Genomic DNA, 69,887 nt, shown 5'->3' with positions numbered 1-69,887 from the left:
CATTTCCACTTTTGGTGCATTTCCACTTTAGTGCTTTTTCTTAGTGCTCTTTTTCTCCTTCATTTTTTTTCCTTCATGTCTCTTGTTAGTGCTCTTCCGTGCTGCTCTTCCGTGCTGTTCTTCATTAGTAGTTTTCTTTAGTGGTTTTTTACCTATATTCTTTCCTCTGGTGGCTGGCTAGGTCTGTGCATGGTCGCTACCCTTACCTCTTTCTTGGCATGACTGCAGATACAGTCTTTTCCTTTGCTTTTTTACGCTGTTGTTTCTGCTGTATGGCTTGATGATTGATTTCTTTGTTGCTTTTCCTTACTATTAATTCTAATTGTGACAAAACCAGGCAAAGTCTAGTGCGATACATAAAGGGATAGCTTTATTCAATTAAGCTAGGTGGTCAAGTGAGCAAAACAGAGCTGGGCGCCAGGGGGAGTCTACACTCCGCCAAGGTCACAGTTTGAGCAAAGGATCAGTTCTGCATTTATACAACTCTTATCTCCTGAATGAATTCCAGTCATTCTAGCGGATGTGCAGGTTGTTGCGGGAGATGTGCTTTCTTTTCTCATGATGGTTGTGAGGGTGAAAGTCAGCAGTCTTTTCCATTATTCTTTGGTTATTTTCTAGCAGCTTAAGTATCCTGGCAATGTGTAGTTTGCAATGCCTGCAGCTACTTAGTTTCCATCGTTTGCAACACAATTTACATTTTACAACACTGTTTCCATTCCAGGACATCTGAGAAAGCAACATTGAGTTTCGAATTGACTAACAAACTAAACCCTTACCTACCACAGCTTGTTCTGTGTTACGATGAATTGTTGCATTTTCTTTCAGATTTGTTAATGTTGTTCTTCTTTGTTTGAAACCGAGTGCGTCCTTAGCCTGTGTGTTTTTACTTTCTGTCATTTGCTTCATTATTATTTCCTCTAATGGCTGCTGAAATCCAGCAGACCCATTCTTGGCTATTGACCCTGATGTAGCATCTGTGGTGGAGGTAGCAGCATGCCCTGTAGCTACACTTTCCTCCTCCCAGGCATTTTCCATAGTGTTTTTGCTTAGTGTTTTTGCTTAGGGTTTTTGCTCAATGTTTTTGCTTAGGGTTTTTGCTTAGGGTTTTTGCTTAGGGTTTTTTATAATGGTTTTCTTTGATTCCATGCGTGTGTCTGCTGCCATTCTGTGTCTGCTGCCAGTGTGTGCCTCCTGCCAGCGTGTTGTTTCATTCTGTGTTTTAATAGTAATCCATTTACTCTCATGGCTACTGAAATCCATGCCTGGTAGCTACCCTTTCCTCCTCCTTGGCATTACTGCAGATGCTTTGCATTCCTCCCAAGAGATGTTTGGTTGTAATTGTCATCCACAGACCCAATCTGGGTTGGTCTCCCTGATGTTGCATTTCTGTTTGAGTTAGCAGCATGCCCTGTAGCTACCCATTCCTCCTCCCAGGCATGGATGCTGTGCTTTTGGGGTCCTAGAGACTCTGTTGTCATCGCTGATTTCTTTTCCTATATCGTTTTTGATATTAAATTTCCCTAGTGCTTTTCCTTCGTACTATTCCTTATGGAATTTGCTTATGGTTTTGCTTATGGTTTTTGCTTATGGTTTTTTGCTTAGGGTTTTTGCTTAGGGTTTTTGCTTAGGGTTTTTGCATATGGTTTCTGCTTAGGGTTTTTGCTTAGGGTTTTTGCTTAGCGTTTGTATTTTGGTTTTCTATTTAGGGGTTTTATTTTGGGTTTTTATTTAGAGTTTTTTCTTAGGGATTTTGCTTAGGGTTTTTGCTTATGGTTTTAGCTTATTGTTTTTGCTTAGTGATTTTTCCTTAGTCATTTTTATGTCGTCTTTCTTTGATTCCATGCATGTGTGCCTTGCCAGTGCGTGTCTCCTGCCAGTGCGTGTCTCCTGCCAGTGCGTGTCTCCTGCCAGTGTGTGTCTCCTGCCAGTGAGTGTCTCCTGCCAGTGTGTGTCTCCTGCCAGTGTGTGTCTCCTGCCAGTGCGTGTCTCCTGCCAGTGCGTGTCTCCTGCCAGTCTGTGTCTGCTGCCATTGTGACTGTGTGTGTTGCCAGTGTGTTATTTCATTCTGTGTTTTAATAGTAATCCATTTACTCTCATGGCTACTGAAATCCATGCCTGGTAGCTACCCTTTCCTCCTCCTTGGCATTACTGCAGAGGCTTTGCATTCCTCCCAAGAGATGTTTTGTTGTAATTGTCATCCACAGACCCAATCTGGGCTGGTCAACATGATGTTGCATTTCTGTTTGAGTTAGCAGCATGCCCTGTAGCTACCCATTCCTCCTCCCAGGCATGGATGCTGTGCTTTTGGGGTCATAGAGACTCTGTTGTCATCGCTGAATTCTTTTCCTATATCATTTCTGATACTACACTTCGCTAGTGCTTTTCCTTCCTACTTTTCCTTCTTGTCTTTAATTAGTGTCTCTGCTTAGTGTCTCTGCTTAGTGTCTCTGCTTAGTGTCTCTGCTTAGTGTCTCTGCTTAGTGTCTCTGCTTAGTGTCTCTGCTTAGTGTCTCTGCTTAGTGTCTCTGCTTAGTGTCTCTGCTTAGTGTCTCTGCTTAGTGTCTCTGCTTAGTGTCTCTGCTTAGTGTGTCTGCTTAGTGTCTCTGCTTAGTCTTTTTTCAACTCTTTTTGCTTAGGGATTTTCATTAGGGTTTTTTTTTTTTTTCATTAGAATTTTTCATTAGGGTTTTCATTAGGGTTTTCATTAGGGTTTTCATTAGGGTTTTCATTAGGGTTTTCATTAGGGTTTTTCTTTAGGGTTTTCATTAGGGTTTTTCTTTAGGGTTTTCATTAGGGTTTTTCTTTAGGGTTTTCATTAGGGTTTTTCTTTAGGGTTTTTAATGAGGGTTTTTCTTTAGGGTTTTTAATGAGGGTTTATCATGAGGGTTTTTCTTTAGGGTTTTTCATGAGGGTTTATCATGAGGGTTTTTCTTTAGGGTTTTTAATGAGGGTTTATCATGAGGGTTTTTCTTTAGGGTTTTTCTTTAGAGTTTTTAATGAGGGTTTATCATGAGGGTTTTTCTTTAGGGTTTTCATGAGGGTTTATCATGAGGGTTTTTCTTTAGGGTTTTCATGAGGGTTTTCATGAGGGTTTTCATGAGGGTTTTTCTTTAGGGTTTTCATGAGGGTTTTCATGATGGTTTTTCTTTAGGGTTTTTTTTAGGGTTTTCATGAAGGTTTTTCTTTAGGGTTTTTAATGAGGGTTTTTCTTTAGGGTTTTCATGAGGGTTTATCATGAGGGTTTTTCTTTAGGGTTTTTAATGAGGGTTTATCATGAGGGTTTTTGATATTGATTCACTGCGTGTGTCCTATGCCTGTGTGTGTGTCCTATGCCTGTGTGTGTGTCCTATGCCTGTGTGTGTGTCCTATGCCTGTGTGTGTGTCCTATGCCTGTGTGTGTGTCCTATGCCTGTGTGTGTGTCCTATGCCTGTGTGTGTGTCCTATGCCTGTGTGTGTGTCCTATGCCTGTGTGTGTGTCCTATGCCTGTGTGTGTGTCCTATGCCTGTGTGTGTGTCCTATGCCTGTGTGTGTGTCCTATGCCTGTGTGTGTGTCCTATGCCTGTGTGTGTGTCCTATGCCTGTGTGTGTGTCCTATGCCTGTGTGTGTGTCCTATGCCTGTGTGTGTGTCCTATGCCTGTGTGTGTGTCCTATGCCTGTGTGTGTGTCCTATGCCTGTGTGTGTGTCCTATGCCTGTGTGTGTGTCCTATGCCTGTGTGTGTGTCCTATGCCTGTGTGTGTGTCCTATGCCTGTGTGTGTGTCCTATGCCTGTGTGTGTGTCCTATGCCTGTGTGTGTGTCCTATGCCTGTGTGTGTGTCCTATGCCTGTGTGTGTGTCCTATGCCTGTGTGTGTGTCCTATGCCTGTGTGTGTGTCTCCTGCCTGTGTGTGTGTCTCCTGCCTGTGTGTGTGTCTCCTGCCTGTGTGTGTGTCTCCTGCCTGTGTGTGTGTCTCCTGCCTGTGTGTGTGTCTCCTGCCTGTGTGTGTGTCTCCTGCCTGTGTGTGTGTCTCCTGCCTGTGTGTGTGTCTCCTGCCTGTGTGTGTGTCTCCTGCCTGTGTGTGTGTCTCCTGCCTGTGTGTGTGTCTCCTGCCTGTCTGTTTTTTTCTTTCTGTCTTTTAATAAATCTTTTAATAAATAATGGTTTTGCTAGTGGTTTTTCCTTAGTGGTTTTGCTTAGTGGTTTTGCTTAGTGGATTTCCTTAGTGGTTTTCCTCCTGTGTGTCTCCTGCCCGTGTGCCTCTAGTGCCAGTTTGTGGTTTTTTTCTTTCTTTTTTTCATTTCTCTTAATCTCTGAATTTTATCTCGTAACGCTTAGCCTAATTTATAGCCTGCTGTTCTTTTCCCTGAGTCAAAGGGTTAACCCTTGTCCCTAAAAATGTATAGCCATTAGGCCTTTGAGCGCAGCAGAGATAGCCTTATCCCTAATCAAAAATGGGCCGCCCTTAGTCCTATATACTAAGCTTTGCCCTCAACCATTGCCCCGAATATGAATTCTGAACTCTACTTCGATATGCTAACCGTTAGTTTAGATCAAAAGAGAAGCCCTACATCCTAACCTAATTTGTTAACTCTTTACCCTAAACACTCGCCTCTAACAGTAACCTTTAACCTCATCCTAAAGCATTTACCTTATCCCTTAACACTCATGGGTCATGACAACTTTAACACTGGTAAATCAAATCTGTCACGTTACCACTTTAAACCTTCTCTAAAACAGTAATCTTAAACCCTAATGGAAAAGGGCAACCCTCGACTATGAACAGTAACACTAAATAGTAGCACTTAACCATAATCCAGATGGCTTGAAGCCAAGCTGCTCTGCTGCCAGGCCTGCTCTCAGACACACAGATGAGGTGCCTGTAAGCAGGTGCCAGCTGTCCTTGTGGGTGGCCCGTCATCGTCATGGCAACTGAATGTGACAGCACAGAGGTTCCAGGAGCGCAGGTGATGGCACCTGTGACATCACAGAGGATGCTCTGGTGGGCCTGGAGCCACAGCCTGCTGCCTTGTTTGGCCTTGCCCCCCGTCAAGCAAAATCCTGCTGTCCTGCACTTGGTCCCACTGGGCAGAAGCTCTTGGGACGTAGGAAGTTTCAGGGGAGGGGATAGAAGCCCGCAGGCATTATTTTCTTCCTTCCAAAGAGTTTTCTTTCTTCTTTCCAGTTGGTTTTTCTTTCTTTTCCTGTTGCTATTTCATATTGGTTCTTTCTTTTATGCTTACTTCTCCGTTGCTTTGCACTGCTTTGTGGTTTTTTCACTTCTTTTCAGACAAAGCTCCGGGGGCTGCGAGGGCAATGTCATCACTTGGGGGGGGGTGCTGTATCCCTTACATATACCATTCTTACAGTCAAGACAAACTGTTTTTTCAATGGCAGTGCACTTACAGAACGTATTTCTAATCTTGTTCCTGCTGAGATGGTGGTAAATGAACCCAAGCCTGCCTGACAGCTCTGCGTTGCTCAGAGTAAAGCTGCCCGAGCAAACAAAATGCTGTCAGGTGTACAAGCTGAGAAACACACTTCATTCCTGCACTGCACAGCTGTGAGAAGAAGAGCCTCCACACTGTTTGGCCTCTCCAAGGAATTCACACAGCTCCAAGTACCACCTCTTATACACAGAGTGGTATCGCTTAGTGCTCTTGCTTAGTGCTCTTGCTTAGTGTTTTTCCCCGGTGTAAAGAAGCACTCACAGTCAGACATTTCAGGTCAGGCAAGGATCTTAGTGCTAGCAGCAAAGTTTATTGGTTATTGCAATAATGGAGCACACCCCCTGTTGGCAAGGGAGAAATTGCTCTCCGCTCAGCACAGTCCCTTCCCGTTCTGTACCTTAAACCCGACGCAGGTAATGCTCTCCTGGCGCTCGCTCATTGCTTGAGCGTCTCAGGCTCACAGTCTCCCTGACGCTGCTGCCGTGATACATTCCATATAAGGCAGTTACCATCCTGTTGTTTTCTTTGTCGGGACCCTCTCATGGAGATGGGGAGCAGTATTTCCACCATTGAGCACGTTTGCTCTGTCCTGTCCTAGGCTCTCCCTCCTCCCTGCATACTTGTCTTATCTCGGTAACGCAACTCTACCTATGTCAGAACTCCCCAAACTAGTGGAAGAAAAACGACTCCCATAACTTACCCAACACCTCACTTACACAATGTGTGGAGGATGCTGCCTTCAACAAGGAGGGTTAGAAGTTCAGTCAAGGCCAAAACTACGTACAGAAAATGCTGGCAGCACTACCTACAGAAAGTGTTGTTTTCACTACATACAGAAAACGTTGCCTACGCTGCAAAACCACAGTCTGCCTCCCACACTGTCCTGCTATTGAATACATTTTCAGCGCAAGCAGTCTGTGTCTTGACTTACTGTAATTGCTTACAGGTTTCTTGTACGCCTGGTTGCATTTAGAGGTCTGCTGGTGCCCAGGCATTGCCTTGATGTGTGGGTTCCCCAGAACAGCAATGTGCAGGAATGCAATAACATACAGAAGCATTTACAATAAAATCGTCTGGTAAGAAGTGGTGTGGTCTTTCTAAGAGTGAGAGATTCTCAGAGTGCTGCTGAGTGGCAGGCAGAGCTGGACTGGAGCAGCACAGACATAGCTATGCCTCATCTTTCCCTCACTAACATTAGGACCGTGCTGCTGAACGTCATCCTTGTGTTCCCGTGCACCCTGCTGCATGTAGTGCCGGTTCCTGGGAGGAGCAGACCTGGCAAGTGGTGTTCTGGCACATCTTGGGCTTCAGACACCACGTACTAAGCAAACTCTCCAAAATGGGATGTGCTTGCCACAGCAGTATGCAAGCTGGTAAGTTACAGTGGTTGCGCACGGAGCTCTGGTCATCTTTCAGATGCCTTCTGAATGGCCATACGTAGCCTCATCTGCACGGGCCGGCCCTACCATGTAGTTGCAGAATGGGCATTCTTTACAGTTAAAACAAGCCATCAGCTTGATGTGGCCACGTTCAGGTTTGGAACCAATCAGCCTGGGGTTACACCTCCCCATGGTGCGTCTTTGTTGTTGCTGGGGAAAAGGAGTGGCTCTGGTTGTCTCTGCCTTGCTAGGACATTTCCCTGCAATGTGTTGTGACGGGATGAGGGAGGAGGTCTCCTTTTGTGTGGTCGTTTCACTACCCGCAGCGTTTTACTGCTTGCCTTCCTCTCTGCTTATTGCTCCTTTTCTACAAGATACTCTGAAAACATTGGTACTAAATGCACGGGATTTGATTTTGGTTGGGGAAAACAAACTGCTTCCCATCTTACACCCCCGTCAGTTTCCTGGAGCCTTTCTTTCTGCTCGCGTTTGCAGTTCCTGTTGTAGACATGTAGTTAGATAAGAGCATCTCTGCTTTCCTCGTCCCTTTCCAGCTTGCTCTGATTCTTTGGCTGCTGTCCTGCCTCCTCTGTTTCTTTCTCTGATTCTCCTCGTTAAATAAATTGCAGCCCAACCTTCAAAAAGGAAAAAAGAATTTAACTGCAGTGACCCAGTTCCTTATCCCATTGTGGTCAGTGCTGAAATGGCTATTGACTGAACTGGGAACCACTGCCATCCCTAGAACTGATCCCTAGCTTGATGCCTTGTTCCTCGTGTCCCATCCTCCTTCTGGTGACTTTATAGGACTTTTAGGACTTTTAGACACTGGTGTCTCCCCGCCTTGTAGGCCCGGGGATTGTCCCAAGTACCCAGCATCACTCTGCCTATGGGAATCACCTTTTAGGGTCTGCCCTCTGTCCACAGCTTGGCTGGAGATGTTCAGTCTGGAGGAGCTGCAGCTCTTGGCTCACTGCAACCACTCCAGCATCCCCACAGGTGGGCATGGGGGTCTGGGTGGTCTTGGTGCTGCAGGAATGACTGCAGGCAGAGATGTATCCCAGTGAGCACCACACATTTAACAAATTAACATACTAAACAGTAAATAATGACAATATTCCCAACCATTTCCTACCTCAACAATTGTCTCTGATCCCACCCCCTAAAATTTCCCCCCAGTCAATCACTCACTGCCCTGCTCCCCCCTCCCACCCTCCCTCAAACAGCTTTCGTTTCATTTCCCACCCCAAGAATTCCCACCCCCCCAAACATTTCCCATCCCAAAGCTTTGATAGTCCAACACTTTTGCGGTCCGTCAGGTTCAGAGGAGTCCCACATTGCCCCAGCTCTGTACCACTGCAGCACAGAATTTTGGCAGTGGTCTGGGTTGGTTTGTGTTTGAAGAGTGGCTTAGGGGGCAGATCAGGAATTGGTTGGACAGTGGCAGCCAGAGGGGCTGTGCTCAGTGGACCTGTGTCTGGCTGGAGGTGGTCACGTGTGGTGTCCTAATGAGGTTCAACAAAGCCAAGGGCAACATCTATGAGGGGGCAGAGAGACTCTGGAAAATGTCATGGGATTGCTTCTGAGTAGCAGTTGGGGGTTTTGGTTAGTGGGGGGGTTGTGTTGGTTTGTAGGAGTCTGTAAGGGGGCCTGTGGGGCTGGTTCTGTGGTGGAAGTGAGGGGCTTTGCATGCTAAGGGACTGTAGGGGTCTGTGAGGGGGGTCTGGGGTGGTTTCTGAGGAGAAAATTTGGGACCTGGGACACCGAGGGGTCCGATTTGATCCCAGGGGCATAAGGAGTTTGATTTCCCGTGTTGTTTTTTTTTTCCTCAATCCCTTCTGTTCAACCAATGAACATCTAAATATACCAGATGTTTCTGAACCTGGCAAAGCGTCCTTCACAGCAGTGATGTGTTGGACTGTTGGGATGCCGACTCTTGCTTCTTTTTAGCCAGGTTTCAGTGATGGAGAATGTCACTGCAGCTGCTTGCCTGAGCAACTGATTCCCTCTTCTAACAGCTGGTTGCCTGAGAGGGGTAGGGACTGAAAGGGCTGGGGGCGATTTAAATAGTTGCATTTCATTTTTTCTCTCTTGCAGCTGCTTCATAGAATCTGGAGGTAACTGGAAGATTTTCGAGGCGCATCTGGGATGTTTTTATTTGGAGGAGGTGTGTCCATCAGGCTGAGGTGTTGCATCTGTCACGGGTTTTCTGGTGTGACAGGGTTTTGCAGCTCCTCCCAGAGGTCTCACGTAGATGTTGCTTGTGCTCGTGTGTTTGACTCCAGAGAACATCCCAGCACAACTGAATCACGGCTTCCCGTTCTCTTGCAGGATGCTGAGGACCCCCTCCTGGAGATGAAGACCCCTGTCTTCTTTGTGATGGGCCAGAACCCCGTGTAGTGCAGCATGGAAGTAAGTGATGGGAGATTTCTGTGAGGAGACTGGAGCTGAGAACAGCACAGTGGTGGTGGGAGGAGCAGATGACAATCTCAGGTGCTGTGCTCGGAGATGGAGGCTTTCTTCCCAGAAGCACTGCTGGGCAGGATCTGGGTGTGCCGTGTACCAGCATCAATATGTGTAGAAAATGTCCTGGATCAGAACGCAGAAGGTCTGATCCAGAACATTGTGGATGGGCGCATCCATGTGAAGGCAGTAATCTTCAAAAAAAAACAAACTGTCAGCAGTCCTGCTCTGCTGGACTCAGAACTCTGCGGGGCACTGTGGGAGAAGATGTGACTGTGAGAGAGTCACCAAAGAGCTTAACAGGCTCCCCGATAGACCTTCCCACTGTGAGGCCTTGGGAGACTGCAATGTCAGACAAAGAGCACAGGGAGCCTAAGAAGAAACAGGAGCTGCTTCTGTACTGCTGTTCAATCTTGTCACCACTGAGAAACCTTTCGTCCTTTATCACTGTTGTTTGGGAAAACTGAGGGCCAATTAACAGTTAGAGGAACTCGCTGATTGTAGGCGGATGGAATATCAGATGTATGTTGAACACAAGGAGATACATTCTTAAGCAACAAGAAACTGAGAGCTCTCTGACTGGACTGAGTGCCAACAGGCAACGAAGTGACTTGTATCACAGGTTTCACTCCTGTCTGTGCTGGGCTCAGGGGACCGAGAGCCGCACGTTGGTGGAGCGTCTTCACTGCTTGGTGCAGCAAAGTGGCTGCAGGTGAATGTGGAAATGAGGAACTGCCACGTGGCTCAGAAGGGGCAGCCGTGGACTCGCAGAACAGAATTAGTTAGCCAGAAAAGTAGTGAAGAGCAAAGAGGGAAAGGAGAGGGACAGCCTTGGGATGAGTGGTGGCTGTAGGATGTGCAGAGGCTCAAGTGAATTGAAAAGCTGGCTCGATGGGCTTGTCCTAACCTGCAGACATGCAAAGGCGAGCAGTGCTTAATCCTGAAGTCTCTTCTGTTGGGTGCTAGGGCACGCAGAGGTGGAGGTCAGCATGCAAGCCATTCTGAGAGCTAGAGACTGAGGAACAAGATCCACAGTGCGCCTGAAGATGCATTTTGGTATCACAAACGGCAGTGACTGTGCAGCTCTGGGGTTTGGGGATGAAGGGAGGTTGAAATGCAGGGTTTGGGGAGGCTGCGCTGTCAGGTGAGTTGTCAGTTCTCAGCTCAGGTGACCCCAGGAAGCTGAGAGCACTGATGCAGGCTACAAGGGTTGAGCTGCAGGCTGAGGTCACTCTGTGAGCTCTGCACTTAGCCAGCAGCTGTTGGGAAGGGAAACTGATGAGCGGTGCATGTGCCCCTTCACTGTCCTGCTTGGCTGGTGGCACTCGGGGGGCTTTTGTGCACAGCCGGTGAGGTCTCTGCTGGGCGATTCAAGCCAAACACGTTTTCAGTTGAGTGACAGACAGTATGGATTTTGATTTCCAGACTTGTGACTTGGTCACAGGGACTGGCAAGCGGGGAGTTGACTGGCTCGCAGCTCTCCGGATGGAGAGGGCTCTCTGGAGATTTTGCCCTGTTGCTGCACATTGCTGCCAGCACCACGGCAGGAGGCAGATGGCCGTACATCAGTGGTGGGATGCACAGAGAATGAACACCTGCCTGCCCATCAGTAACACCCCAGAGACCACAGTCTGCAACTAAGGAGACAGGGTGACAGAAAGCATGCTGTAGGTTTGCAGTCCACTTTCTGTCTAGCACTTAGAGGTATGTTTTGTCTGAACTCTCTGATACTTTGGTCAATTAGTGCTACAGAACAGAAGCAGACAGTGACTGTGGGAATACAAGAAAAGCTGTTCAGAGCAGCAGCTGTGGAGCAAGATAAGCAGCATGAGAACCAAGGACACCTCTGGAAGGAGAAGAAGGCTCTCACAGCTCTGATTGCATATGTGCCTGCATGGACAGTTGAAAAGTGTTTTGTAGAATGCTTTGTTGACATGTAAAGGTGGTTGGGAAAGTCATAAGGGCAGATGGGAAAGTTATAAGGGCAGATGGGAAAGTGAGAAAACAACAACTTGTGGAGGTATATAAGGGATGTGAGAACTTGTAATAAACGATTTGGATCGTTCACATCTGAGTCCGTGCCTCAAACACTGCAAGTGACTTCTGTGACTATGGGCAATTTATTCCAACAGAGAGAAAAGCACTGCAGGAAGCCTTACCTCCACCTGCTGAGAAATCAGTTCCCAGCCCTACGTCGGTTCAGTTAAGCATTACTGCTCCTTCCCCAAGGAGGATCCTCTATGAGATGCAACGGGGCAAAATGTGAACCTTTCACAATGTGCCAATCCTTTCTGTCCAAGGCATCTAGCATCTCAGAATGACTCCCGCTTGACTACTGGGTCATTTCAGATCACGTAGGCTTCAACATCTGGGAAGCCTCTGTTATTAAAGGAGAAAAGGGCTCATGCACCTGAATAAGAGCCATGACTTTGGGGACAGCAGCTACTCCCATTCTTTTCCATCCAAAGCTGTCATTTAGCTTTCACTGCATCTATTTCGTGCAGCCATTCATTAGTTCTGCAGTGCACTGAATGGTGCAAAGAGTGTGGATCACGGGAACCAATCTGACGTCCTTAGTTTCCTGATGAGCAATCTCTCTCAGTCTCCTGGAATAGCACTGATCACCTGGAGCACAGAAAATTAAAGCACGCAGGAAAAAGTTCCTCCGGTGGCAAAAGTTGGATCACAGCGCCACCACTGGGGACCGACGTCTCGAGGGAAGCAGGATGGATGTTGCAGCCAAACGTGCTCCTCCACCGCTGGTTTTCTGAGACGTACCCATGAGCACCACACATCTGTACGGTCTGTCTGTCCTTAGAGCTATAAAGGCAGAAGCAGAACATCCGTATGGTTTGTTGTGGTTGTGACTGATGTCTGTCCTTGGATCTGTTGGACTTCACAACTGCGTTCAGAGTTTTTTCAGGTCGTCCCGGCTTTCTGGTGCTCCCTGCACAGTGACACCATCCCTTCTGACCCCTTCTGTCACCCCTTTTAGTCAAACTGACTGTGATTTGCATGTAACTCCTCCACGGTGCTTCCAAATTCCTAACAAAGTGGGAAATGAGCCAAGGGACTCATCTAATATCTGCTAGATGTGGACACAAAAGCAATCTATCCTAAAGCCCTTTGCACTGATGCTTTTCAGCGTAATACCTAGCTTGGGTTTGTTTACCTTTCCTTGGGACTGCAGGTCATTTCTAGCGGTAACAGTGCTTACTGCAGGTCACTCAACCCCACGTTATGACTGTGGGTCTTACTTGAAATCCATTCCTGACCAGTATGCGGCCACAGAAGAGCTGAAATTTGCTCCTTCTTTCACTTGACACCAGAGGGAGTGCTGTATCATTACATGCAGCAAAGACCTTGGCTACTGCTGTAGCAATGGCTGGAAAGATTACCGTCACCTCTGGTCTCCTTCATCACGCAGGCCATCTCCCTGATTAAAATACATTGTATTCAGATGGCCGCATAAATTACAACAGGAAATTAATAACAGCAAGGATCGTATTGGTTTCAGCTCACTTGGCTATACAGGAAGGTATAATTCCAGCAAAACTCCCTTCCCTAGGAAAGCATTACAGACAGCAGCATGGAACTGCTGGACTTTGTCCAGGTACTCACCAGGAAAAAAATAACAGTGAAAGAAAAGGGGAAAGATCAAAAAACAATGACAGGATCGCACTCAAAAGATTGACTAAGAACCAAAACTTACCTCGTGTCTCTGCTGTAAGCACAACCATATGTGACAGAAGCCTCATAGGCATCGAGGGACAGGCAAAGTAAAAAAGGGCTGACTTTGATTTGCTCTTTGCACAGCATCCAGAAGAACTGTGCACATCTCTCTCCCTTGCTTCTTATGCCTTCCAAAACACCTTCAGCAGGTCTCGTCATCGTCTCTGCCATTGTTGGGTCCTGTATCAAACGACGTGCACGTTGAGTGTCAACATGAAAACACGTGGAACTTTAGTCCACTCTGTTCCCCTAAGGATTAAATGTGAAGCAGCAAATGGTTCGACAGCAAGCCCAGGAGAGTCAGTTGGCAGCAGTAGGACGACGATGGAGAGATTCTGAGGCCAGATACCTAGAAGTTCTTCATGCAAGCATCTTCTCCAGCATGCAGGCATTCACGTAGTTTGGCACGTGATGTCAAAAAACCTCCTTGTTCATGAAGTGAGGCATCTGATGTCAGAAAACCTAAATTCGTGGTTTGTCCATGCTCTTTTTATCCTACTTCTTCCCAGCCTACGTGACATTCCTGGGAGCTTGGGTCAGAGTCATGCGAGTACCCGTGAGATGGCCATCTTCCTTGAGATAAGCACACACAAAAGACCACGGCCATTCATCTGCAGCTTCTCTCTCTCTCTTTGCCCCTGGACTTGTCCATCTGTTACCCTCAGACAAAGGATTTCTCATCCCCTGCCCAGGGCTTGCCTGGACTTGTCCATTTCAGCAAACTTTTGAGGCAATAATGTAAAAAGCATGGCCTCTTACAGATGTGCATGTTTCTGGGATTATCCCTCTTATGGTTTATACCGTGGGGTATCCTACACACACTGTCCTGTGAAAAGTTCTGTAGACTATAGCAGTTCTTGAACTTACCTAACTAGTATTTATATCTCTCAGCAACTGAATTTCTTGGGAAATGCTCAAGTGGAAAGATCTCAAGACACTAAATCATCTTTGAGAACATTTCATGGCAACTTCACATACTGTCAAATTGGACTAGATGTGCTTTTGGTGAATTAACTAAAGTGCAATATTGTATGGCTATTCATAAACACCACAGCCTCCACTGAAGAATTCCTGTCTGGATCTTGGCTTGCACTGGGACTTCCTGAGTGGAGAAAGCAGCTGACACTAATACCCCTATTGATATATTAATAAATACCGTAACTCTGAGCAGCAAGGAAATTAGGAGAACGGAATGCAGACACTGCCAACTTGTACCAGTTCAAAACTGCTTCAAGACTTATTGCAAAGTCTCAGCTGGAAAATGTATCACGTCAGCGTATCCAAGGAAAAGAACAGTGCTGGGATTTTTGTTTGTTTTATTGGTTTTTGATGGTTTGTTTGTTTTTAAGATACAATGAGACTACGCTGTTACACTGCCAGTCACCTCAGAGAGTTCCTAAAGGAGCCGATCCAAATCCTGCTCCCACTCCACTAGAACATCAATTGGAGCAGGGGGTGGTCTTGCAGATGAATAAATGCTGGCATTTTGACAGGATGTTTCTGATGGCAGAACAGAATGGTCTGGGACTGTTGTTGAGATTCTCGTTTGACTGGGCAAGATTCTCTCCTGTTGCCTCTCCCAGCTCCATTCTGCACTCATCTCCAGTTGGAACACCCTCACCGTCGGTCTCGGGATGAGCTTGCTCTGCTGTTCTCTCTTTCCTCATGCACGGCCTGTGAAAATGAGTTTCAGAAAGCACTGCTCACTGACAGGAAATAAGGGGAAACTAGAAAAGCTTTGCAACGTAAAGTTTGGCCGTCCAGGATCCCAGCACCACAAATGCTTCCTTGCCAAACGCAGCAATAAAGTGTTTTGGGGAAAAGCCAACTCACCAGTATTTTTTGCATATCCATAGCACAGTACCACAGGCCAGCACCAGCGCAGACAGCAGCAGAGCTTTGAGAATCACCATCATGTGGCGCTTTCGCACAGACCTGTCAACAGCAGCCTTTGTGCTTTTCTTGGCATTCATCCCTGGAAGAAGCAAGACAATGTCCCACGTTACCTTCACCTGCGCTACAGATGATCCCTCAGTGTGCTTCATAGGCCCCGGAAATTGTCCTTTTCTTCAGTGCGTGCCTCTGCCCCTGGTGCCTAAGCATCGGGGGACAAGAAAGATTGCTTCCACCTCTCGTTTGACAGAGAGAGGATGCACAGGAACTACCCGTGTCTTGCTCTTGGCCGAGGACTGGGGCTGTGCCCTGGGCTCTGGGCTTTGTCTGTGGGCAACACCGCAGAGCCGATTCCCTCACACTTTCCCCAGCTCACGTGTCCTGAGCTCTCCCGCAGGACATCCCCAGGATGAAGGTTGGGCTCCAGCCAGCACAGGGCACAGCCGGAGCCAGCCCTGGGGAGAAACACCCCTGCAGGCTCCTACCACACAGGATCCCTTTCATCCAAAAGGGCAAAGCTCACAAGTCTCTGGGAATTGGGAGCGGTGGGAGGTGAGCAGTGTCACAGAGCTCTGCACGCACTTTCTCTGGCATGCTGCTGAACAACTCTCCAGACCCAACTGAGGTCAGCCATTTTCAGAGAGCCTGGCTTCTTTTACATGTGCCCTGATTTGGCTGCTGACCTGGTATACAGGAGTAGGCAGGAAGAGCCTGCAGGCACACAGTGACTCTGGTTAGTGACACTGGATGGCCACGGGACAGAAATTACCTGGCATGCTAGTTGTTGGTGCTGCCTCTGTTACACTGTCCGAGCTGGGCAGAGTGGGATGGCTGCCTTCCTGCAGTGCATCCTGCTCGGTTGGCTGTTCCATTCCTTTAGAAAGAAAGCAGGACAGCAGGATTGGACGTGATGTGTTCTCATCAGGAACCAAGGTACACCAATCCTGAGCTCAGGCAAAGTCTGCTGGTCCCAGCCCCCCAAAGCCACTACACCCCCCTCTGTTGCCCAAGGGCATTTGGTCCCTCCCAGGAATTGGAGGGTGCCGACCCTCTCACACCTCCTGAGGAATCAGCTCCTACGCAAGGCCCTCACACACTGTGCTGTGGGCATCACCACCCATCACGTTCCACTCACTACAGACAGGCATCTGCAGGCTGAAATTCAAGCTCCAACAGAAGCGCCTTCTTCACCTTCTTTCCAGCAACAACAAAGGCAGCCACCCCTGCTCAGGATGCTCCTCCTGCCTTGAACTTGCTCAGCTGCACAGAGGGCTTTGTACAGACAGAAGCACAGCACTCGCCAGTTGCTGCCATCTGGGTGCCCATGTCTGCACAAAGCCGCTCTGACAAGTAACGGTCATGCTGGGGGGAGCACCTGTCTCTGGGTCTTGGTCGGATGCAGAAGTGGCAGCAGACCAGCTCTGGTGCTTGACAGCACCTGCAAGGCGTTACATGGAACACCACCGCAGCACGGCTCTGACCCTTTCCTGCTCTGTAGGCCAGAGCTTATCCACCCATGTACATCAGACCTCAGCTTCCCACGACTCATGGTAAGCAGACTGAAGTATACCCACCACGCTCTGCCTTCTTCATTTCCTTCAACAATTTTTGTATGAGACGGGACGAGCCCTGGGAGTATTTTCCTCATTCAGATTCGTCCTTTACTCTTTCCAGACCTAAACAGAATGCGTGAAGTTAAATATCATGTACATGAGCTTTTGAAGAGCAGTGGTGAGTCAGTGGAGGCAGTAAAGACAAAAGTACTCACAGCTGAGATTCCAGCTGGGCTCCAGTGCAGGAGGAAAGCGAGGATCGGGCAAGGCTTTCCCTGGGGGCACTTCTGCAACCAAAGACCCATGAAAAGATTCAGTCATACACTACAGCGTCACTGAATAGCGGAGCGTACAGGGGATCGTGCCATGAAATGGCATGGAAATGGGCAGTGAAAGCTCTCTAAGGAATTACAAAGCCATGACATACCCATGCGATCTGCCAGACTTTCGGTCCCAGAACCTAGAGGGGAACCTGGGTCACCTCCTCTAGTCACATCTGCAAGCAAACGCGGGACAGAGCAACTCCCATTAAACATCCTTCCAGTCAGAATGACACAGGATGCAATTAAAGCTGGGGATTCCTTCCCAACACTCTTCTCTCCCTTCCACACGGAAGCACCTTGGAAACAGTTCCTGGGCGCCTGCAGGGGCACCCCCATCATATTTAAGTAACCCCGTGTGGTGCTCATAGGAGTGCCCTCTTGGAGCTCACCCCCGGCTCTAAACTCAACTGCATGGCTTTGGTAAGTTACTGCCTGGTGTCAAAGCTGTAATCAAGGACAGAGGCGAAACACTCCCATTGCATGCACCCATCTCTTAATATTTCCAACTCCTTATCCTAACAGTCATGGCAGATCTCCACAACCCCAACAAAACAATTTCCCACCCCTGAAAAATGTCCTAGCTCCCTCCCATTCCTCCTCCCCTCACTATCCCACCCCTGAATTTCCTTCCCACAATTCCCACCCAGTAATTACCCACACTAATTACCAGCATGCAGGGCATGGGGAACAGCTGTTCCTCGTGTGCAGACACCTGAAGAAAAGAAGTGGCAGGGAACAGCCCCAGGCCACAACCCCATCAGCTGCTGGGGCAGCAGCATCCCTGTCAGTGGGGGATGTTGCTAGTGGTGGACAGGGACAGAGGGAGAAGGCACACGTTGGTGTAGCTTTGCATCTGCTCCTCTTCTGCTGATGTCCAGTCCTATCCTCTACAGCACTTTCCATTCTTGTGTCCTTCTTTCTTACCTGTATCCTTTCTTCAGTTCTGATTTCTTTCTCTCCTTTAGTTGTTTTACCTGTATCTGCTTCTCCCCTCTTCTGTTCATTTACTGCTCTGGTCAGCATCTAGTGTCTGCTCTGCAACTCTAGGTTGGACTTTGTTTTGGGATGGAGAAGGGTGTGCAGGGCATATATTTGTGCAAGAAAAGTCCTCTTGCTGTGTCCAACAGGTGATGAAAAGGAGCCCTTAGGAACCGGGACCAGAAAGGGAGCTTGTTTCTCCTAAGGCCACAGTGTAAGCTTGTGTAACTGGGAAGGATTCTGTTATGCATCTCCTGGAAGTGCCTTTGAATGAATAATTTTGTGGACTTGTTTCCAATTTTTGCTCAGAGGAACTGAGCCTTTTATCCTTGTGTCTTTGCAGGAAGACCGAAGGGAAGGAGCCTCTCTGGTGAAATGCTCAGGTGCCATTTCTTTTCAGGGAGGTGTGTTTTCCTTGTTGTTTTTTGTCATCTGTTCTTTGCTGTGCTGTGCTATTTTTTTTTTTTTTGTCTTTTTGTTTTTCTTTGTCTTTGCTTTTTTTTTTTTTTTAATTTTCATTTTTGTGTGTGGGTTTATTTATTTATTTACTTAATTCTGTGTTATTTTCTCGAATCCTTTGGGGTTCATTTGTTGTTGCTGTGTTTTCATCTATGCTTTGCTATTTTTCTTCTGATTTGCTGTATGAGAACTGTTGAGTTCTCAGCTGAGTGACTGGAAGGGGTGGAGGCTGGCTGCACCTCTCCTACAGAGCATTTCTGAGGGCTGACTGCCCCTGGGTGGGATTTTTTTCTGATGATTTCTCCTCTGTGCAGTTTTTTCTGTGCACTTCCAATCTCAGAGGTGGGTGAGCCATTATTTCCTTGCCTTTCTAATATATTCCCATTGTGCCAGTATTTTTGTTGTTACAGGTGCTATGCATTTTCTTTTTTTTTTTTTTCTTCTGTTTTGTGTGGGTTTGATTTTTGTTTTTTTTTTGTTTTCTTTGTTTGTTTGTTTTTTAATCTTTGATACCTTGGTCTTTGGCTTGCTTTTTTTCTTTATTGGTCCTTGTATTGCTTTTTTTTTTTTGTCTGGTTTTGTCTGGTTTTGTCTGGTTTTGTCTGGTTTTGTCTGGTTTTGTCTGGTTTTGTCTGGTTTTGTCTGGTTTTGTCTGGTTTTGTCTGGTTTTGTCTGGTTTTGTCTGGTTTTGTCTGGTTTTGTCTGGTTTTGTCTGGTTTTGTCTGGTTTTGTCTGGTTTTGTCTGGTTTTGTCTGGTTTTGTCTGGTTTTGTCTGGTTTTGTCTGGTTTTGTCTGGTTTTGTCTGGTTTTGTCTGGTTTTGTCTGGTTTTGTCTGGTTTTGTCTGGTTTTGTCTGGTTTTGTCTGGTTTTGTCTGGTTTTGTCTGGTTTTGTCTGGTTTTGTCTGGTTTTGTCTGGTTTTGTCTGGTTTTGTCTGGTTTTGTCTGGTTTTGTCTGGTTTTGTCTGGTTTTGTCTGGTTTTGTCTGGTTTTGTCTGGTTTTGTCTGGTTTTGTCTGGTTTTGTCTGGTTTTGTCTGGTTTTGTCTGGTTTTGTCTGGTTTTGTCTGGTTTTGTCTGGTTTTGTCTGGTTTTGTCTGGTTTTGTCTGGTTTTGTCTGGTTTTGTCTGGTTTTGTCTGGTTTTGTCTGGTTTTGTCTGGTTTTGTCTGGTTTTGTCTGGTTTTGTCTGGTTTTGTCTGGTTTTGTCTGGTTTTGTCTGGTTTTGTCTGGTTTTGTCTGGTTTTGTCTGGTTTTGTCTGGTTTTGTCTGGTTTTGTCTGGTTTTGTCTGGTTTTGTCTGGTTTTGTCTGGTTTTGTCTGGTTTTGTCTGGTTTTGTCTGGTTTTGTCTGGTTTTGGCTGGTTTTGGCTGGTTTTGGCTGGTTTGGGCTGGTTTGGGCTGGTTTGGGCTGGTTTGGGCTGGTTTGGGCTGGTTTGGGCTGGTTTGGGCTGGTTTGGGCTGGTTTTGTCTGGTTTTGGCTGGTTTTGTCTGGTTTGGGCTGGTTTGGGCTGGTTTTGTCTGGTTTGGGCTGGTTTTGTCTGGTTTTGTCTGGTTTGGGCTGGTTTTGTCTGGTTTGGGCTGGTTTTGTCTGGTTTGGGCTGGTTTGGGCTGGTTTGGGCTGGTTTGGGCTGGTTTGGGCTGGTTTGGGCTGGTTTTGTCTGGTTTTGTCTGGTTTTGTCTGGTTTGGGCTGGTTTGGGCTGGTTTGGGCTGGTTTGGGCTGGTTTGGGCTGGTTTGGGCTGGTTTGGGCTGGTTTGGGCTGTGTCATGTTAATTTGCAAGAGACTGTGAACACTCCTGGTTCAAAATGCAGTCTGCTTAATCAAATGGGTAAGAAATATATATGGGCTGCTGAGGCCAGGCTGCATTTGCATTTCTTTATCAACTGGGGTGTTGCTGCAGATGCCCTTATCTCTTGTTTTGTCTCTTTTGTGGTTGTTCAAGGATATTAGAACGTGCTGTGTCAGTGTTTGTGGCCATCCTCCTTTTACTTCACTGTCTTGCAGGTCAGCTCGTGCTACAAGTCGATGGTATCACTGTATGAATCGAGGTCAGTTTAGGAGCAGCTGCTGATGGAAGGAATCAAGTCCAGGCTAATAAATGGAAGCATCTCCTGGTAAGGTGTCAGAGGTGGCTGTAATGATGTCTGTCATTGTAGAAACCAGAGGGCAGGCTGATCCGAGTGCTTGCTGACTGATGTTTAGGAGTATCTTGTTTTCCAGCTGTAATGACAGGAAAGCTAAATATGCTGAGCCATTACAGCTTGTGCTGAAGTTGTGAATGTGCCCCCAGATGTTTCCTTTAGTGGTAAATTATGTTCTGGCACTCTGGTAGTCCTATCTGTGGCATGATCTGGAGAACCGTGTCTGGGTGCAAGCCTTGTGTGCCTGTTTCCATGAGCCTTGCTTTCCTTCTCTCTTCAGAGTAAGTGCAGGATGCTTCCTTGCTGTTGGTGGATTCATCCAGGAGGCTGTCAGAAGGCCAATTGCAGTATTCGTTACTCAGAGGGACAGGATGGGAATGGAATGTCGTTGCCACTAGTCAAAAGTAAGTTTCTTATGTCATGAATGATATAATTTTGATTATTCTGAGCAGTTGCAGTGTGGTAGATGATGTCATGATACCATTTAGTTGGGAGCGCAGGGAAGAGTTGTGAGAAGTGCAAAGGTAGTTTCTGTTTTGGCTGTGAAAATGGTGGAGTTTTTTTTGGGAGGGCAATGTCTAGGCATCCTGTAAGCAGGCCCCCTCTGAGAGATTGGGCTTGGCTTGCTGCTTTGCTGTGCCTTCCTGCCTGCTCCCTGTGCTTGCTACATCTGATACCAGTGGTCATGGAACAGGCTCCCCGGGGCTGTGGGCCTGGCCCTGAGCTGCTGCAGCGTAAAGGCTGTTTGTGTTTGGGTGGCCCTTCCTGGAGCATCGGGTTGGACTTGATGATCCTCGTGGTTCCCTTACAACTTGGGATATTCTGTGGTTCTATGATCATGGTGGTTTGCCTTGGAATTACCAGATGATTTTTTTCCCACAATTTTTTTTATGGCATTTGAACTCATAGTTTCAGTTCTAAATGTGGGAGAGGAGTTAAATAAGGGTAGGGTGAGGTGCTTCTTTTTTTTTTATATTCTCTTAGGTGACTGTGTTTTCTGCCAATGCTGTGGTAGTGCTGTAGCCGGGGATGTTCCTAGTGCTCATGAAAAGGCTCTGCTGGCAGCACAGAATTTGACTGTTTGACTGCCTGCTGGATTAATTTCTGTAGATTGAACAAACCATCTCATAAAGCATACAATCGGTTTATTTTTTGAAAGGCTGCCAGCTTTTGAGGTCGCTGAGAAGTCTTGGTTTATCAGTCACTAGCAGCTTGCTGAAGCTTGAAGTAGTTGAATCGTCCCGTACAGAGCTGTTAAGTAAAACCTTATAATTACTTTGGCGTTGGAGCTCTGAGCTAGGCTGTACCGCTGGTGTGTGTGCCTGTGCTGCAGATGGCATCCTTCCTCATCCTTCTCCTCCCAGCTGTGCTCCTCATTGGCAGAAGGTATCACCATCAGCTTTCTACCTCACACAGCAGTTGTTATCTGAGCAGAGCCTTGGTCGCTTCCCAGCTTCTCTGTGGCACCCCCCTAGGCTGTTAGTTCTCTCCTTTTCTGTTGGTGTTCTGTGCAGTCTTCAGTTTGCCCCTAGATGCCAGGCCACTTGAAAAGAGTTTTCAAATTATATCCATCCTGATTTCTTTGTGTTGTCTTTTTCTTTTTTTTTTTTTTAAACAAAAAAACAAACAAACGAAAAACAGAAAAAAATGAGGAACACTCTGGAATCTTCTGTATTAATCACCATTTCAGACTTGTCCAATATTGCTCTCCAGGCTGTTGTTCTCTAATGTGTTTAGTTCAAGATCAGTCCCTGTCCTTTGTCCTCCCGGCTTTTCTGTCCTGTATGGATTTAGCTGTGTTTCTCTTCAGCCTGCTTTCCTTCCAGTGCTGACAGTTGTGAGGAACTCGTAGTTGTGTCAAGGAGAATGAATGCCGCAGCACACATTCCTTCTTGATGTGTAGCAGGTGCTGGTGATAGCAGAGCCCCTGTTCTCTGTGAGCAACTTGTGCTTAGCCTGCATTCTCTGAGCTCTGATCTGCTAAGCTTGTGAGAAGATGAAACAGAGCTTCCAGCTACTTCTCTGGGATTGTGGTTTGCACTGCTTTGACTTTAGTCCTGCTGGCCAGTGATGGACAAGGCAGAGGTGTTGGGATACTGAGAAAAGTGTTTGTGTTTGGAACTGTGGATTTTACTTTATTTCTTAGCAATCACTGGGGACCGCTGAAGTTTAGCAAAGGAGCCTTAGTGGTGTGGTTGCCTCAGGTGTACCTGATCTCATGATGGTATGTGGCCTTTTAGCAGAGTTCAGGCTCTGACCCCTCAAAACAGTGACTAGAACGAGCTGCAGGTGATAGCAAGGCTAATCCAGTAAGGTTTGGATGAAGCTGTCACAGAAGAGTTACCTGTCCTTATGAGCATGGCTGGTGTGTGGTGTATATTACTGAGACCTTGTGTTTGATGAAGTAGATGCCGCTAGGTCGGGACATTAAGGCTTTGGATGTGACAAGTTGGAATCCTATTCTGAGCCCAAATTCAGCAAACAGTTACTGCTAAACAGGGGCCTCAGGCATATGTTTTAAGTTTCTCTGTTTCCTGTAGAACCTAAACACGTGTTTATAGCTTTGCAGAGTTTATATGGCCCACGAGCCATGTTTTGCATAGGGAGAAAGGTGTCCTTGAGTATCTTGTGTTCTCTTTGGCAGGGACGTGGTAAAAACCAGTCCTGGATGTTTGGTGAGGGAGCAGCGCTGAGAGAGGCGAGCCAAGTGGTGGTAGGAGTCCTGAGTCACTGGGTTTCTGTGCCTCTGTGTGGAGCTTTGTGCTTAAGAAAGATCCAGATTAGCTTTGGGTAAGCCTCTGAGCTTCTGGATGCTTCTCATAACCAGTTCAAACCTGTCAAAAGCTTGAGGATATTGTACTGCTGATACAATGAGTCTTTGCTATCGGCTGAAGAAGTAGGCATTGGAATGCAGAGCGTAAGTGCTAGCTGCAGTAGATGATAGTATAGCTTGAGAAAGGCTGCCCCTGGGAGCTCTGGTAGTTTAGATCTTAGTAGCATCTGGTATTCTAAAGCGTGACTACTTCACCTGATGTACTTCTCTTTGTATTGTTGGCTCTTCATAGTTGGTGGGTAATTTCAGCAACCAGCCCAGCAAAGACTACTGGTTGGTGGACAGGCTTCTGTACTTCTCCTTGGAAGGCAGGAGGATGCAGAGAGTAACATTTTGCTGAAGGCAGAGTGATTTTAGAAACCGCAGAAGGTCAACTTCAATAGGGATCATAGCGTCATAGAATTGCTCAGGTTGGATAAGACCACCTTTAGGTGGTCAAGTCCAACCGTAACCTAACCAAACTTACCCTAAACCCGGCAACCTGATGCCCAATCACGTCCCTGAGCACCACATTCAAATGGTTCTTAAACACATTCAGGGACGGTGACTCAACCACCTGCTTGGTTCTTCCTTAGAGGAGAAAGCTGTCAGAGATGTCACTGCAGGAGCTGGTACGGAAACTGGACAGAGGTGTGTCCTTGGCTTTCGAGAAGTTCCAGGACCTAAGAATCCTCCTGGAGAAAGTGATTGTGGGGAAGCCAGAGACACTGCAAGTTCCATCACAGCTCCCACAAGAACTGTGGTGTTAAATCTCATAGAATCATAGAATTGCTCAGCTTGGAGAAGGCATTAAGGATCATCAGGTCCAACCACAACCTAACCAGACTAGCCTAACTCTAACAGCCCTCCACTCAGTTTTGTCACTGAGCACCGCATCAGAATGATTTTTACACACATTCAGGGATGGTGACTCAACCACCTCCCTGGGGAGCCTATTCCAGTGCTTAGCAAGCCCTTCTGTCAAGAAGTTTTTTCATGATATCCAACCTAAACTTCCCCTGGCGCAGCTCAAAGCCATTACTCCTCATCCTGTCACCAGTGAGAAGAGACCAGTCCCGCTCTTGCTGTAAGCACCTTTCAGGTATCTGGAGAGAGCAATAAGGTCTCCCCTCAGCCTCCTTTTTCCCAAGCTGAACAGCCCCAGTTCCTTCAGTCGCTCCCTGCAGAACATATTCTCCAGTCCTTTCCCCAGCTTTGCTGCCCTTCTTTAAACCTGCTTCTGCACCTTGACGTCCTTTGTGAATTGGGGTGCCCAAAACTGAACACAGTACTTGAGGTGAGGCCTCGCCAGGGTCAAGTGCAGGGGCAGGATGACTTCCCTAGTCCTGCTCCCCACTCCATTCCTGACCCAAGCTACGGTGCCGTTGGCCTTCTTGGCCACCTGGATGTGCTGCTGGCTCATATCCAGCTGACTGTCCATCAGTACACCAAGGTCCCTTTCCATCAGGCAGCTTTCCAGCCTCTCCTCCCCAAGCCTGCAGGGTTGCTTGGGTTTGTTGTGACCAAAATGCAGGACCCAGCACTTGTCCCTATTGAAACTCATCCAGTTTGTCCTGGCCCATTGATCCAGTCTATCCGGGTCCCTGTGTAGCACCTCTCTCCCATCAGGCAGCTCGACCATCCTTCTGAACTTGGTGTTGTCTGCAAACTTACTGAGGGTGTGCTCCATCTCCTCGTCAAGATTGTTAATAAAGGTGTTGAATGGAAGCATCCCCAGTACTGAGCGCAGGGGGACATTGGAGTGACTGGCTGCCAACTGGATTTAACTCCATTGACTGCAACTCGTTGGCCCCGTTTTCCAGCCAGTGTTTCACCCAGTGCAGCATACGCCCATCTAAACTGTGGGCAGCCAGCTTCTCCATGAAGATGTTGTGGGGTACAGCGTCAGAGGCTTTACCACATTAACAGCCTTATCCTCATCTGCTAAGTGGGTCACCTTGTCATAGAATGGAATTACCATTCATAAACCCATGCTGACTGGACCTGATCCCCTGGTTGATCTTTAATTGGTCCACGATGGCTCCTGAGATGATCCATTCCATAACCTTTGCTGTCGCTGAGGTGAGACTGATAGGGCAGGGCCTGCTGGGTTCCTCGTCCCTACCTAGCAGCACAGGGGATTTTATTCCCAGGGAGTAACAAATCTTGCTATTAAAGACTGAGGCAAAGAAGGCATTAAGTAGCTCAGCCTTATCCTGATCCTTAGTCACCAAGTTGCTCTTGGTGTCCAATGAGGAATGGATTCTCCCTAGCCCTCCTCTTGCTGTTGTTGTATTAATAGAAATATCTATTGTTGTTTACCTTAGTGGCCAAGTTCGGTTCTAGCTGGGCTTTGGCTTTCCTAATGTTGTCCCTGCACAGCCTTGCTACATACCTGTTATCATCGTAAGTAGCTTGCCCACTCTTGCAGAGACCGTACATTTCCTTTTGCTCTTGAGTTCCAGTCAGAGGTTTCCGTTCAGCCAGTCCAGCCTCCTTGCTTGTTGTCTTCTATGTCTTGGGGATGGTCAGCTCCTGCTCCTTTTAAATTACTTGCTTAAAGTATTGCTAGCCTTCCTGGGTTCCCACGCCCTCCAAAGCTACCTCCCGAGGAACCCTATCAGCCATGGTACTAGAAAGGTTAAAGTTTGCCCTCTGGAAGTCCGAAGTAGCAGTTCTGCTGACTCCCCTCTGTGGTTTATCGAGGACTGAGAAATCTGGCATCTCACCATCACTATATGCCAGACGGCCTCCAACCTTTCCATCTCTTACAAGACCTTTTCTGTTAACAAACAGCAGGAGTTTGCTTCCCCTTGTTGGCTCCTTCACCATCTGTGTCAGGAAGTTCTCTCCCACACACTCTAGGGACCTCCGGGACTGTTCCCTATCTGCTGCATTAGGAATCCAGCAGATGTGTGGGACATGGAAATCCCCCACAAGAACAAGGGGGAGAGACCTTGAGACCTCATCCAACCACCTATAAAGTGTCTTGTCCGCATCTTCATGCGGTTGGGTGGCCTGTAGCACGCTCCTGTGGTAATGTCAGTTTTACTGGCCTTTGCTTTTATTTTGACCTGTAAGCTCTCACCCCTATCATTGCCATCACTGATTTCCATACATTCACATTCTTTCCTAACATAGAGGGCTACATCCCTGCCTTGCCTGCCTTGCTTGTCTCTTTTGAAAAGCTTTAGAAAAAGAAGTGGGAAGCTGAATTGATACTTGGGAAAATGAGAAATGTTTACAATAGTTTTTGCAGAAGAAGCCCTCAGTAGGCAGTCATTCTGTTCCACTTTTGGCTAGGCACCAGTTTCTTGTCTTCCAGAATGTCTGCATATGGATGAATCACAGCACGATCCTGGGAATTTTTAAGCAAGGTAGAAAGGAGGAGCCGGGCAACTTCAGGCTGGCGAGCCTCAGCTTTGTGCCTGGGAAAATCATGGAGCAGATCCTCCTAGAAGTGATGTTAAGGCACACACAAGACAGAGACCCAAGAGAGCCAGCATAGTTTGACCAAGGGCAGATCTTGCCTGATCAATTTGGTGGCCTTGTATGATGGAGTGATGGCTTGTGTCGTCGGGGGAAGGGCGATGGATGTCATCTACCTGGACTTCTGCAGAGCCTTTGACATGGTCCCTCACCACATCCTTCTCTCTAGACTGGGGAGGTGTGGATTTTGTGACTGTTCAGTGGATTAGGAATTGGCTGGCTGGACACAGCCAAAGGGTTGTGATCGATGGTTCTGTGTCAGGGTGGAGGCTGATCACAAGTGGTGTCCCTCAGAGTTTGGTCTTGGGACCGATGCTCTTCAACATCAGTGACACAGATGATGGCATCGAGTGCGCCCTCAGCAGGTTTGCAGACGATACAAACTGAGCAGCGCAGTTGATACATTGGAGGGAAGGGAAGCCATCCAGAGGGACATGGGCAGGCTGGAGAGGTTATGGGTGTCCCATCCCTGGAGGCATTCATGGCCAAGCTACCCATGTTTGACTTCTTTGTTTATCAGTGGGGCAAGAGGAAAATCCTCTTTCTTATTCTTTTTTCTTTTTTTTTTTTCTTTTCTGTAAAACTGCAAAAGCACTCGGGGGAAGTTGGATGGCATCAAGGGCACGTGTTTTGGATTCTGCTTAGGTGGAGATAACTGTAAGGAAGGGAAAGAACACTTGTGGGGCAGGGGGGGTTGCTTAACAACCTACAGTGAAGTACAGAGCACTTTTCATGTAGTGTTCAATCACTGTTTTCTGAAAGGCAGTACAGTTCTGAGCTAAGCAACAATTAAGCCAGTGATTTTCAACATCAGTTTCTGATGATAGTGGCTACCTGTGTTCAGAGGGCACACTTAATTCACTGTGCCTGTGGAAATTCTGATGAGCAATTAGCAAAAATACCCTTGTTGTTAGAGAGAAACAAGAACGCTGTCCTCCAAAAAGTAATCAGTGCCATTTCAGTAAGTGACACCTCTTCATTGTACAGGAGGAAAAAAAAAGCAACAAAACAAAGCCTACAGGTGAGCCTAGCATATTAGTAAAATCAGAACAAAATGTTAGGAAAGACAAGACTGTGCTTGAGTATTCCCAGTAATTAGCGCCTGAATTCCAGAATGGGTTTCTGAACCTTTCTTTCATCCTCCAGGTCCTATGAAGGACGGTGCCTTCATTGTAATCTCCATCAGAAATGCCTCCTTTCTCAGTGAAAATCCAGCCACTGGATTAAGGGCAAAAATGATGTGCGGAGTAGAAGTTGTTACTTTTTCTCTCTGAATACAGCCTGCTTCAACACACTTTAAATCAGAAAACCTTTAAAACCGATGCAAAGAGAAGCATGTTTGGTTGTTTTGTGTTGTTTTGTTTTAAATAGCTTTGAACAGCCAGATCAAGTAGCTAAGAAGCCTCGTTCCAGCTTTTCTGTACTAAAGGAGTCACGGTGAGTGTTTTCTCTAACAGTTGTAGCGTTGGGACACACGCTTCTCTTTTTGTCATCGACTGAGGATTGTTCTCTCTCCTTGTTAATATCTTGCAGTGTAGAAGGTTTCACGTGTAATGAAAAGCTGGTGTCCAGAAGATCACTGGGGCCAGATCCCAATGTTGCTGCACTCATCAGTAACACGTGTCCAAGCCCTGATGTATCTGAAGCTGATCCGGAGGGAATGCGAGCCAGAATCAGCTGACGCAGTGCCAGCAAGCTTTCAGTCAAGGCCTTAAGGAAGGATGAAGATGCAGGCTGGGAACATCACCCGATTTGACCACGTGTAACTTGATGCTAGAAATACACCAAGTCCTTGCTCCCTGCATAGCAAGAGATTCCTCCATTCTCCTCCCAAGGCTGCCAAAGTAACTTCTGTGTGATGAGTGCTGAGATCAAACTTTGTGTCGCTCCTTGCAAGTTCTGTGGTAGCGAGATACTGTGTTACCCACTCACAGGTATCGTGCCTTTGGTAACAGGGCGTAACACAATGAATCCTGTACCAGCGCCGCTGTGATAGGCCAACAAGGGACCCTGATGCCAGGGTGAAGGCTGATGTTGCAGATGCCTTCCTGTCACTGGAATACATGGAGTTTACAGAGCCTTGGACGTGGGGCTGTGCTGCTTTATTTATCTTTGTTGTTTCCTTCTGGTTACAGGGAAGCGTCTGTCCCTTCTGCCGCTGTGAAGTTGCTGCGGGGAATGAAACCATCTGCAGCTGTGGAAGGGCGGTCACTGCATGAGGAGGGGCTGCGCATTCAGACATATGGAACTTGATGTGAGTGTTTGCCTAAAGATGTGTTCTCAAACTCAGTCCCCCAAACCAATGAAGGAGGCTACATGTGCTTTTACAGGCTAGGTTCATTGACTTTAAAATGATACTGGTGTTGATGACTAGGAGGGGGGCTGGGCAGTTGTACAGGGAAGACGATTGAATGCTGCCAGAGATCTGTGTTTATCAGCCAGGAAACAGTGGGCATTGGGCTCCCGTGAGCTGGGCTTGATACTGATCTACCGGGACTCTTCTCTCCTGGATATCTTCAGAGAACATTGTTCTAGCTGCTTGTAGTTTTCAAGCGCGGGGAAGGAAACGGTGGTGAAGAACTAAGAACCTTCCAGATAGTTTTGGATAGGGCGGTGGATGTAGCCTACCATGATTTCAGCAAGGCATTTGATAGTGTCCCCCATGACATCCTTATAACAAAGCTGAGGGAGTGTGGAATAGATGAGTGGACAGTGAGGTGGGTTGAGAACTGGCTGACTGTCAGCACACAGAGGGTCGTTGTTGGCAGTGCAGAGTCCGGTTGGAGACCTGTAACTAGCAGTGTCCTCCAGGGGTCGGTGCTGGGTCCGGTCTTGTTCAACGTCTTCATCGATGACCTTGACGAGGGGACAGTGGCCGCCCTCAGCAAGTTTGCTGATGATACGAAGTTGGGAGGATTGGCTGACACGCCTGAAGGCTGTGCTGCCATTCAGCGAGACCTGGCCAGGCTGGAGAGCTGGGCAGTAAGAAACTGGATGAGGGTCAACAAAAGCAAGTGTAGAGTCTTGCACCTAGGGAGGAATAATTGCATACACTAGTACAGGTTGGGGGATGACCTGCTGGAGGGGAGCTCTGCAGAGAGGGACCTGGGTGTCCTAGTGGACAACAGGTTGGCCATGCCATCAGTGTACCCTCATGGCCAAAAAGGCCAATGGCATTCCATGGTGCATTAGAAAAAGCATGGCCAGCAGGTCAAGGGAGGTGATCCTCCCGCTCTACTTTGCCCTGGTAAGGCCTCATCTGGAGTACTGTGTCCAGTTGTGGGCTCCTCAGAACAAAAAGTACAGGAATCTCTTGGAAAGAGTCCAGCAGTTCTTTCTTTCTGAATGTTCTTTCTTTCATTCTTTCTTTCCAGAGCTCATCATTGGGGAGCATTTTTATCTGATTCAGACTCTTTGCTTTGCCGTGATATTGTATTCAGGTGATTTGCTTTACTCTTGCATTTCTAGACCTTGTTTTGCTTTGCTTTCTTTTCCCTGTTTGTTTGTTATTTCCCCCCTTAGCTTTTCTGTAGTGCCCCTTTTGCTTTGCCTTCCATGGTCTTTGTTTCACTTTTGTCGGTTCTTTGTCTTTCCTGTTCCTTTCTTTGCATTCTTCCTTACTGAGAGCATTCTTTTCCTTTTGAGACAATGTATTTTCTCTTTGTTTTGTGTTTCTCCTTTCCTTTTCACTCTTCCTTGCCTAGCTTTACCTTCCTTGTCCCTTCCTTCCTTGTCCCCTAGCCTGTGCCTTTCCTCTTACTTTCCCTTCACTTACCTGATGTTCTCTCACCCTCGATTGTTCTGTTTTGTGTATTCGTTTCTGACTTCTTAAACTCCAGCCTCCTGTTTTGGCTTTCCTGCTCTGCTTGATGCATTTGCTGTCTTATTCTCATTACCCAGGTGGGTCCACGCCTCCTGAGCAAGGCTGCCTGTTCCCTTGTGGTGGTCTTGCAGCTTTTCCTCTGATGGCAGGCTAGATTGATGCCCGGTAGCTACCCTGACCTCCTCCTTGGCATGACTGCAGGTGCTCTGCCTTCCTCCAGAGAGATGTTTTGTTCTAATTGTCATCCGCAGACCCATTTTGGGCTGCTGACCCTGATGTAGCATCTCTGGTGGGCTTAGCAGCGTGCCCTGTAGCTACCCTTTCCTCCTGCCAGGCATGGATGCTGAGCTTTTGGGGTCCTCCAGACTCAGTTGTCATCTCTGCATTCTTTTCATCTGTGCATTTCCGTGCTGCGTTTCCCCTTGGGTGCGTTTCCCTAGATTGCGTTTCCCCTTTAGAGCTTTTCCCCTTTAGAGCTTTACCCCTTGAATGCGTTTCCCTTGGGTGTGTTTCCCTTGAGTGCTTTTCCCCTTGATAGCTTTACCCCTTGAGTGCGTTTCCCTTGAGTGCGTTTCCCTTGAGTGCGTTTCCCTTGAGAGCTTTTCCCCTTGAGTGCTTTTCCCCTTGAGAGCTTTTCCCCTTGAGAGCTTTTCCCCTTGAGAGCTTTTCCCCTTGAGAGCTTTTCCCCTTGAGAGCTTTTCCCCTTGAGAGCTTTTCCCCTTGAGAGCATTTCCACTTTTGGTGCATTTCCACTTTTGGTGCATTTCCACTTTTGGTGCATTTCCACTTTTGGTGCATTTCCACTTTTGGTGCATTTCCACTTTTGGTGCATTTCCACTTTTGGTGCATTTCCACTTTTGGTGCATTTCCACTTTTGGTGCATTTCCACTTTTGGTGCATTTCCACTTTAGTGCTTTTTCTTAGTGCTCTTTTTCTCCTTCATTTTTTTTCCTTCATGTCTCTTGTTAGTGCTCTTCCGTGCTGCTCTTCCGTGCTGTTCTTCATTAGTAGTTTTCTGTAGTGGTTTTTTACCTATATTCTTTCCTCTGGTGGCTGGCTAGGTCTGTGCATGGTCGCTACCCTTACCTCCTTCTTGGCATGACTGCAGATGCAGTCTTTTCCTTTGCTTTTTTACGCTGTTGTTTCTGCTGTATGGCTTGATGATTGATTTCTTTGTTGCTTTTCCTTACTATTTATTCTAATTGTGACAAAACCAGGCAAAGTCTAGTGCGATACATAAAGGGATAGCTTTATTCAATTAAGCTAGGTGGTCAAGTGAGCAAAACAGAGCTGGGCGCCAGGGGGAGTCTACACTCCGCCAAGGTCACAATTTGAGCAAAGGATCAGTTCTGCATTTATACAACTCTTATCTCCTGAATGAATTCCAGTCATTCTAGCGGATGTGCAGGTTGTTGCGGGAGATGCGCTTTCTTTTCTCATGATGGTTGTGAGGGTGAAAGTCAGCAGTCTTTTCCATTATTCTTTGGTTATTTTCTAGCAGCTTAAGTATCCTGGCAATGTGTAGTTTGCAATGCCTGCAGCTACTTAGTTTCCATCGTTTGCAACACAATTTACATTTTACAACACTGTTTCCATTCCAGGACGTCTGAGAAAGCAACATTGAGTTTCGAATTGGCTAACAAACTAAACCCTTACCTACCACAGCTTGTTCTGTGTTACGATGAATTGTTGCATTTTCTTTCAGATTTGTTAATGTTGTTCTTCTTTGTTTGAAACCGAGTGCGTCCTTAGCCTGTGTGTTTTTACTTTCTGTCCTTTGCTTCATTATTATTTCCTCTAATGGCTGCTGAAATCCAGCAGACCCATTCTTGGCTATTGACCCTGATGTAGCATCTGTGGTGGAGGTAGCAGCATGCCCTGTAGCTACACTTTCCTCCTCCCAGGCATTTTCCATAGTGTTTTTGCTTAGGGTTTTTGCTTAGGGTTTTTGCTTAGGGTTTTTGCTTAGGGTTTTTGCTTAGGGTTTTTGCTTAGGGTTTTTTATAATGGTTTTCTTTGATTCCATGCGTGTGTCTGCTGCCACTCTGTGTCTGCTGCCAGTGTGTGCCTCCTGCCAGCATGTTGTTTCATTCTGTGTTTTAATAGTAATCCATTTACTCTCATGGCTACTGAAATCCATGCCTGGTAGCTACCCTTTCCTCCTCCTTGGCATTACTGCAGATGCTTTGCATTCCTCCCAAGAGATGTTTGGTTGTAAGTGTCATCCACAGACCCAGTCTGGGCTGGGCACCGTGATGTTGCATTTCTGTTTGAGTTAGCAGCATGCCCTGTAGCTACCCATTCCTCCTCCCAGGCATGGATGCTGTGCTTTTGGGGTCCTAGAGACTCTGTTGTCATCGCTGATTTCTTTTCCTATATCGTTTTTGATATTAAATTTCCCTAGTGCTTTTCCTTCGTACTATTCCTTATGGAATTTGCTTATGGTTTTGCTTATGGTTTTTGCTTATGGTTTTTTGCTTAGGGTTTTTGCTTAGGGTTTTTGCATATGGTTTCTGCTTAGGGTTTTTGCTTAGGGTTTTTGCTTAGCGTTTGTATTTAGGTTTTCTATTTAGGGGTTTTATTTTGGGTTTTTATTTAGAGTTTTTTCTTAGGGATTTTGCTTAGGGTTTTTGCTTATGGTTTTAGCTTATTGTTTTTGCTTAGTGATTTTTCCTTAGTCATTTTTATGTCGTCCTTCTTTGATTCCATGCATGTGTGCCTTGCCAGTGTGTGTCTCCTGCCAGTGCGTGTCTCCTGCCAGTGCGTGTCTCCTGCCAGTGCGTGTCTCCTGCCAGTGCGTGTCTCCTGCCAGTGTGTGTCTCCTGCCAGTGTGTGTCTCCTGCCAGTGTGTGTCTCCTGCCAGTGTGTGTCTCCTGCCAGTGTGTGTCTCCTGCCAGTGTGTGTCTCCTGCCAGTGAGTGTCTCCTGCCAGTGAGTGTCTCCTGCCAGTGAGTGTCTCCTGCCAGTGAGTGTCTCCTGCCAGTGAGTGTCTCCTGCCAGTGCGTGTCTCCTGCCAGTGCGTGTCTCCTGCCAGTGCGTGTCTCCTGCCAGTGCGTGTCTCCTGCCAGTGCGTGTCTCCTGCCAGTGCGTGTCTGCTGCCTGTGTTACTGTGTGTGTTGCCAGTGTGTTATTTCATTCTGTGTTTTAATAGTAATCCATTTACTCTCATGGCTACTGAAATCCATGCCTGGTAGCTACCCTTTCCTCCTCCTTGGCATTACTGCAGAGGCTTTGCATTCCTCCCAAGAGATGTTTTGTTGTAATTGTCATCCACAGACCCAATCTGGGTTGGTCAATATGATGTTGCATTTCTGTTTGAGTTAGCAGCATGCCCTGTAGCTACCCATTCCTCCTCCCAGGCATGGATGCTGTGCTTTTGGGGTCCTAGAGACTCTGTTGTCATCGCTGCATTCTTTTCCTCTGTGGTTTTTGATACTACATTTCCCTAGTGCTTTTCTTTCCTACTACTTACGGTTTTTGCTTATGGTTTTTTATTATGCTTTTATGGTTTTTTCTTATGGGTTTTGCTTAGGTTTTTTGCTTAGTGTTTTTTCTTAGTCATTTTTTATATTGGTTTTCTTTGATTCCATGCGTGTGTGTCTCCTGCCGGTGTGTGTGTGTCTCCTGCCAGTGTGTGTGTGTCTCCTGCCAGTGTGTGTGTGTCTCCTGCCAGTGTGTGTGTGTCTCCTGCCAGTGTGTGTGTGTCTCCTGCCGGTGTGTTTTTCATTCTGTGTTTTAATAGTAATCCATTTACTCTAATGGCTACTGAAATCCATGCCTGGTAGCTACCCTTTCCTCCTCCTTGGCATTACTGCAGATGCTTTGCATTCCTCCCAAGAGATGTTTGGTTGTAATTGTCATCCACAGACCCAATCTGGGCTGGGCACCGTGATGTTGCATTTCTGTTTGAGTTAGCAGCATGCCCTGTAGCTACCCATTCCTCCTCCCAGGCATGGATGCTGTGCTTTTGGGGTCATAGAGACTCTGTTGTCATCGCTGAATTCTTTTCCTATATCATTTCTGATACTACACTTCGCTAGTGCTTTTCCTTCCTACTTTTCCTTCTTGTCTTTAATTAGTGTCTCTGCTTAGTGTCTCTGCTTAGTGTCTCTGCTTAGTGTCTCTGCTTAGTGTCTCTGCTTAGTGTCTCTGCTTAGTGTCTCTGCTTAGTGTCTCTGCTTAGTGTCTCTGCTTAGTGTCTCTGCTTAGTGTCTCTGCTTAGTGTCTCTGCTTAGTGTCTCTGCTTAGTGTCTCTGCTTAGTCTTTTTTCAACTCTTTTTGCTTAGGGATTTTCATTAGGGTTTTTTTTTTTTGTTTCATTAGAATTTTTCATTAGCGTTTTCATTAGGGTTTTCATTAGGGTTTTCATTAGGGTTTTCATTAGGGTTTTTCTTTAGGGTTTTCATTAGGGTTTTTCTTTAGGGTTTTCATTAGGGTTTTTCTTTAGGGTTTTCATTAGGGTTTTTCTTTAGGGTTTTCATTAGGGTTTTTCTTTAGGGTTTTCATTAGGGTTTTTCTTTAGGGTTTTCATTAGGGTTTTTCTTTAGGGTTTTTAATGAGGGTTTTTCTTTAGGGTTTTTAATGAGGGTTTATCATGAGGGTTTTTCTTTAGGGTTTTTAATGAGGGTTTATCATGAGGGTTTTTCTTTAGGGTTTTTCATGAGGGTTTATCATGAGGGTTTTTCTTTAGGGTTTTCATGAGGGTTTTCATGAGGGTTTTTCTTTAGGGTTTTCATGAGGGTTTTCATGATGGTTTTTCTTTAGGGTTTTTTTTTAGGGTTTTCATGAAGGTTTTTCTTTAGGGTTTTTAATGAGGGTTTTTCTTTAGGGTTTTCATGAGGGTTTATCATGAGGGTTTTTCTTTAGGGTTTTTAATGAGGGTTTATCATGAGGGTTTTTAGGGTTTTTAATGAGGGTTTATCATGAGGGTTTTTCTTTAGGGTTTTAATGAGGGTTTATCATGAGGGTTTTTCTTTAGGGTTTTTCTTTAGAGTTTTTAATGAGGGTTTTCATGAGGGTTTTTAATGAGGGTTTATCATGAGGGTTTTTGATATTGATTCACTGCGTGTGTCCTATGCCTGTGTGTGTGTCCTATGCCTGTGTGTGTGTCCTATGCCTGTGTGTGTGTCCTATGCCTGTGTGTGTGTCCTATGCCTGTGTGTGTGTCCTATGCCTGTGTGTGTGTCCTATGCCTGTGTGTGTGTCCTATGCCTGTGTGTGTGTCCTATGCCTGTGTGTGTGTCCTATGCCTGTGTGTGTGTCCTATGCCTGTGTGTGTGTCCTATGCCTGTGTGTGTGTCCTATGCCTGTGTGTGTGTCCTATGCCTGTGTGTGTGTCCTATGCCTGTGTGTGTGTCCTATGCCTGTGTGTGTGTCCTATGCCTGTGTGTGTGTCCTATGCCTGTGTGTGTGTCCTATGCCTGTGTGTGTGTCTCCTGCCTGTGTGTGTGCCTCCTGCCTGTGTGTGTGCCTCCTGCCTGTGTGTGTGCCTCCTGCCTGTGTGTGTGCCTCCTGCCTGTGTGTGTGCCTCCTGCCTGTGTGTGTGTCTCCTGCCTGTGTGTGTGTCTCCTGCCTGTGTGTGTGTCACCTGCCTGTCTGTTTTTTTCTTTCTGTCTTTTAATAAATCTTTATATAAATCTTTAAATAATGGTTTTCCTTATGGTTTTTCCTTATGGGTTTTGCTAGTGGTTTTTGCTAGTGGTTTTTGCTAGTGGTTTTTGCTAGTGGTTTTTGCTAGTGGTTTTGCTTAGTGGTTTTGCTTAGTGGTTTTCCTCCTGTGTGTCTCCTGCCCGTGTGCCTCTAGTGCCAGTTTGTGGTTTTTTTCTTTCTTTTTTTCATTTCTCTTAATCTCTGAATTTTATCTCGTAACGCTTAGCCTAATTTATAGCCTGCTGTTCTTTTCCCTGAGTCAAAGGGTTAACCCTTGTCCCTAAAAATGTATAGCCATTAGGCCTTTGAGCGCAGCAGAGATAGCCTTATCCCTAATCAAAAATGGGCCGCCCTTAGTCCTATATACTAAGCTTTGCCCTCAACCATTGCCCCGAATATGAATTCTGAACTCTACTTCGATATGCTAACCGTTAGTTTAGATCAAAAGAGAAGCCCTACATCCTAACCTAATTTGTTAACTCTTTACCCTAAACACTCGCCTCTAACAGTAACCTTTAACCTCATCCTAAAGCATTTACCTTATCCCTTAACACTCATGGGTCATGACAACTTTAACACTGGTAAATCAAATCTGTCACGTTACCACTTTAAACCTTCTCTAAAACAGTAATCTTAAACCCTAATGGAAAAGGGCAACCCTCGACTATGAACAGTAACACTAAATAGTAGCACTTAACCATAATCCAGATGGCTTGAAGCCAAGCTGCTCTGCTGCCAGGCCTGCTCTCAGACACACAGATGAGGTGCCTGTAAGCAGGTGCCAGCTGTCCTTGTGGGTGGCCCGTCATCGTCATGGCAACTGAATGTGACAGCACAGAGGTTCCAGGAGCGCAGGTGATGGCACCTGTGACATCACAGAGGATGCTCTGGTGGGCCTGGAGCCACAGCCTGCTGCCTTGTTTGGCCTTGCCCCCCGTCAAGCAAAATCCTGCTGTCCTGCACTTGGTCCCACTGGGCAGAAGCTCTTGGGACGTAGGAAGTTTCAGGGGAGGGGATAGAAGCCCGCAGGCATTATTTTCTTCCTTCCAAAGAGTTTTCTTTCTTCTTTCCAGTTGGTTTTTCTTTCTTTTCCTGTTGCTATTTCATATTGGTTCTTTCTTTTATGCTTACTTCTCCGTTGCTTTGCACTGCTTTGTGGTTTTTTCACTTCTTTTCAGACAAAGCTCCGGGGGCTGCGAGGGCAATGTCATCACTTGGGGGGGGGTGCTGTATCCCTCACATATACCATTCTTACAGTCAAGACAAACTGTTTTTTCAATGGCAGTGCACTTACAGAACGTATTTCTAATCTTGTTCCTGCTGAGATGGTGGTAAATGAACCCAAGCCTGCCTGACAGCTCTACGTTGCTCAGAGTAAAGCTGCCCGAGCAAACAAAATGCTGTCAGGTGTACAAGCTGAGAAACACACTTCATTCCTGCACTGCACAGCTGTGAGAAGAAGAGCCTCCACACTGTTTGGCCTCTCCAAGGAATTCACACAGCTCCAAGTACCACCTCTTATACACAGAGTGGTATCGCTTAGTGCTCTTGCTTAGTGCTCTTGCTTAGTGTTTTTCCCCGGTGTAAAGAAGCACTCACAGTCAGACATTTCAGGTCAGGCAAGGATCTTAGTGCTAGCAGCAAAGTTTATTGGTTATTGCAATAATGGAGCACACCCCCTGTTGGCAAGGGAGAAATTGCTCTCCGCTCAGCACAGTCCCTTCCCGTTCTGTACCTTAAACCCGACGCAGGTAATGCTCTCCTGGCGCTCGCTCATTGCTTGAGCGTCTCAGGCTCACAGTCTCCCTGACGCTGCTGCCGTGATACATTCCATATAAGGCAGTTACCATCCTGTTGTTTTCTTTGTCGGGACCCTCTCATGGAGATGGGGAGCAGTATTTCCACCATTGAGCACGTTTGCTCTGTCCTGTCCTAGGCTCTCCCTCCTCCCTGCATACTTGTCTTATCTCAGTAACGCAACTCTACCTATGTCAGAACTCCCCAAACTAGTGGAAGAAAAACGACTCCCATAACTTACCCAACACCTCACTTACACAATGTGTGGAGGATGCTGCCTTCAACAAGGAGGGTTAGAAGTTCAGTCAAGGCCAAAACTACGTACAGAAAATGCTGGCAGCACTACCTACAGAAAGTGTTGTTTTCACTACATACAGAAAACGTTGCCTACGCTGCAAAACCACAGTCTGCCTCCCACACTGTCCTGCTATTGAATACATTTTCAGCGCAAGCAGTCTGTGTCTTGACTTACTGTAATTGCTTACAGGTTTCTTGTACGCCTGGTTGCATTTAGAGGTCTGCTGGTGCCCAGGCATTGCCTTGATGTGTGGGTTCCCCAGAACAGCAATGTGCAGGAATGCAATAACATACAGAAGCATTTACAATAAAATCGTCTGGTAAGAAGTGGTGTGGTCTTTCTAAGAGTGAGAGATTCTCAGAGTGCTGCTGAGTGGCAGGCAGAGCTGGACTGGAGCAGCACAGACATAGCTATGCCTCATCTTTCCCTCACTAACATTAGGACCGTGCTGCTGAACGTCATCCTTGTGTTCCCGTGCACCCTGCTGCATGTAGTGCCGGTTCCTGGGAGGAGCAGACCTGGCAAGTGGTGTTCTGGCACATCTTGGGCTTCAGACACCACGTACTAAGCAAACTCTCCAAAATGGGATGTGCTTGCCACAGCAGTATGCAAGCTGGTAAGTTACAGTGGTTGCGCACGGAGCTCTGGTCATCTTTCAGATGCCTTCTGAATGGCCATACGTAGCCTCATCTGCACGGGCCGGCCCTACCATGTAGTTGCAGAATGGGCATTCTTTACAGTTAAAACAAGCCATCAGCTTGATGTGGTTCAGGTTTGGAACCAATCAGCCTGGGGTTACACCTCCCCATGGTGCGTCTTTGTTGTTGCTGGGGAAAAGGAGTGGCTCTGGTTATCTCTGCCTTGCTAGGACATTTCCCTGCAATGTGTTGTGACGGGATGAGGGAGGAGGTCTCCTTTTGTGTGGTCGTTTCACTACCCGCAGCGTTTTACTGCTTGCCTTCCTCTCTGCTTATTGCACTTTTCTACAAGATACTCTGAAAACATTTGTACTAAATGCACGGGATTTGATTTTGGTTGGGGAAAACAAACTGCTTCCCATCTTACACCCCCGTCAGTTTCCTGGAGCCTTTCTTTCTGCTCGCGTTTGCAGTTCCTGTTGTAGACTTGTAGTTAGATAAGAGCATCTCTGCTTTCCTCGTCCCTTTCCAGCTTGCTCTGATTCTTTGGCTGCTGTCCTGCCTCCTCTGCTTCTTTCTCTGATTCTCCTCGTTAAATAAATTGCAGCCCAACCTTCAAAAAGGAAAAAAGAATTTAACTGCAGTGACCCAGTTCCTTATCCCATTGTGGTCAGTGCTGAAATGGCTATTGACTGAACTGGGAACCGCTGCCATCCCTAGAATTGATCCCTAGCTTGATGCCTTGTTCCTCGTGTCCCATCCTCCTCCTGGTGACTTTATAGGACTTTTAGGACTTTTAGACACTGGTGTCTCCCCGCCTTGTAGGCCCGGGGATTGTCCCAAGTACCCAGCATCACTCTGCCTATGGGAATCACCTTTTAGGGTCTGCCCTCTGTCCACAGCTTGGCTGGAGATATTCAGTCTGGAGGAGCTGCAGCTCTTGGCTCACTGCAACCACTCCAGCATCCCCGCAGGTGGGCATGGGGGTCTGGGTGGTCTTGGTGCTGCAGGAATGACTGCAGGCAGAGATGTATCCCAGTGAGCACCACACATTTAACAAATTAACATACTAAACAGTAAATAATGACAATATTCCCAACCATTTCCTACCTCAACAATTGTCTCTGATCCCACCCCCTAAAATTTCCACCCTCTAATCAGTTTCCCCCCAGTCAATCACTCACTGCCCTGCTCCCCCCTCCCACCCTCCCTCAAACAGCTTTCGTTTCATTTCCCACCCCAAGAATTCCCACCCCCCCAAACATTTCCCATCCCAAAGCTTTGATAGTCCAACACTTTTGCGGTCCGTCAGGTTCAGAGGAGTCCCACATTGCCCCAGCTCTGTACCACTGCAGCACAGAATTTTGGCAGTGGTCTGGGTTGGTTTGTGTTTGAAGAGTGGCTTAGGGGGCAGATCAGGAATTGGTTGGACAGTGGCAGCCAGAGGGGCTGTGCTCAGTGGACCTGTGTCTGGCTGGAGGTGGTCACGTGTGGTGTCCTAATGAGGTTCAACAAAGCCAAGGGCAACATCTATGAGGGGGCAGAGAGACTCTGGAAAATGTCATGGGATTGCTTCTGAGTAGCAGTTGGGGGTTTTGGTTAGTGGGGGGGTTGTGTTGGTTTGTAGGAGTCTGTAAGGGGGCCTGTGGGGCTGGTTCTGTGGTGGAAGTGAGGGGCTTTGCATGCTAAGGGACTGTAGGGGTCTGTGAGGGGGGTCTGGGGTGGTTTCTGAGGAGAAAATTTGGGACCTGGGACACCGAGGGGTCCGATTTGATCCCAGGGGCATAAGGAGTTTGATTTCCCATGTTGTTTTTTTTTTCCTCAATCCCTTCTGTTCAACCAATGAACATCTAAATATACCAGATGTTTCTGAACCTGGCAAAGCGTCCTTCACAGCAGTGATGTGTTGGACTGTTGGGATGCCGACTCTTGCTTCTTTTTAGCCAGGTTTCAGTGATGGAGAATGTCACTGCAGCTGCTTGCCTGAGCAACTGATTCCCTCTTCTAACAGCTGGTTGCCTGAGAGGGGTAGGGACTGAAAGGGCTGGGGGCGATTTAAATAGTTGCATTTCATTTTTTCTCTCTTGCAGCTGCTTCATAGAATCTGGAGGTAACTGGAAGATTTTCGAGGCGCGTCTGGGATGTTTTTATTTGGAGGAGGTGTGTCCATCAGGATGAGGTGTTGCATCTGTCACGGGTTTTCTGGTGTGACAGGGTTTTGCAGCTCCTCCCAGAGGTCTCACGTAGATGTTGCTTGTGCTCGTGTGTTTGACTCCAGAGAACATCCCAGCACAACTGAATCACGGCTTCCCGTTCTCTTGCAGGATGCTGAGGACCCCCTCCTGGAGATGAAGACCCCTGTCTTCTTTGTGATGGGCCAGAACCCCGTGTAGTGCAGCATGGAAGTGATGGGAGATTTCTGTGAGGAGACTGGAGCTGAGAACAGCACGGTGGTGGTGGGAGGAGCAGATGACAATCTCAGGTGCCGTGCTCTGAGATGGAGGCTTTCTTCCCAGAAGCACTGCTGGGCAGGATCTGGGTGTGCCGTGTACCAGCATCAATATGTGTAGAAAATGTCCTGGATCAGAACGCAGAAGGCCTGATCCAGAACATTGTGGATGGGCGCATCCATGTGAAGGCAGTAATCTTCAAAAAAAAACAAACTGTCAGCAGTCCTGCTCTGCTGGACTCAGAACTCTGCGGGGCACTGTGGGAGAAGATGTGACTGTGAGAGAGTCACCAAAGAGCTTAACAGGCTCCCCGATAGACCTTCCCACTGTGAGGCCTTGGGAGACTGCAATGTCAGACAAAGAGCACAGGGAGCCTAAGAAGAAACAGGAGCTGCTTCTGTACTGCTGTTCAATCTTGTCACCACTGAGAAACCTTTCGTCCTTTATCACTGTTGTTTGGGAAAACTGAGGGCCAATTAACAGTTAGAGGAACTCGCTGATTGTAGGCGGATGGAATATCAGATGTATGTTGAACACAAGGAGATACATTCTTAAGCAACAAGAAACTGAGAGCTCTCTGACTGGACTGAGTGCCAACAGGCAACGAAGTGACTTGTATCACAGGTTTCACTCCTGTCTGTGCTGGGCTCAGGGGACCGAGAGCCGCACGTTGGTGGAGCGTCTTCACTGCTTGGTGCAGCAAAGTGGCTGCAGGTGAATGTGGAAATGAGGAACTGCCACGTGGCTCAGAAGGGGCAGCCGTGGACTCGCAGAACAGAATTAGTTAGCCAGAAAAGTAGTGAAGAGCAAAGAGGGAAAGGAGAGGGACAGCCTTGGGATGAGTGGTGGCTGTAGGATGTGCAGAGGCTCAAGTGAATTGAAAAGCTGGCTCGATGGGCTTGTCCTAACCTGCAGACATGCAAAGGCGAGCAGTGCTTAATCCTGAAGTCTCTTCTGTTGGGTGCTAGGGCACGCAGAGGTGGAGGTCAGCATGCAAGCCATTCTGAGAGCTAGAGACTGAGGAACAAGATCCACAGTGCGCCTGAAGATGCATTTTGGTATCACAAACGGCAGTGACTGTGCAGCTCTGGGGTTTGGGGATGAAGGGAGGTTGAAATGCAGGGTTTGGGGAGGCTGTGCTGTCAGGTGAGTTGTCAGTTCTCAGCTCAGGTGACCCCAGGAAGCTGAGAGCACTGATGCAGGCTACAAGGGTTGAGCTGCAGGCTGAGGTCACTCTGTGAGCTCTGCACTTAGCCAGCAGCTGTTGGGAAGGGAAACTGATGAGCGGTGCATGTGCCCCTTCACTGTCCTGCTTGGCTGGTGGCACTCGGGGGGCTTTTGTGCACAGCCGGTGAGGTCTCTGCTGGGCGATTCAAGCCAAACACGTTTTCAGTTGAGTGACAGACAGTATGGATTTTGATTTCCAGACTTGTGACTTGGTCACAGGGACTGGCAAGCGGGGAGTTGACTGGCTCGCAGCTCTCCGGATGGAGAGGGCTCTCTGGAGATTTTGCCCTGTTGCTGCACATTGCTGCCAGCACCACGGCAGGAGGCAGATGGCCGTACATCAGTGGTGGGATGCACAGAGAATGAACACCTGCCTGCCCATCAGTAACACCCCAGAGACCACAGTCTGCAACTAAGGAGACAGGGTGACAGAAAGCATGCTGTAGGTTTGCAGTCCACTTTCTGTCTAGCACTTAGAGGTATGTTTTGTCTGAACTCTCTGATACTTTGGTCAATTAGTGCTACAGAACAGAAGCAGACAGTGACTGTGGGAATACAAGAAAAGCTGTTCAGAGCAGCAGCTGTGGAGCAAGATAAGCAGCATGAGAACCAAGGACACCTCTGGAAGGAGAAGAAGGCTCTCACAGCTCTGATTGGATATGTGCCTGCATGGACAGTTGAAAAGTGTTTTGTAGAATGCTTTGTTGACATGTAAAGGTGGTTGGGAAAGTCATAAGGGCAGATGGGAAAGTTATAAGGGCAGATGGGAAAGTGAGAAAACAACAACTTGTGAAGGTATATAAGGGATGTGAGAACATGTAATAAACCATTTGGATCGTTCACATCTGAGTCCGTGCCTCAAACGCTGCAAGTGACTTCTGTGACTATGGGTAATTTATTCCAACAGAGAGAAAAGCACTGCAGGAAGCCTTACCTCCACCTGCTGAGAAATCAGTTCCCAGCCCTACGTCGGTTCAGTTAAGCATTACTGCTCCTTCCCCAAGGAGGATCCTCTATGAGATGCAACGGGGCAAAATGTGAACCTTTCACAATGTGCCAATCCTTTCTGTCCAAGGCATCTAGCATCTCAGAATGACTCCCGCTTGACTACTGGGTCATTTCAGATCACGTAGGCTTCAACATCTGGGGAGCCTCTGTTATTAAAGGAGAAAAGGGCTCATGCACCTGAATAAGAGCCATGACTTTGGGGACAGCAGCTACTCCCATTCTTTTCCATCCAAAGCTGTCATTTAGCTTTCACTGCATCTATTTCGTGCAGCCATTCATTAGTTCTGCAGTGCACTGAATGGTGCAAAGAGTGTGGATCACGGGAACCAATCTGACGTCCTTAGTTTCCTGATGAGCAATCTCTCTCAGTCTCCTGGAATAGCACTGATCACCTGGAGCACAGAAAATTAAAGCACGCAGGAAAAAGTTCCTCCGGTGGCAAAAGTTGGATCACAGCGCCACCACTGGGGACCGACGTCTCGAGGGAAGCAGGATGGATGTTGCAGCCAAACGTGCTCCTCCACCGCTGGTTTTCTGAGACGTACCCATGAGCACCACACATCTGTACGGTCTGTCTGTCCTTAGAGCTATAAAGGCAGAAGCAGAACATCCGTATGGTTTGTTGTGGTTGTGACTGATATCTGTCCTTGGATCTGTTGGACTTCACAACTGCGTTCAGAGTTTTTTCAGGTCATCCCGGCTTTCTGGTGCTCCCTGCACAGTGACACCATCCCTTCTGACCCCTTCTGTCACCCCTTTTAGTCAAACTGACTGTGATTTGCACGTAACTCCTCCACGGTGCTTCCAAATTCCTAACAAAGTGGGAAATGAGCCAAGGGACCCATCTAATACTGTTAGGTGTGGACACAAAAGCAATCTATCCTAAAGCCCTTTGCACTGATGCTTTTCAGCGTAATACCTAGCTTGGGTTTGTTTACCTTTCCTTGGGACTGCAGGTCATTTCTAGCGGTAACAGTGCTTACTGCAGGTCACTCAACCCCACGTTATGACTGTGGGTCTTACTTGAAATCCATTCCTGACCAGTATGCGGCCACAGAAGAGCTGAAATTTGCTCCTTCTTTCACTTGACACCAGAGGGAGTGCTGTATCATTACATGCAGCAAAGACCTTGGCTACTGCTGTAGCAATGGCTGGAAAGATTACCGTCACCTCTGGTCTCCTTCATCACGCAGGCCATCTCCCTGATTAAAATACATTGTATTCAGATGGCCGCATAAATTACAACAGGAAATTAATAACAGCAAGGATCGTATTGGTTTCAGCTCACTTGGCTATACAGGAAGGTATAATTCCAGCAAAACTCCCTTCCCTAGGAAAGCATTACAGACAGCAGCATGGAACTGCTGGACTTTGTCCAGGTACTCACCAGGAAAAAAAATAACAGTGAAAGAAAAGGGGAAAGATCAAAAAACAATGACAGGATCGCACTCAAAAGATTGACTAAGAACCAAAACTTACCTCGTGTCTCTGCTGTAAGCACAACCATATGTGACAGAAGCCTCATAGGCATCGAGGGACAGGCAAAGAAAAAAAGGGCTGACTTTGATTTGCTCTTTGCACAGCATCCAGAAGAACTGTGCACATCTCTCTCCCTTGCTTCTTATGCCTTCCAAAACACCTTCAGCAGGTCTCGTCATCGTCTCTGCCATTGTTGGGTCCTGTATCAAACGACGTGCACGTTGAGTGTCAACATGAAAACACGTGGAACTTTAGTCCACTCTGTTCCCCTAAGGATTAAATGTGAAGCAGCAAATGGTTCGACAGCAAGCCCAGGAGAGTCAGTTGGCAGCAGTAGGACGACGATGGAGAGATTCTGAGGCCAGATACCTAGAAGTTCTTCATGCAAGCATCTTCTTCAGCATGCAGGCATTCACGTAGTTTGGCACGTGATGTCAAAAAACCTCCTTGTTCATGAAGTGAGGCATCTGATGTCAGGAAACCTAAATTCGTGGTTTGTCCATGCTCTTTTTATCCTACTTCTTCCCAGCCTACGTGACATTCCTGGGAGCTTGGGTCAGAGTCATGCGAGTACCCGTGAGATGGCCATCTTCCTTGAGATAAGCACACACAAAAGACCACGGCCATTCATCTGCAGCTTCTCTCTCTCTCTTTGCCCCTGGACTTGTCCATCTGTTACCCTCAGACAAAGGATTTCTCATCCCCTGCCCAGGGCTTGCCTGGACTTGTCCATTTCAGCAAACTTTTGAGGCAATAATGTAAAAAGCATGGCCTCTTACAGATGTGCATGTTTCTGGGATTATCCCTCTTATGGTTTATACCGTGGGGTATCCTACACACACTGTCCTGTGAAAAGTTCTGTAGACTATAGCAGTTCTTGAACTTACCTAACTAGTATTTATATCTCTCAGCAACTGAATTTCTTGGGAAATGCTCAAGTGGAAAGATCTCAAGACACTAAATCATCTTTGAGAACATTTCATGGCAACTTCACATACTGTCAAATTGGACTAGATGTGCTTTTGGTGAATTAACTAAAGTGCAATATTGTATGGCTATTCATAAACACCACAGCCTCCACTGAAGAATTCCTGTCTGGATCTTGGCTTGCACTGGGACTTCCTGAGTGGAGAAAGCAGCTGACACTAATACCCCTATTGATATATTAATAAATACCGTAACTCTGAGCAGCAAGGAAATTAGGAGAACGGAATGCAGACACTGCCAACTTGTACCAGTTCAAAACTGCTTCAAGACTTATTGCAAAGTCTCAGCTGGAAAATGTATCACGTCAGCGTATCCAAGGAAAAGAACAGTGCTGGGATTTTTGTTTGTTTTATTGGTTTTTGATGGTTTGTTTGTTTTTAAGATACAATGAGACTACGCTGTTACACTGCCAGCCACCTCAGAGAGTTCCTAAAGGAGCCGATCCAAATCCTGCTCCCACTCCACTAGAACATCAATTGGAGCAGGGGGTGGTCTTGCAGATGAATAAATGCTGGCATTTTGACAGGATGTTTCTGATGGCAGAACAGAATGGTCTGGGACTGTTGTTGAGATTCTCGTTTGACTGGGCAAGATTCTCTCCTGTTGCCTCTCCCAGCTCCATGCTGCACTCATCTCCAGTTGGAACACCCTCACCGTCGGTCTCGGGATGAGCTTGCTCTGCTGTTCTCTCTTTCCTCATGCACGGCCTGTGAAAATGAGTTTCAGAAAGCACTACTCACTGACAGGAAATAAGGGGAAACTAGAAAAGCTTTGCAACGTAAAGTTTGGCCGTCCAGGATCCCAGCACCACAAATGCTTCCTTGCCAAACGCAGCAATAAAGTGTTTTGGGGAAAAGCCAACTCACCAGTATTTTTTGCATATCCATAGCACAGTACCACAGGCCAGCACCAGCGCAGACAGCAGCAGAGCTTTGAGAATCACCATCATGTGGCGCTTTCGCACAGACCTGTCAACAGCAGCCTTTGTGCTTTTCTTGGCATTCATCCCTGGAAGAAGCAAGACAATGTCCCACGTTACCTTCACCTGCGCTACAGATGATCCCTCAGTGTGCTTCATAGGCCCCGGAAATTGTCCTTTTCTTCAGTGCGTGCCTCTGCCCCTGGTGCCTAAGCATCGGGGGACAAGAAAGATTGCTTCCACCTCTCGTTTGACAGGGAGAGGATGCACAGGAACTACCCGTGTCTTGCTCTTGGCCGAGGACTGGGGCTGTGCCCTGGGCTCTGGGCTTTGTCTGTGGGCAACACCGCAGAGCCGATTCCCTCACACTTTCCCCAGCTCACGTGTCCTGAGCTCTCCCGCAGGACATCCCCAGGATGAAGGTTGGGCTCCAGCCAGCACAGGGCACAGCCGGAGCCAGCCCTGGGGAGAAACACCCCTGCAGGCTCCTACCACACAGGATCCCTTTCATCCAAAAGGGCAAAGCTCACAAGTCTCTGGGAATTGGGAGCGGTGGGAGGTGAGCAGTGTCACAGAGCTCTGCACGCACTTTCTCTGGCATGCTGCTGAACAACTCTCCAGACCCAACTGAGGTCAGCCATTTTCAGAGAGCCTGGCTTCTTTTACATGTGCCCTGATTTGGCTGCTGACCTGGTGTACAGGAGTAGGCAGGAAGAGCCTGCAGGCACACAGTGACTCTGGTTAGTGACACTGGATGGCCACGGGACAGAAATTACCTGGCATGCTAGTTGTTGGTGCTGCCTCTGTTACACTGTCCGAGCTGGGCAGAGTGAGATGGCTGCCTTCCTGCAGTGCATCCTGCTCGGTTGGCTGTTCCATTCCTTTAGAAAGAAAGCAGGACAGCAGGATTGGACGTGATGTGTTCTCATCAGGAACCAAGGTACACCAATCCTGAGCTCAGGCAAAGTCTGCTGGTCCCAGCCCCCCAAAGCCACTACACCCCCCTCTGTTGCCCAAGGGCATTTGGTCCCTCCCAGGAATTGGAGGGTGCCGACCCTCTCACACCTCCTGAGGAATCAGCTCCTACGCAAGGCCCTCACACACTGTGCTGTGGGCATCACCACCCATCACGTTCCACCCACTACAGACAGGCATCTGCAGGCTGAAATTCAAGCTCCAACAGAAGCGCCTTCTTCACCTTCTTTCCAGCAACAACAAAGGCAGCCACCCCTGCTCGGGATGCTCCTCCTGCCTTGAACTTGCTCAGGTGCACAGAGGGCTTTGTACAGACAGAAGCACAGCACTCGCCAGTTGCTGCCATCTGGGTGCCCATGTCTGCACAAAGCCGCTCTGACAAGTAACGGTCATGCTGGGGGAGCACCTGTCTCTGGGTCTTGGTCAGATGCAGAAGTGGCAGCAGACCAGCTCTGGTGCTTGACAGCACGTGCAAGGCGTTACATGGAACACCACCGCAGCACGGCTCTGACCCTTTCCTGCTCTGTAGGCCAGAGCTTATCCACCCATGTACATCAGACCTCAGCTTCCCACGACTCATGGTAAGCAGACTGAAGTATACCCACCACGCTCTGCCTTCTTCATTTCCTTCAACAATTTTTGTATGAGACGGGACGAGCCCTGGGAGTATTTTCCTCATTCAGATTCGTCCTTTACTCTTTCCAGACCTAAACAGAATGCGTGAAGTTAAATATCATGTACATGAGCTTTTGAAGAGCAGTGGTGAGTCAGTGGAGGCAGTAAAGACAAAAGTACTCACAGCTGAGATTCCAGCTGGGCTCCAGTGCAGGAGGAAAGCGAGGATCGGGCAAGGCTTTCCCTGGGGGCACTTCTGCAACCAAAGACCCATGAAAAGATTCAGTCATACACTACAGCGTCACTGAATAGCGGAGCATACAGGGGATCGTGCCATGAAATGGCATGGAAATGGGCAGTGAAAGCTCTCTAAGGAATTACAAAGCCATGACATACCCATGCGATCTGCCAGACTTTCGGTCCCAGAACCTAGAGGGGAACCTGGATCACCTCCTCTAGTCACATCTGCAAGCAAACGCGGGACAGAGCAACTCCCATTAAACATCCTTCCAGTCAGAATGACACAGGATGCAATTAAAGCTGGGGATTCCTTCCCAACACTCTTCTCTCCCTTCCACACGGAAGCACCTTGGAAACAGTTCCTGGGCGCCTGCAGGGGCACCCCCATCATATTTAAGTAACCCCGTGTGGTGCTCATAGGAGTGCCCTCTTGGAGCTCACCCCCGGCTCTAAACTCAACTGCATGGCTTTGGTAAGCTACTGCCTGGTGTCAAAGCTGTAATCAAGGACAGAGGCGAAACACTCCCATTGCATGCACCCATCTCTTAATATTTCCAACTCCTTATCCTAACAGTCATGGCAGATCTCCACAACCCCAACAAAACAATTTCCCACCCCTGAAAAATGTCCTAGCTCCCTCCCATTCCTCCTCCCCTCACTATCCCACCCCTGAATTTCCTTCCCACAATTCCCACCCAGTAATTACCCACACTAATTACCAGCATGCAGGGCATGGGGAACAGCTGTTCCTCGTGTGCAGACACCTGAAGAAAAGAAGTGGCAGGGAACAGCCCCAGGCCACAACCCCATCAGCTGCTGGGGCAGCAGCATCCCTGTCAGTGGGGGATGTTGCTAGTGGTGGACAGGGACAGAGGGAGAAGGCACACCTTGGTGTAGCTTTGCATCTGCTCCTCTTCTGCTGATGTCCAGTCCTATCCTCTACAGCGCTTTTCATTCTTCTGTCCTTCTTTCTTACCTGTATCCTTTCTTCAGTTCTGATTTCTTTCTCTCCTTTAGTTGTTTTACCTGTATCTGCTTCTCCCCTCTTCTGTTCATTTACTGCTCTGGTCAGCATCTAGTGTCTGCTCTGCAACTCTAGGTTGGACTTTGTTTTGGGATGGAGAAGGGTGTGCAGGGCATATATTTGTGCAAGAAAAGTCCTCTTGCTGTGTCCAACAGGTGATGAAAAGGAGCCCTTAGGAACCGGGACCAGAAAGGGAGTTTGTTTCTCCTAAGGCCACAGTGTAAGCTTGTGTAACTGGGAAGGATTCTGTTATGCATCTCCTGGAAGTGCCTTTGAATGAATAATTTTGTGGACTTGTTTCCAGTTGTTGCTCAGAGTAACTGAGGCTTTTATCCTTGTGTCTTTGCAGGAAGACAGAAGGGAAGGAGCCTCTCTGGTGAAATGCTCAGGTGCCATTTCTTTTCAGGGATGTGTGTTTTCCTTGTTGTTTTTTGTCATCAGTTCTTTGCTGTGCTGTGCTTTTTTTCTTTTTTTTTTTGTCTTTTTGTTTTTCTTTGTCTTTGCATTTTTTTTTTTAATTTTCATTTTCATTTTTGTGTGTGGGTTTATTTATTTATTTACTTAATTCTGTGTTATTTTCTAGAATCCTTTGAGGTTCATTTGTTGTTGCTGTGTTTTTCATCTTTGCTTTGCTATTTTTCTTCTGATTTGCTGTATGAGAACTGTTGAGTTCTCAGCTGAGTGACTGGAAGGGGTGGAGCCTGGCTGCACCTCTCCTACAGAGCATTTCTGAGGGCTGACTGCCCCTGGGTGGGATTTTTTTCTGATGATTTCTCCTCTGTGCAGTTTGTTCTGTGCACTTCCAATCTCAGAGGTGGGTGAGCCATTATTTCCTTGCCTTTCTAATATATTCCCATTGTGCCAGTATTTTTGTTGTTACAGGTGCTATGCATTTTCTTTTTTTTTTTTTTTCTTCTGTTTTGTGTGGGTTTGATTTTTGTTGTTTTTTTTTTTTCTTTGTTTGTTTTTTAATCTTTGATACCTTGGTCTTTGGCTTGCTTTTTTTCTTTATTGGTCCTTGTATTGCTTTTTTTTTTTTGTCTGGTTTTGTCTGGTTTTGTCTGGTTTTGTCTGGTTTTGTCTGGTTTTGTCTGGTTTTGTCTGGTTTTGTCTGGTTTTGTCTGGTTTTGTCTGGTTTTGTCTGGTTTTGGCTGGTTTTGGCTGGTTTTGGCTGGTTTTGGCTGGTTTTGGCTGGTTTTGGCTGGTTTTGGCTGTGTCATGTTAATTTGCAAGAGACTGTGAACACTCCTGGTTCAAAATGCAGTCTGCTTAATCAAATGGGTAAGAAATATATATGGGCTGCTGAGGCCAGGCTGGATTTGCATTTCTTTATCAACTGGGGTGTTGCTGCAGATGCCCTTATCTCTTGTTTTGTCTCTTTTGTGGTTGTTCAAGGATATTAGAACATGCTGTGTCAGTGTTTGTGGCCATCCTCCTTTTACTTCACTGTCTTGCAGGTCAGCTCGTGCTACAAGTCGATGGTATCACTGTATGAATCGAGGTCAGTTTAGGAGCAGCTGCTGATGGAAGGAAGCAAGTCCAGGCTAATAAATGGAAGCATCTCCTGGTAAGGTGTCAGAGGTGGCTGTAATGATGTCTGTCATTGTAAAAACCAGAGGGCAGTCTGATCCGAGTGCTTGCTGACTGATGTTTAGGAGTATCTTGTTTTCCAGCTGTAATGAGAGGAAAGCTAAATATGATGAGCCATTACAGCTTGTGCTGAAGTTGTGAATGTGCCCCCAGATGTTTCCTTTAGTGGTAAATTATGTTCTGGCACTCTGGTAGTCCTATCTGTGGCATGATCTGGAGAACCGTGTCTGGGTGCAAGCCTTGTGTGCCTGTTTCCATGAGCCTTGCTTTCCTTCTCTCTTCAGAGTAAGTGCAGGATGCTTCCTTGCTGTTGGTGGATTCATCCAGGAGGCTGTCAGAAGGCCAATTGCAGTATTCGTTACTCAGAGGGACAGGATGGGAATGGAATGTCGTTGCCACTAGTCAAAAGTAAGTTTCTTATGTCATGAATGATATAATTTTGATTATTCTGAGCAGTTGCAGTGTGGTAGATGATGTCATGATACCATTTAGTTGGGAGCGCAGGGAAGAGTTGTGAGAAGTGCAAAGGTAGTTTCTGTTTTGGCTGTGAAAATGGTGGAGTTTTTTTTGGGAGGGCAATGTCTAGGCATCCTGTAAGCAGGCCCCCTCTGAGAGATTGGGCTTGGCTTGCTGCTTTGCTGTGCCTTCCTGCCTGCTCCCTGTGCTTGCTGCATCTGATACCAGTGGTCATGGAACAGGCTCCCCGGGGCTGTGGGCCTGGCCCTGAGCTGCTGCAGCGTAAAGGCTGTTTGTGTTTGGGTGGCCCTTCCTGGAGCATCGGGTTGGACTTGATGATCCTCGTGGTTCCCTTACAACTTGGGATATTCTGTGGTTCTATGATCATGGTGGTTTGCCTTGGAATTACCAGATGATTTTTTTCCCCCAATTTTTTTTATGGCATTTGAACTCATAGTTTCAGTTCTAAATGTGGGAGAGGAGTTAAATAAGGGTAGGGTGAGGTGCTTCTTTTTTTTTATATTCTCTTAGGTGACTGTGTGTTTTCTGCCAATGCTGTGGTAGTGCTGTAGCCGGGGATGTTCCTAGTGCTCATGAAAAGGCTCTGCTGGCAGCACAGAATTTGACTGTTTGACTGCCTGCTGGATTAATTTCTGTAGATTGAACAAACCATCTCATAAAGCATACAATCGGTTTATTTTTTGAAAGGCTGCCAGCTTTTGAGGTCGCTGAGAAGTCTTGGTTTATCAGTCACTAGCAGCTTGCTGAAGCTTGAAGTAGTTGAATCGTCCCGTACAGAGCTGTTAAGTAAAACCTTATAATTACTTTGGCGTTGGAGCTCTGAGCTAGGCTGTACCGCTGGTGTGTGTGCCTGTGCTGCAGATGGCATCCTTCCTCATCCTTCTCCTCCCAGCTGTGCTCCTCATTGGCAGAAGGTATCACCATCAGCTTTCTACCTCACACAGCAGTTGTTATCCGAGCAGAGCCTTGGTCGCTTCCCAGCTTCTCTGTGACACCCCACTAGGCTGTTAGTTCTCTCCTTTTCTGTTGGTGTTCTGTGCAGTCTTCAGTTTGCCCCTAGATGCCAGGCCACTTGAAAAGAGTTTTCAAATTATATCCATCCTGATTTCTTTGTGTTGTCTTTTTCTTTTTTTTTTTTTTAAACAAAAAAACAAACAAACGAAAAACAGAAAAAAAGGAGGAACACTCTGGAATCTTCTGTATTAATCACCATTTCAGACTTGCCCAATATTGCTCTCCAGGTTGTTGTTCTCTAATGTGTTTAGTTCAAGATCAGTCCCTGTCCTTTGTCCTCCCGGCTTTTCTGTCCTGTATGGATTTAGCTGTGTTTCTCTTCAGCCTGCTTTCCTTCCAGTGCTGACAGTTGTGAGGAACTCGTAGTTGTGTCAAGGAGAATGAATGCCGCAGCACACATTCCTTCTTGATGTGTAGCAGGTGCTGGTGATAGCAGAGCCCCTGTTCTCTGTGAGCAACTTGTGCTTAGCCTGCATTCTCTGAGCTCTGATCTGCTAAGCTTGTGAGAAGATGAAACAGAGCTTCCAGCTACTTCTCTGGGATTGTGGTTTGCACTGCTTTGACTTTAGTCCTGCTGGCCTGTGATGGACAAGGCAGAGGTGTTGGGATACTGAGAAAAGTGTTTGTGTTTGGAACTGTGGATTTTATTTTATTTCTTAGCAATCACTGGGGACCGCTGAAGTTTAGCAAAGGAGCCTTAGTGGTGTGGTTGCCTCAGGTGTACCTGATCTCATGATGGTATGTGTCCTTTTAGCAGAGTTCAGGCTCTGACCCCTCAAAACAGTGACTAGAACGAGCTGCAGGTGATAGCTGGGCTAATCCAGTAAGGTTTGGATGAAGCTGTCACAGAAGAGTTACCTGTCCTTATGAGCATGGCTGGTGTGTGGTGTATATTACTGAGACCTTGTGTTTGATGAAGTAGATGCCGCTAGGTCGGGACATTAAGGCTTTGGATGTGACAAGTTGGAATCCTATTCTGAGCCCAAATTCAGCAAACAGTTACTGCTAAACAGGGGCCTCAGGCATATGTTTTAAGTTTCTCTGTTTCCTGTAGAACTTAAACACGTGTGTATAGCTTTGCAGAGTTTATATGGCCCACGAGCCATGTTTTTCATAGGGAGAAAGGTGTGCTTGAGTATCTTGTGTTCTCTTTGGCAGGGACGTGGTAAAAACCAGTCCTGGATGTTTGGTGAGGGAGCAGCGCTGAGAGAGGCGAGCCAAGTGGTGGTAGAAGTCCTGAGTCACTGGGTTTCTGTGCCTCTGTGTGGAGCTTTGTGCTTAAGAAAGATCCAGATTAGCTTTGGGTAAGCCTCTGAGCTTCTGGATGCTTCTCATAACCAGTTCAAACCTGTCAAAAGCTTGAGGATATTGTACTGCTGATACAATGAGTCTTTGTTATCAGCTGAAGAAGTAGTCATTGGAATGCAGAGCGTAAGTGCTAGCTGCAGTAGATGATAGTATAGCTTGAGAAAGGCTGCCCCTGGGAGCTCTGGTAGTTTAGATCTTAGTAGCATCTGGTATTCTAAAGCGTGACTACTTCAGCTGATGTACTTCTCTTTGTATTGTTGGCTCTTCATAGTTGGTGGGTAATTTCAGCAACCAGCCCAGCAAAGACTACTGGTTGGCGGACAGGCTTCTGTACTTCTCCTTGGAAGGCAGGAGGATGCAGAGAGTAACATTTTGCTGAAGGCAGAGTGATTTTAGAAACCGCAGAAGGTCAACTTCAATAGGGATCATAGAGTCATAGAATTGCTCAGGTTGGATAAGACCACCTTTAGGTGGTCAAGTCCAACCATAACCTAACCAAACTTACCCTAAACCCGGCAACCTGATGCCCAATCACGTCCCTGAGAACCACATTCAAATGGTTCTTAAACACATTCAGGGACGGTGACTCAACCACCTGCTTGGTTCTTCCTTAGAGGAGAAAGCTGTCAGAGATGTCACTGCAGGAGCTGGTACGGAAACTGGACAGAGGTGTGTCCTTGGCTTTCGAGAAGTTCCAGGACCTAAGAATCCTCCTGGAGAAAGTGATTGTGGGGAAGCCAGAGACACTGCAAGTTCCATCACAGCTCCCACAAGAACTGTGGTGTTAAATCTCATAGAATCATAGAATTGCTCAGCTTGGAGAAGGCATTAAGGATCATCAGGTCCAACCACAACCTAACCAGACTAGCCTAACTCTAACAGCCCTCCACTCAGTTTTGTCACTGAGCACCGCATCAGAATGATTTTTACACACATTCAGGGATGGTGACTCAACCACCTCCCTGGGGAGCCTATTCCAGTGCTTAGCAAGCCCTTCTGTCAAGAAGTTTTTTCATGATATCCAACCTAAACTTCCCCTGGCGCAGCTCAAAGCCATTACTCCTCATCCTGTCACCAGTGAGAAGAGACCAGTCCCGCTCTTGCTGTAAGCACCTTTCAGGTATCTGGAGAGAGCAATAAGGTCTCCCCTCAGCCTCCTTTTTCCCAAGCTGAACAGCCCCAGTTCCTTCAGTCGCTCCCTGCAGAACATATTCTCCAATCCTTTCCCCAGCTTTGCTGCCCTTCTTTAAACCTGCTTCTGCACCTTGACGTCCTTTGTGAATTGGGGTGCCCAAAACTGAACACAGTACTTGAGGTGAGGCCTCGCCAGGGTCAAGTGCAGGGGCAGGATGACTTCCCTAGTCCTGCTCCCCACTCCATTCCTGACCCAAGCTACGGTGCCGTTGGCCTTCTTGGCCACCTGGGCGTGCTGCTGGCTCATATCCAGCTGACTGTCCATCAGTACACCAAGGTCCCTTTCCATCAGGCAGCTTTCCAGCCTCTCCTCCCCAAGCCTGCAGGGTTGCTTGGGTTTGTTGTGACCAAAATGCAGGACCCAGCACTTGTCCCTATTGAAATTCATCCAGTTTGTCCTGGCCCATTGATCCCGTCTATCCAGGTCCCTGTGTAGCACCTCTCTCCCATCTGGCAGCTCGACCATCCTTCTGAACTTGGTGTTGTCTGCAAACTTACTGAGGGTGTGCTCCATCTCCTCGTCAAGATTGTTAATAAAGGTGTTGAATGGAAGCATCCCCAGTACTGAGCGCAGGGGGACATTGGAGTGACTGGCTGCCAACTGGATTTAACTCCATTGACTGCAACTCGTTGGCCCTGTTTTCCAGCCAGTGTTTCACCCAGTGCAGCATACACCCATCTAAACTGTGGGCAGCCAGCTTCTCCATGAAGATGTTGTGGGGTACAGCGTCAGAGGCTTTACCACATTAACAGCCTTATCCTCATCTGCTAAGTGGGTCACCTTGTCATAGAATGGAATTACCATTCATAAACCCATGCGGACTGGACCTGATCCCCTGGTTGATCTTTAATTGGTCCACGATGGCTCCTGAGATGATCCATTCCATAACCTTTGCTGTCGCTGAGGTGAGACTGATAGGGCAGGGCCTGCTGGGTTCCTCGTCCCTACCTAGCAGCACAGGGGATTTTATTCCCAGGGAGTAACAAATCTTGCTATTAAAGACTGAGGCAAAGAAGGCATTAAGTAGCTCAGCCTTATCCTGATCCTTAGTCACCAAGTTGCTCTTGGTGTCCAATGAGGAATGGATTCTCCCTAGCCCTCCTCTTGCTGTTGTTGTATTAATAGAAATATCTATTGTTGTTTACCTTAGTGGCCAAGTTCGGTTCTAGCTGGGCTTTGGCTTTCCCAATGTTGTCCCTGCACAGCCTTGCTACATACCTGTTATCATCGTAAGTAGCTTGCCCACTCTTGCAGAGACCGTACATTTCCTTTTGCTCTTGAGTTCCAGTCAGAGGTTTCCGTTCAGCCAGTCCAGCCTCCTTGCTTGTTGTCTTCTATGTCTTGGGGATGGTCAGCTCCTGCTCCTTTTAAATTACTTGCTTAAAGTATTGCTAGCCTTCCTGGGTTCCCACGCCCTCCAAAGCTACCTCCCGAGGAACCCTCTCAGCCATGGTACTAGAAAGGTTAAAGTTTGCCCTCTGGAAGTCCGAAGTAGCAGTTCTGCTGACTCCCCTCTGTGGTTTATCGAGGACTGAGAAATCTGGCATCTCACCATCACTATATGCCAGACGGCCTCCAACCTTTCCATCTCTTACAAGACCTTTTCTGTTAACAAACAGCAGGAGTTTGCTTCCCCTTGTTGGCTCCTTCACCATCTGTGTCAGGAAGTTCTCTCCCACACACTCTAGGGACCTCCGGGACTGTTCCCTATCTGCTGCATTAGGAATCCAGCAGATGTATGGGACATGGAAATCCCCCACAAGAACAAGGGGGAGAGACCTTGAGACCTCATCCAACCACCTATAAAGTGTCTTGTCCGCATCTTCATGCGGTTGGGTGGCCTGTAGCACACTCCTGTGGTAATGTCAGTTTTACTGGCCTTTGCTTTTATTTTGACCCATAAGCTCTCACCCCTATCATTGCCATCGCTGATTTCCATACATTCACATTCTTTCCTAACATAGAGGGCTACATCCCTGCCTTGCCTGCCTTGCTTGTCTCTTTTGAAAAGCTTTAGAAAAAGAAGTGGGAAGCTGAATTGATACTTGGGAAAATGAGAAATGTTTACAATAGTTTTTGCAGAAGAAGCCCTCAGTAGGCAGACATTCTGTTCCACTTTTGGCTAGGCACCAGTTGCTTGTCTTCCAGAATGTCTGCATATGGATGAATCACAGCACGATCCTGGGAATTTTTAAGCAAGGTAGAAAGGAGGACCCGGGCAACTTCAGGCTGGCGAGCCTCAGCTTTGTGCCTGGGAAAATCATGGAGCAGATCCTCCTAGAAGTGATGTTAAGGCACACACAAGACAGAGACCCAAGAGAGCCAGCATAGTTTGACCAAGGGCAGATCTTGCCTGATCAATTTGGTGGCCTTGTATGATGGAGTGATGGCTTGTGTCGTTGGGGGAAGGGCGATGGATGTCATCTACCTGGACTTCTGCAGAGCCTTTGACATGGTCCCTCACCACATCCTTCTCTCTAGACTGGGGAGGTGTGGATTTTGTGACTGTTCAGTGGATTAGGAATTGGCTGGCTGGACACAGCCAAAGGGTTGTGATCGATGGTTCTGTGTCAGGGTGGAGGCTGATCACAAGTGGTGTCCCTCAGAGTTTGGTCTTGGGACCGATGCTCTTCAACATCAGTGACACAGATGATGGCATCGAGTGCGCCCTCAGCAGGTTTGCAGACGATACAAACTGAGCAGCGCAGTTGATACATTGGAGGGAAGGGAAGCCATCCAGAGGGACATGGGCAGGCTGGAGAGGTTATGGGTGTCCCATCCCTGGAGGCATTCATGGCCAAGCTACCCATGTTTGACTTCTTTGTTTATCAGTGGGGCAAGAGGAAAATCCTCTTTCTTATTCTTTTTTCTTTTTTTTTTTCTTTTCTGTAAAACTGCAAAAGCACTCGGGGGAAGTTGGATGGCATCAAGGGCACGTGTTTTGGATTCTGCTTAGGTGGAGATAACTGTAAGGAAGGGAAAGAACACTTGTGGGGCAGGGGGGGTTGCTTAACAACCTACAGTGAAGTACAGAGCACTTTTCATGTAGTGTTCAATCACTGTTTTCTGAAAGGCAGTACAGTTCTGAGCTAAGCAACAATTAAGCCAGTGATTTTCAACATCAGTTTCTGATGATAGTGGCTACCTGTGTTCAGAGGGCACACTTAATTCACTGTGCCTGTGGAAATTCTGATGAGCAATTAGCAAAAATACCCTTGTTGTTAGAGAGAAACAAGAACGCTGTCCTCCAAAAAGTAATCAGTGCCATTTCAGTAAGTGACACCTCTTCATTGTACAGGAGGAAAAAAAAAGCAACAAAACAAAGCCTACAGGTGAGCCTAGCATATTAGTAAAATCAGAACAAAATGTTAGGAAAGACAAGACTGTGCTTGAGTATTCCCAGTAATTAGCGCCTGAATTCCAGAATGGGTTTCTGAACCTTTCTTTCATCCTCCAGGTCCTATGAAGGACGGTGCCTTCATTGTAATCTCCATCAGAAATGCCTCCTTTCTCAGTGAAAATCCAGCCACTGGATTAAGGGCAAAAATGATGTGCGGAGTAGAAGTTGTTACTTTTTCTCTCTGAATACAGCCTGCTTCAACACACTTTAAATCAGAAAACCTTTAAAACCGATGCAAAGAGAAGCATGTTTGGTTGTTTTGTGTTGTTTTGTTTTAAATAGCTTTGAACAGCCAGATCAAGTAGCTAAGAAGCCTCGTTCCAGCTTTTCTGTACTAAAGGAGTCACGGTGAGTGTTTTCTCTAACAGTTGTAGCGTTGGGACACACGCTTCTCTTTTTGTCATCGACTGAGGATTGTTCTCTCTCCTTGTTAATATCTTGCAGTGTAGAACGTTTCACGTGTAATGAAAAGCTGGTGTCCAGAAGATCACTGGGGCCAGATCCCAATGTTGCTGCACTCATCAGTAACACGTGTCCAAGCCCTGATGTATCTGAAGCTGATCCGGAGGGAATGCGAGCCAGAATCAGCTGACGCAGTGCCAGCAAGCTTTCAGTCAAGGCCTTAAGGAAGGATGAAGATGCAGGCTGGGAACATCACCCGATTTGACCACGTGTAACTTGATGCTAGAAATACACCAAGTCCTTGCTCCCTGCATAGCAAGAGATTCCTCCATTCTCCTCCCAAGGCTGCCAAAGTAACTTCTGTGTGATGAGTGCTGAGATCAAACTTTGTGTCGCTCCTTGCAAGTTCTGTGGTAGCGAGATACTGTGTTACCCACTCACAGGTATCGTGCCTTTGGTAACAGGGCGTAACACAATGAATCCTGTACCAGCGCCGCAAGGGACCCTGATGCCAGGGTGAAGGCTGATGTTGCAGATGCCTTCCTGTCACTGGAATACATGGAGTTTACAGAGCCTTGGACGTGGGGCTGTGCTGCTTTATTTATCTTTGTTGTTTCCTTCTGGTTACAGGGAAGCGTCTGTCCCTTCTGCCGCTGTGAAGTTGCTGCGGGGAATGAAACCATCTGCAGCTGTGGAAGGGCGGTCACTGCATGAGGAGGGGCTGCGCATTCAGACATATGGAACTTGATGTGAGTGTTTGCCTAAAGATGTGTTCTCAAACTCAGTCCCCCAAACCAATGAAGGAGGCTACATGTGCTTTTACAGGCTAGGTTCATTGACTTTAAAATGATACTGGTGTTGATGACTAGGAGGGGGGCTGGGCAGTTGTACAGGGAAGACGATTGAATGCTGCCAGAGATCTGTGTTTATCAGCCAGGAAACAGTGGGCATTGGGCTCCCGTGAGCTGGGCTTGATACTGATCTACCGGGACTCTTCTCTCCTGGATATCTTCAGAGAACATTGTTCTAGCTGCTTGTAGTTTTCAAGCGCGGGGAAGGAAACGGTGGTGAAGAACTAAGAACCTTCCAGATAGTTTTGGATAGGGCGGTGGATGTAGCCTACCATGATTTCAGCAAGGCATTTGATAGTGTCCCCCATGACATCCTTATAACAAAGCTGAGGGAGTGTGGAATAGATGAGTGGACAGTGAGGTGGGTTGAGAACTGGCTGACTGTCAGCACACAGAGGGTCGTTGTTGGCAGTGCAGAGTCCGGTTGGAGACCTGTAACTAGCAGTGTCCTCCAGGGGTCGGTGCTGGGTCCGGTCTTGTTCAACGTCTTCATCGATGACCTTGACGAGGGGACAGTGGCCGCCCTCAGCAAGTTTGCTGATGATACGAAGTTGGGAGGATTGGCTGACACGCCTGAAGGCTGTGCTGCCATTCAGCGAGACCTGGCCAGGCTGGAGAGCTGGGCAGTAAGAAACTGGATGAGGGTCAACAAAAGCAAGTGTAGAGTCTTGCACCTAGGGAGAAATAATTGCATACACTAGTACAGGTTGGGGGATGACCTGCTGGAGGGGAGCTCTGCAGAGAGGGACCTGGGTGTCCTAGTGGACAACAGGTTGGCCATGCCATCAGTGTACCCTCATGGCCAAAAAGGCCAATGGCATTCCATGGTGCATTAGAAAAAGCATGGCCAGCAGGTCAAGGGAGGTGATCCTCCCGCTCTACTTTGCCCTGGTAAGGCCTCATCTGGAGTACTGTGTCCAGTTGTGGGCTCCTCAGAACAAAAAGTACAGGAATCTCTTGGAAAGAGTCCAGCAGTTCTTTCTTTCTGAATGTTCTTTCTTTCATTCTTTCTTTCCAGAGCTCATCATTGGGGAGCATTTTTATCTGATTCAGACTCTTTGCTTTGCCGTGATATTGTATTCAGGTGATTTGCTTTACTCTTGCATTTCTAGACCTTGTTTTGCTTTGCTTTCTTTTCCCTGTTTGTTTGTTATTTCCCCCCTTAGCTTTTCTGTAGTGCCCCTTTTGCTTTGCCTTCCATGGTCTTTGTTTCACTTTTGTCGGTTCTTTGTCTTTCCTGTTCCTTTCTTTGCATTCTTCCTTACTGAGAGCATTCTTTTCCTTTTGAGACAATGTATTTTCTCTTTGTTTTGTGTTTCTCCTTTCCTTTTCACTCTTCCTTGCCTAGCTTTACCTTCCTTGTCCCTTCCTTCCTTGTCCCCTAGCCTGTGCCTTTCCTCTTACTTTCCCTTCACTTACCTGATGTTCTCTCACCCTCGATTGTTCTGTTTTGTGTATTCGTTTCTGACTTCTTAAACTCCAGCCTCCTGTTTTGGCTTTCCTGCTCTGCTTGATGCATTTGCTGTCTTATTCTCATTTCCCAGGTGGGTCCACGCCTCCTGAGCAAGGCTGCCTGTTCCCTTGTGGTGGTCTTGCAGCTTTTCCTCTGATGGCAGGCTAGATTGATGCCCGGTAGCTACCCTGACCTCCTCCTTGGCATGACTGCAGGTGCTCTGCCTTCCTCCAGAGAGATGTTTTGTTCTAATTGTCATCCGCAGACCCGTTTTGGGCTGCTGACCCTGATGTAGCATCTCTGGTGGGCTTAGCAGCGTGCCCTGTAGCTACCCTTTCCTCCTGCCAAGCATGGATGCTGAGCTTTTGGGGTCCTCCAGACTCAGTTGTCATCTCTGCATTCTTTTCATCTGTGCATTTCCGTGGGTGCGTTTCCCCGTGGGTGCGTTTCCCCTTGAGAGCTTTTTCCCCTTGAGAGCTTTTTCCCCTTGAGAGCTTTTCCCCTTGAGAGCTTTTCCCCTTGAGAGCTTTTCCCCTTGAGAGCTTTTCCCCTTGAGAGCTTTTCCCCTTGAGAGCTTTTCCCCTTGAGAGCTTTTCCCCTTGAGAGCTTTTCCCCTTGAGAGCTTTTCCCCTTGAGAGCTTTTCCCCTTGAGAGCTTTTCCCCTTTTGGTGCATTTCCCCTTTTGGTGCATTTCCCCTTTAGTGCTTTTTCTTAGTGCTCTTTTTCTCCTTCAATTTTTTTCCTCCGTATCTCTTGTTAGTGCTCTTCCGTGCTGCTCTTCTGTGCTGTTCTTCATTAGTAGTTTTCTTTAGTGGTTTTTTACCTATATTCTTTCCTCTGGTGGCTGGCTAGGTCTGTGCATGGTCGCTACCCTTACCTCCTTCTTGGCATGACTGCAGATACAGTCTTTTCCTTTGCTTTTTTACGCTGTTGTTTCTGCTGTATGGCTTGATGATTGATTTCTTTGTTGCTTTTCCTTACTATTTATTCTAATTGTGACAAAACCAGGCAAAGTCTAGTGCGATACATAAAGGGATAGCTTTATTCAATTAAGCTAGGTGGTCAAGTGAGCAAAACAGAGCTGGGCGCCAGGGGGAGTCTACACTCCGCCAAGGTCACAATTTGAGCAAAGGATCAGTTCTGCATTTATACAACTCTTATCTCCTGAATGAATTCCAGTCATTCTAGCGGATGTGCAGGTTGTTGCGGGAGATGCGCTTTCTTTTCTCATGATGGTTGTGAGGGTGAAAGTCAGCAGTCTTTTCCATTATTCTTTGGTTATTTTCTAGCAGCTTAAGTATCCTGGCAATGTGTAGTTTGCAATGCCTGCAGCTACTTAGTTTCCATCGTTTGCAACACAATTTACATTTTACAACAATGTTTCCATTCCAGGACGTCTGAGAAAGCAACATTGAGTTTCGAATTGACTAACAAACTAAACCCTTACCTACCACAGCTTGTTCTGTGTTACGATGAATTGTTGCATTTTCTTTCAGATTTGTTAATGTTGTTCTTCTTTGTTTGCAACTGAGTGCGTCCCTAGCCTGTGTGTTTTTACTTTCTGTCCTTTGCTTCATTATTATTTCCTCTAATGGCTGCTGAAATCCAGCAGACCCATTCTTGGCTATTGACCGGAATGTAGCATCTGTGGTGGAGGTAGCAGCATGCCCTGTAGCTACACTTTCCTCCTCCCAGGCATTTTCCATAGGGTTTTTGCTTAGTGTTTTTGCATATTTTTTTTGCGTATTCTTTTTGTTTCGGATTTTTCCTTAGGGTTTTGCTCAGTGTTTTTGCTCAGTGTTTTTGCTTAGGGTTTTTGCTTAGGGTATTTTATAATGGTTTTCTTTGATTCCATGCGTGTCTCCTGCCAGTGTGTGTCTCCTGCCAGTGTGTGTCTGCTGCCACTCTGTGTGTGTTGCCGGAGTGTTATTTCATTCTGTGTTTTAATAGTAATCCATTTACTCTAATGGCTACTGAAATCCATGCCTGGTAGCTACCCTTTCCTCCTCCTTGGCATTACTGCAGATGCTTTGCATTCCTCCCAAGAGATGTTTTGTTGTAATTGTCATCCACAGACCCAATCTGGGCTGGGCACCGTGATGTTGCATTTCTGTTTGAGTTAGCAGCATGCCCTGTAGCTACCCATTCCTCCTCCCAGGCATGGATGCTGTGCTTTTGGGGTCCTAGAGACTCTGTTGTCATCACTGCATTCTTTTCCTCTGTGGTTTTTGATACTACATTTCCCTAGTGCTTTTCCTTCCTACTACTTATGGTATTTGCTTATGGTTTTTTATTATGCTTTTATGGTTTTTTCTTATGGATTTTGCTTAGGTTTTTTGCTTAGTGTTTTTCCTTAGTCATTTTTTATATTGGTTTTCTTTGATTCCATGCGTGTGTGTCTCCTGCCAGTGTGTGTGTGTCTCCTGCCAGTGTGTGTGTGTCTCCTGCCAGTGTGTGTGTGTCTCCTGCCAGTGTGTGTGTGTCTCCTGCCAGTGTGTGTGTGTCTCCTGCCAGTGTGTGTGTGTCTCCTGCCAGTGTGTGTGTGTCTCCTGCCAGTGTGTGTGTGTCTCCTGCCAGTGTGTGTGTGTCTCCTGCCAGTGTGTGTGTGTCTCCTGCCAGTGTGTGTGTGTCTCCTGCCAGTGTGTGTGTGTCTCCTGCCAGTGTGTGTGTGTCTCCTGCCAGTGTGTGTGTGTCTCCTGCCAGTGTGTGTGTGTCTCCTGCCAGTGTGTGTGTGTCTCCTGCCAGTGTGTGTGTGTCTCCTGCCAGTGTGTGTGTGTCTCCTGCCAGTGTGTGTGTGTCTCCTGCCAGTGTGTGTGTGTCTCCTGCCGGTGTGTTTTTTCATTCTGTGTTTTAATAGTAATCCATTTACTCTAATGGCTACTGAAATCCATGCCTGGTAGCTACCCTTTCCTCCTCCTTGGCATTACTGCAGAGGCTTTGCATTCCTCCCAAGAGATGTTTGGTTGTAATTGTCATCCACAGACCCAATCTGGGCTGGTCAACATGATGTTGCATTTCTGTTTGAGTTAGCAGCATGCCCTGTAGCTACCCATTCCTCCTCCCAGGCATGGATGCTGTGCTTTTGGGGTCATAGAGACTCTGTTGTCATCGCTATATTCTTTTCCTATATCATTTCTGATACTACACTTTGCTAGTGCTTTTCCTTCCTACTTTTCCTTCTTGTCTCTGCTTAGTGTCTCTGCTTAGTGTCTCTGCTTAGTGTCTCTGCTTAGTGTCTCTGCTTAGTGTCTCTGCTTAGTGTCTCTGCTTAGTGTCTCTGCTTAGTGTCTCTGCTTAGTGTCTCTGCTTAGTGTCTCTGCTTAGTGTCTCTGCTTAGTCTTTTTTCAACTCTGTTTTTTTGCTTAGGGATTTTCATTAGGGTTGTTTTTTTTTTTTTCATTAGAATTTTTCATTAGGGTTTTCATTAGGGTTTTCATTAGGGTTTTCATTAGGGTTTTCATTAGGGTTTTCATTAGGGTTTTCATTAGGGTTTTCTTCAGGGTTTTCTTCAGGGTTTTCATTAGGGTTTTTCTTTAGGGTTTTCATTAGGGTTTTTCTTTAGGGTTTTCATTAGGGTTTTTCTTTAGGGTTTTTAATGAGGGTTTATCATGAGGGTTTTTCTTTAGGGTTTTTAATGAGGGTTTATCATGAGGGTTTTTCTTTAGGGTTTTTAATGAGAGTTTATCATGAGGGTTTTTCTTTAGGGTTTTTAATGAGGGTTTATCATGAGGGTTTTTCTTTAGGGTTTTCATGAGGGTTTTCATGAGGGTTTTTCTTTAGGGTTTTCATGAGGGTTTTCATGATGGTTTTTCTTTAGGGTTTTTTTTTTAGGGTTTTCATGAAGGTTTTTCTTTAGGGTTTTTAATGAGGGTTTTTCTTTAGGGTTTTCATGAGGGTTTATCATGAGGGTTTTTCTTTAGGGTTTTTAATGAGGGTTTATCATGAGGGTTTTTCTTTAGGGTTTTAATGAGGGTTTATCATGAGGGTTTTTCTTTAGGGTTTTTCTTTAGAGTTTTTAATGAGGGTTTTCATGAGGGTTTTTAATGAGGGTTTATCATGAGGGTTTTTGATATTGATTCACTGCGTGTGTCCTATGCCTGTGTGTGTGTCCTATGCCTGTGTGTGTGTCCTATGCCTGTGTGTGTGTCCTATGCCTGTGTGTGTGTCCTATGCCTGTGTGTGTGTCCTATGCCTGTGTGTGTGTCCTATGCCTGTGTGTGTGTCCTATGCCTGTGTGTGTGTCCTATGCCTGTGTGTGTGTCCTATGCCTGTGTGTGTGTCCTATGCCTGTGTGTGTGTCCTATGCCTGTGTGTGTGTCCTATGCCTGTGTGTGTCCTATGCCTGTGTGTGTGTCCTATGCCTGTGTGTGTGTCTCCTGCCTGTGTGTGTGCCTCCTGCCTGTGTGTGTGCCTCCTGCCTGTGTGTGTGCCTCCTGCCTGTGTGTGTGTGTCTCCTGCCAGTGTGTGTGTGTCTCCTGCCAGTGTGTGTGTGTCTCCTGCCTGTGTGTGTGTCTCCTGCCTGTGTGTGTGTCTCCTGCCTGTGTGTGTGTCTCCTGCCTGTGTGTGTGCCTCCTGCCTGTCTGTTTTTTTCTTTCTGTCTTTTAATAAATCTTTATATAAATCTTTAAATAATGGTTTTCCTTATGGTTTTTCCTTATGGGTTTTGCTATTGGTTTTTGCTAGTGGTTTTTGCTAGTGGTTTTTGCTAGTGGTTTTGCTTAGTGGTTTTGCTTAGTGGTTTTCCTCCTGTGTGTCTCCTGCCCGTGTGCCTCGAGTGCCAGTTTGTGGTTTTTTTCTTTCTTTTTTTCATTTCTCTTAATCTCTGAATTTTATCTCGTAACGCTTAGCCTAATTTATAGCCTGCTGTTCTTTTCCCTGAGTCAAAGGGTTAACCCTTGTCCCTAAAAATGTATAGCCATTAGGCCTTTGAGCGCAGCAGAGATAGCCTTATCCCTAATCAAAAATGGGCCGCCCTTAGTCCTATATACTAAGCTTTGCCCTCAACCATTGCCCCGAATATGAATTCTGAACTCTACTTCGATATGCTAACCGTTAGTTTAGATCAAAAGAGAAGCCCTACATCCTAACCTAATTTGTTAACTCTTTACCCTAAACACTCGCCTCTAACAGTAACCTTTAACCTCATCCTAAAGCATTTACCTTATCCCTTAACACTCATGGGTCATGACAACTTTAACACTGGTAAATCAAATCTGTCACGTTACCACTTTAAACCTTCTCTAAAACAGTAATCTTAAACCCTAATGGAAAAGGGCAACCCTCGACTATGAACAGTAACACTAAATAGTAGCACTTAACCATAATCCAGATGGCTTGAAGCCAAGCTGCTCTGCTGCCAGGCCTGCTCTCAGACACACAGATGAGGTGCCTGTAAGCAGGTGCCAGCTGTCCTTGTGGGTGGCCCGTCATCGTCATGGCAACTGAATGTGACAGCACAGAGGTTCCAGGAGCGCAGGTGATGGCACCTGTGACATCACAGAGGATGCTCTGGTGGGCCTGGAGCCACAGCCTGCTGCCTTGTTTGGCCTTGCCCCCCGTCAAGCAAAATCCTGCTGTCCTGCACTTGGTCCCACTGGGCAGAAGCTCTTGGGACGTAGGAAGTTTCAGGGGAGGGGATAGAAGCCCTCAGGCATTATTTTCTTCCTTCCAAAGAGTTTTCTTTCTTCTTTCCAGTTGGTTTTTCTTTCTTTTCCTGTTGCTATTTCATATTGGTTCTTTCTTTTATGCTTACTTCTCCGTTGCTTTGCACTGCTTTGTGGTTTTTTCACTTCTTTTCAGACAAAGCTCCGGGGGCTGCGAGGGCAATGTCATCACTTGGGGGGGGGTGCTGTATCCCTCACATATACCATTCTTACAGTCAAGACAAACTGTTTTTTCAATGGCAGTGCACTTACAGAACGTACTTCTAATCTTGTTCCTGCTGAGATGGTGGTAAATGAACCCAAGCCTGCCTGACAGCTCTACATTGCTCAGAGTAAAGCTGCCCGAGCAAACAAAATGCTGTCAGGTGTACAAGCTGAGAAACACACTTCATTCCTGCACTGCACAGCTGTGAGAAGAAGAGCCTCCACACTGTTTGGCCTCTCCAAGGAATTCACACAGCTCCAAGTACCACCTCTTATACACAGAGTGGTATCGCTTAGTGCTCTTGCTTAGTGCTCTTGCTTAGTGTTTTTCCCCGGTGTAAAGAAGCACTCACAGTCAGACATTTCAGGTCAGGCAAGGATCTTAGTGCTAGCAGCAAAGTTTATTGGTTATTGCAATAATGGAGCACACCCCCTGTTGGCAAGGGAGAAATTGCTCTCCGCTCAGCACAGTCCCTTCCCGTTCTGTACCTTAAACCCGACGCAGGTAATGCTCTCCTGGCGCTCGCTCATTGCTTGAGCGTCTCAGGCTCCCAGTCTCCCTGACGCTGCTGCCGTGATACATTCCATATAAGGCAGTTACCATCCTGTTGTTTTCTTTGTCGGGACCCTCTCATGGAGATGGGGAGCAGTATTTCCACCATTGAGCACGTTTGCTCTGTCCTGTCCTAGGCTCTCCCTCCTCCCTGCATACTTGTCTTATCTCGGTAACGCAACTCTACCTATGTCAGAACTCCCCAAACTAGTGGAAGAAAAACGACTCCCATAACTTACCCAACACCTCACTTACACAATGTGTGGAGGATGCTGCCTTCAACAAGGAGGGTTAGAAGTTCAGTCAAGGCCAAAACTACGTACAGAAAATGCTGGCAGCACTACCTACAGAAAGTGTTGTTTTCACTACATACAGAAAACGTTGCCTACGCTGCAAAACCACAGTCTGCCTCCCACACTGTCCTGCTATTGAATACATTTTCAGCGCAAGCAGTCTGTGTCTTGACTTACTGTAATTGCTTACAGGTTTCTTGTACGCCTGGTTGCATTTAGAGGTCTGCTGGTGCCCAGGCATTGCCTTGATGTGTGGGTTCCCCAGAACAGCAATGTGCAGGAATGCAATAACATACAGAAGCATTTACAATAAAATCGTCTGGTAAGAAGTGGTGTGGTCTTTCTAAGAGTGAGAGATTCTCAGAGTGCTGCTGAGTGGCAGGCAGAGCTGGACTGGAGCAGCACAGACATAGCTATGCCTCATCTTTCCCTCACTAACATTAGGACCGTGCTGCTGAACGTCATCCTTGTGTTCCCGTGCACCCTGCTGCCTGTAGTGCCGGTTCCTGGGAGGAGCAGACCTGGCAAGTGGTGTTCTGGCACATCTTGGGCTTCAGACACCACGTACTAAGCAAACTCTCCAAAATGGGATGTGCTTGCCACAGCAGTATGCAAGCTGGTAAGTTACAGTGGTTGCGCACGGAGCTCTGGTCATCTTTCAGATGCCTTCTGAATGGCCATACGTAGCCTCATCTGCACGGGCCGGCCCTACCATGTAGTTGCAGAATGGGCATTCTTTACAGTTAAAACAATCCATCAGCTTGATGTGGTTCAGGTTTGGAACCAATCAGCCTGGGGTTACACCTCCCCATGGTGCGTCTTTGTTGTTGCTGGGGAAAAGGAGTGGCTCTGGTTGTCTCTGCCTTGCTAGGACATTTCCCTGCAATGTGTTGTGACGGGATGAGGGAGGAGGTCTCCTTTTGTGTGGTCGTTTCACTACCCGCAGCGTTTTACTGCTTGCCTTCCTCTCTGCTTATTGCTCCTTTTCTACAAGATACTCTGAAAACATTTGTACTAAATGCACGGGATTTGATTTTGGTTGGGGAAAACAAACTGCTTCCCATCTTACACCCCCGTCAGTTTCCTGGAGCCTTTCTTTCTGCTCGCGTTTGCAGTTCCTGTTGTAGACATGTAGTTAGATAAGAGCACCTTTGCTTTCCTCGTCCCTTTCCAGCTTGCCCTGATTCTTCGGCTGCTGTCCTGCCTCCTCTGCTTCTTTCTCTGATTCTCCTCGTTAAATAAATTGCAGCCCAACCTTCAAAAAGGAAAAAAGAATTTAACTGCAGTGACCCAGTTCCTTATCCCATTGTGGTCAGTGCTGAAGTGGCTATTGACTGAACTGGGAACCGCTGCCATCCCTAGAATTGATCCCTAGCTTGATGCCTTGTTCCTCGTGTCCCATCCTCCTCCTGGTGACTTTATAGGACATTTAGGACTTTTAGACACTGGTGTCTCCCCGCCTTGTAGGCCCAGGGATTGTCCCAAGTACCCAGCATCACTCTGCCTATGGGAATCACCTTTTAGGGTCTGCCCTCTGTCCACAGCTTGGCTGGGGGCCACCCGTATGGAATCACCTGTAAATAGGGAACAATAGAGGCAGCAGCGGGACTGGGGGCTGCTGCAGCACCCATGGGTACTCAGCATCCCATAGGAGACCCCCTCTACTTGCACAGTGGTGAAAGAGTTTCCCCAGAAAATCCCCTGGTAACTCAT

At 47.1% G+C, this 69,887-nt stretch overlaps 3 long non-coding RNA genes across 6 annotated transcripts; all 3 read left to right on the top strand.

Annotated features, from left to right (window-relative positions):
* Positions 1 to 17,453: 17,453 nt before the first annotated feature.
* LOC140249154 (uncharacterized) lies at positions 17,454 to 20,265 on the top strand. The gene is made up of 4 exons (XR_011902951.1): positions 17,454 to 17,553; positions 17,898 to 17,962; positions 18,092 to 18,152; positions 20,206 to 20,265. It is a non-coding gene; the product is annotated as an uncharacterized lncRNA (long non-coding RNA).
* A 7,942-nt stretch (positions 20,266 to 28,207) lies between these two features.
* LOC140248630 (uncharacterized) lies at positions 28,208 to 42,402 on the top strand. 3 transcript variants are annotated; one of them, XR_011902865.1, is made up of 4 exons: positions 28,208 to 28,577; positions 28,779 to 28,897; positions 38,651 to 38,825; positions 41,172 to 42,402. It is a non-coding gene; the product is annotated as an uncharacterized lncRNA (long non-coding RNA). The 3 variants fall into 3 exon arrangements; XR_011902867.1 differs by lacking the exon at positions 38,651 to 38,825 and adding an exon at positions 30,018 to 30,083; XR_011902866.1 differs by lacking the exon at positions 38,651 to 38,825.
* Positions 42,403 to 51,228: 8,826 nt separating this feature from the next.
* Positions 51,229 to 59,918, top strand: LOC140248586 (uncharacterized). Of its 2 annotated transcripts, none has more exons than XR_011902854.1 (5): positions 51,229 to 51,338; positions 51,646 to 51,769; positions 59,038 to 59,103; positions 59,200 to 59,600; positions 59,788 to 59,918. It is a non-coding gene; the product is annotated as an uncharacterized lncRNA (long non-coding RNA). The 2 variants fall into 2 exon arrangements; XR_011902855.1 differs by having other exon boundaries at positions 59,200 to 59,510; positions 59,788 to 59,908.
* The last annotated feature ends 9,969 nt before the right edge of the window (positions 59,919 to 69,887 follow it).

This window comes from Excalfactoria chinensis, chromosome 2, assembly GCF_039878825.1.
Source record: "Excalfactoria chinensis isolate bCotChi1 chromosome 2, bCotChi1.hap2, whole genome shotgun sequence".
Lineage (NCBI taxonomy): Eukaryota > Metazoa > Chordata > Aves > Galliformes > Phasianidae > Excalfactoria > Excalfactoria chinensis.
The sequence above is the reverse complement of the archived record's forward strand: the minus strand, read 5'-3'. Positions and strand labels throughout refer to the sequence as shown.